General features: G+C 37.0%; 1 protein-coding gene across 1 annotated transcript; it reads right to left on the minus strand.

The window, feature by feature from the left end:
* Positions 1-13,032: 13,032 nt before the first annotated feature.
* On the minus strand, positions 13,033-60,296 carry LOC145986547 (28S rRNA (cytosine-C(5))-methyltransferase-like). Its single transcript, XM_083120676.1, has 6 exons — positions 60,027-60,296; positions 44,689-44,938; positions 31,989-32,251; positions 23,988-24,103; positions 22,935-23,107; positions 13,033-14,107 (listed from the first exon to the last, which is right to left on the minus strand). Exons 1-6 carry the CDS (start codon positions 60,162-60,164, stop codon positions 13,599-13,601), a joined length of 1,449 nt encoding a protein of 482 aa, XP_082976802.1. The 5' UTR covers positions 60,165-60,296; the 3' UTR covers positions 13,033-13,598.
* Between the last annotated feature and the right edge of the window lie 11,793 nt (positions 60,297-72,089).

Here is a 72,089-nt window from a genome sequence, read left to right on the forward strand (position 1 = left end):
GTGTGGAAAGTATAGTCATCCTGAAACTATACGAAGAGTGCTCAGAAGGCCAAACTATCATGGCCGTTTAGCCAGGAGAAAGCCATTTGTAAGTAAGCCAAACAGGACAAAAAGACTGGTGTTCGCAAAGGAACACTTAGGAAAGGATCAGACATGGTGGAATCGGGTAATTTTCACTGACGAGAGTAAATTCAATATTTGTGAGTCAGATGGGAGGGTAACAATGTGGCGTAAACCAAATGAGGAGCTCCGAGGGAAAAATTTGCAGGCAACAGTGAAGCACGGGGGTGGTCACGTAATGGTTTGGGGCTGCATGTCGGCCCAAGGCGTTGGCAAATTGGCTTTCATCGAACAGACAATGGACAGGTACCGTTACCTTGACATTCTGAAGTCAAATCTAAAGACTAGTGCTGAAATGATGGGCATTCTTTGTAAATTTATGTTTTATCAAGATAATGACCCGAAGCACACTTCCCGTGTAGTACAAGAATGGTTATTGTACAACTGCCCAAAAGTGCTCCATCCTCCACCGCAGTCCCCAGACTTGAACGTCATTGAGCACCTCTGGTGTAAGTTGGAAAAAGAAGTGAGGAAAACACCAATAACCTCGAAGGCAGACCTCAAGGAGAGACTTCAACATGAATGAGCCAACATATCGCCAGTGTACACCAGAAAATTGGTAGAAAGTATGCCAAATCGTTTATCCGAGGTGTAAAAAATGAAAGGGATGCCTACCAGATACTGACATTTCTGTTCGTTGCTTTTGAAGCGTGTTTTCCCGTTTCTCCTTCCATGTGTCCGAATAATTTTGTTTAACCCACAAAAAATGTTTGTTTTGTTTAATGAAAATATTTTACTAATATATTATATTAAACATAATTGAAGATAATTAACAGTGTGCTCATATTGTGTTTTGTTTGTTAAATAAATATTAAACATTTATCATCGTATTATATCACGACTACGTCAGTAAATATTCAGAAATCTTATCTGTCAGAATAATTATGTGACTCACCGTACGTATATAAATCCCGGACTGGGTATGGTTAAAATAATCTTCAAATAAAGAAATAAAAACATCATCTTAGCGTTACTTCCTCGGGCAACACAATACATTATTTCGACTTTTTAATTATTATTAGAATAATTTAATCAAGAAGACTTAGATGGGCAGGCCTTGTGACACGAATGGCAGAGGAAAGAATAGTTTACAGGATTCTTGTTGGGAAACCTGATGGTAAGAGACCAGTAGGAAGGCCAAGACGAGAATAGAAGGATATCGTTGAGATGGACATAAAAGAAATCGGCAAGGATGGGAAAGATTGGATTGATCTTGCCCCGAATAGGGACAGATGGGAGGCTTGTGTTGCTGCAGCCATAAACCTTCGGGTTTAAGTATGCTAGATAGTATAATATAATTTTAATTAGCTTTGCATTGAAATTCCAGAAGTGTCCCCTTTTTTATTTCATAACAATTTTTATATACCTGTTATCTTGAAATATCAATATGGTATGCGAAATATCAACTTTATATTCATTCTACTAATAAGAAGGAATCACAATTATCACTACAATACTGAAGTGAATAAATTTTAGTAAACCAGTTATGTATGGAAAAAGCTACAGAATTATTCAATTACTAATGAGTGGCTTATCCTATTTAGAAATTCTCGTCCCACACATAAATTTTGCCACATGAATCAGCCGAAAATGTCAACAGAATCTGTAGATGCAGTTGAAGTAAAGAAAAAAAGTTGTCACGAAGTATCCAGAAGACGATTTTGTTAGTTTGTTATTAAGCCCACTTTTATGCTCAGATAGACTAATCGGGACTAAACCTACAGTTTAACGTGTAGTCCGAACCAGTGTGCATTGTGCTCCCACCAGAGGAGGGGGGAATCGAACACGGGACCTCTTCATTATAATGCGACAGCGTTATGCCATTGGGGAAAAATATACAGAAAGAACTCGCACCAAACGTGGCATTTTATCACCACAGAAGATGCGTCCATTTTAAGAGGGTGATTGCCTGAGACAAATATTTGAGACTTTCGGAAAACAACGTCATTGTTCACGGAATTAGCTGTCTTGATCCACTAATGAAACTCTGTGCAATTGAAACTACCACCTCAACTTTCTGAGAGGTATGAACTAATGAAACTCCATTTTTGGAAGAGTAAGTTGTGGTTGATTTGTTTTATTTAGTCATTTTTCTGTTAATTTTGATAATGACGATGATAAGGTTCGATGGTGATTAGATGAAAGTAATGAAGGGGCGAAAACAAACACATGCTGACACTCAGAATACAAACCCTCATAAAATATTACTTTGACAGTGGTTCCAAGCGCCAGGGACTCGTTGCCCTGAATGAATAAAGTTTCCAGGGTATGCTGCACAGGGTAGAGGTTGACATTCTAGTGTGTTCGAAATGGTCACACCATACAACCCAAGTCATCTATGAAAAATATATGAATTATTATTGGCAGGCTGATCAACTTCGATGAATTCCTTGTGTCCTAAATCATTTTGTTACCTCAAAAAATATGTTCATGTAACCATACGTGTATTGCTTCTCCCGCATAAGTAACATGACAGTTCCGAAAACAAATAGCAACTTAGCTAATAATCTCTTCAATTCTGAACAGATTTTTCAATCTTACTTGTTTATTACATGTGAGTGATATTTTGTCAAAATAGCCTTTCATTAGCCTAGGAATACTTCATGGACAATGAACAAAGAATTTGTTTTCCGTGTGTGCTTTAAATCATTCCTAGTAAGACGTTCCAAACATTCAGTGGCGGCGATTAGGAGGAGCGGGAAGTGGGGGATGCAATTCCCCCGCCACATTTTGCCACTTTTTGCACCCGCACTATGGCCTCTTTATGCTAAGCCTTTTCTACCAAGAAAAAGTATATTGTCCTTGCCCCTCAAATGTTGGCACCCAATCGCCGCTACTACAAACATTCAGATAGATTTCTCAGTTGTACAAACCTTGTAAGCTAAGAAAAGTGACCCCCAAGGATTCAGTCAAAAACTCATACGATAAAAATACTATGCTCAGGAACATGCATTTAAATTACGATAAACTTCACGATTGTCTACCATCGCACTTTCTGTGACTATCCGGCTACCCGGTCGAAAATTTCTGGCGCCGCCCCTGTCCAGGCGCCAGAGATTCGTTCACCTGCAAGATTAAAGTTTCCATGGTATAATGCATAGGATAGAGGTTGACATTTGAGGGCTTTCGAAAAGGTTGCGACATACAAACAAAGTCTTCTATGAAAAAGAGATGAATTACAGGGTATGGTGATCAATTTTGATGAATTCCTTGTGTCCAAAATCACATTCTACAAAATGTAAACTATTCGTTACCTCAGTGCATGTGTTCATCTAACCATACGTGTGTTACTTTTCCCGCATGAGTAACGAAGACTTAACTTCAGAAAACGAATAGCAACTTAGCAAATAATCTCTTCAATTCTTAATAGAGTTTTCAATGTTACTCGATTATTACTTTTGGGCGATGTTTTGTCAAAATAGCCTTTCATAAGCCTTGGGATACTTTATGCAGACTGAAGAAAGAATTGTTTTTTGCGCGCGCGCGCGCGCGTGTGTGTACATTCACAATAAGACATTAATTTTAATCCAAATATTCAATGGCTGCGATCAGGAGGAGCAAGGGGGGGAAGTTCCCCCCCCGACACATTTTGCCACTTGTTGCACCTGCACTATGGCCTCTTAATGCTAAGACTTTTCTACCAAAAAAGTAAACTGTCCTTGTCCCCAAGTTTTGACACCTGATTGCTGTTACTGCAAACATTCATTCAGATACATTTGTCAGTTGCAATAACCTTGTAAGCCACGAAAAGTGATCATTAACACCCAAGTTTCAGTAAAAAACTCATATGATGAAAATAAAATGATCAGGAACATGCATTTAAATTGCGAGAAAGTAACTTAATTCTTTACCATTGTCTACCATCACACTTTCTATCACTGTCGCCGGATATATAAAATTGAGTATGTGCCTTGTATTTTTTGCACTTGTAGGAATAAATGTGATGCAACCGATTCACATTTATTTTACTACGTACATTGACATGAATGAAAGAATTGATTACAACGTATGGCTGCGCACACTCAAACACTTCCTTGAAATAATTTTGTCCATCGGAGACAAAGAAGTGGAACAAGATGAGAGAATAGATTAGAAAAGAAAGAGGAAAGACACCACACACACACGTGTGTGTGCAACTTAAGAGAAACATTAGAAGAATGGAACGAGAGATAGTGAAAGGGAGAAAGAGGTAACAAGCTGAGAAAGATATAAGAAGGCATTAAAGAGTAAAAAAGAAAAGATGAAAAGTAAAGGGAAAAGAAGTGTAGGGAAATTGGAAGTGTAAGAGAGGAGAGGATACATATACATATATTATATACATAAATACCTAGGTACATGTCATACATATATATGGCCTTACATTTATACCTGCCCACCCTAATCTATCAATGAATGCCTTATTGCAGAAAGGGACCCGAGTCACATTTTTGAGGTATCGGAGTTAATGGTATTTTTTATTTTCCTAGTTACAGACACACCTTTTAGTGCAGAAAGGACGTCAGTCACACGAGGCTATAGCCAAGAAAATGCACAGTGAAAAGTGTACTTTAATGCAGAAAGGTACCTGAGTCACTGACTCGGGTCCTTTTCTGCAATAAACTTAGCTACTCTGTAGCGACGGACACTGGTCCCTTTCCACAGAGAAAGAGAAATAACTGTGTGGAAAATAAAATTGGTAACTCTGAAACAAGTGACGAGCGATTTCCGTAAGAATAATGCGTCTGTAGCCGTGGTCTGTAGAGGGTGATATGTATTCGTGCAGAGCGGTGGCAACTGTTATGAGATGTTATGTTGCTTGTATTACAGATGCATGACGAGAGTAGTGTTAGCGACGTGAGCGTTGACAGTCCAAGAAAACGTAGGAAAGGAATTCGACATCTGGAAAAAAAAAGTGCCCAAAAAAATGTTGTGAGCAATTCAACGAAGACGAACAACGTGCAATTTTTGACATATTGTATAGAATGCAAAGTAAAGATGAACAGGATATACATTTGCAGAGAATGATCCATGTTGAAAATGTTAAGACACATCGTCCACGCAAAGAAGATGCTGCGTTACACGAAAAGTCGTTAAAGTACCACGTACTACTGGCAAGTAGCAAAATACAAGTTTGTCGTGAGGCGTTTTGCAGACTTTATGATGTGTCAAGAGAAAAGAATAAGGCGTTTGCGGAAGTTACTGTTAGAGGGCAAAATACCTCATGATATGCGTGGACAGAGCAAAAGTGGGAATATGATTAAGGCTGAGGATATACAGGCAGTGCATTGACATATCGCGTCTTTTCCAACTAAACGTGGAATTATGCAGACATCAAATACCTACATGAAAACCTGTCAATTCAAAAGATGTATGAACTGTATAAAGAAAAATACCCTACGTCCAGAATAAAATACAGTTTCTACTACAAGTATTTTAAGGAAAATTTTGCGTTTCGTTTCATGAGGCCACAGGTAGACACGTGTGGTGTCTGTGAAGAACAGACTAACAAAATGAAGAGGATATTTCTCGTCTTATTTCTCACAGTTTCCACTTTTATTGCAGAAAGGTACCGGAGTCACAACTTTTTCATCTCCACTGTCTCTAGCAGCATACTGCAGGAGGGTGCATTGAGAGTTGCAAAATTAACTATTCATTATGCTGAATATTTGAGCCAACAACGGTACATTTCTTTCTTACACTATCAATATTATACGATTTTTCTTGTTTTTCTCGGAATTGTGCAAAAGTGACTCAGGTCCCTTTCTGCAATAAGCCATTCCAATATATAGCTTCTACCCACCCGGTGAAAAATTTCTGGCGCTGTGAACTATTTCGATCATTATTTCTTCATTCAGTCATAAGTTCCATGGGTCAACTGACATATGCACCACACTGTACTTCTACAATTCAGAATTTAAACTCTATTATACCTTCATACATTGAAATGTAACACATTCCAGCCACTGCTACAATTCATGAATGAGAAACAACCTTTTGATAAAGCTTTGTGTTATTCATAATATTCATGGCAAAGCCTATTTAGTCTCTATTATTGTTCCTTAGATATCTACATTTGCCCAAGGCATACAGTTTTAGCATTCTGGCTATAAGTTGCCCTGAAGTAGATAAACACCACCTCCAAAGATCATTTCTTTAGTAATTACTTCCTGGTCATATCCTAATTCCACCCTACTATATGTTTCTTTGCAATATGCACTTTGCATCTTCAAGTAGTGAAGCGTGCTGCATAAACTATGAAATGACCCCTAGAAACTCTGGCTATGGCTTTTCCAGTTTGATTTGATTTCATCTAGTTTATTATATATTGGTTTTCTGCTACTTTTGGCTAATCACAAAGATAAGGACTGATAACACAGGCCTGCATGGGTTCGGATGACTCACAGATGACTGTTGTCCCTGAATAATTTCAGTATGCTGATTCCAAAAATGAAATCCATTTTTACCCATCACGTATAGTTTTTTAAGAAAATAGCTATATTATAAGTGCCTTTATTTCACAATAAAATGTGTCATTCCATGATTTCCTCAACAGATGGCTCTGTTTAGATGATGATAAAATATTGGTTTTCTAGAATACAAATCCTCCAATTTTGAACCATAAATGCACATAGAGTAGTAAGCATTTAATACACCTTCTATCTTAACAAGACACATTGGCATGAAGATTCTAAACTTTGATTACGTAAATTCCATTTTCAAAATCTCTCTTAAAAGTTTCATTCACAAAATGTCCAAAAACTCAATGTTATAATGTAGTGGGTTGATTGAACTTAATAATGTGGAGAAAAATCCTGCTCTAGGGGAAAGTCCTGACGTGATGGGATGAATTTTATGTCATATCCATCAGCATTCAAAATACTTTCACAATCACCTATTTATTGGTTTGTAAACAACTGAAATTTTGCTGGCTATAATTTATTTTGTTGCATTCTGTAATAGGCATAATGGAATGGCAAATATCATAATTTTGATTGTGAAATTGTGAAAAATCCTGACGTGATGGGGAAAATGGATGTCATTTCCGTGATCAGCATTCAAAATACTTCCAGAATCACCTATTGATTTGAAATCATCAGATTTTTTTTAAAAAATGCAGGGTGGTGTAACGGATGAAGGGACAAAATGGACGACATGAGCCCCACAGAGGATTATACTGACTGCAAGTCCAAATGCCAGAGCCCTGGTAGTCTTCAAAATGCAGTCCAAGGTGTATACTACTTGGAAGTGAGGGGCTTTTCCGATGATCATAGGTTTAACAGTATTACCTTTGTAAATGATCTCGAGGATTTGTTGGAGGCCTGAATCTTCTATTAGATAACCAACACATCCCAGGAAACTCATCTTGATATGAAGACCACTCAGCCTTAATATGAGCTGCTTCAGAGGACTGAGTTCTCATTGGATATGATACAGAGTGGTTTCAGAAACATTGGCTGATCAAATGTGATGATGTTCATGTGATTACCTCTTTGATTGTTCACAAATACAGTGCAATGTGGAGTGAATGCATATCTGGAAGTAAAGAAATTGCTCGTTTCCCTGGGTGATCATCTTTATCAATTATTTGCCACAGGACCTGCTACAGATGGATTCGTGTTGTCATCCAAATGTGATTGTGATTGTCCATTCATCACATTTTGTTACTATAGGCGCAGTTGGTTTCATTTATGTTGCAATTAGTTCCCCAGACGACATTATCTTTCCTCGAATACGTTTCACATTCTTATTTTGTAGCTAAACATAAGGATTGTAATGTAGGAACATCCAATAAAATAATAAACGTAGGATTCTGTTTATTTGTTTACCATCTTTCCACATACAGCCCGAATTCCATTTTGCTCTGTTGCAGATACACACCTCCAACATATCAAAAACACCCAATCAAAAAAGGCAGAAAAAAAAGTACACAAGATGTTTAGTTACAACCAAAGGGTACAATGGGAAAAAGTTTGAGAACAGCTAATGAAAGCTAAGTGCAAGAAAATATTGCTTGCTGCTGCTGCTGGTGATACATATCATATTGTAAGCCTGTAAACTATATTGTGTGAAACTTGTTTGCAAATTAGTTTATTTGTACATAAAGTAGACTTAAAAATTGAAAGTTGAGAAATAATTTTTGGCTTGACAAGGCTGCATTTCATGGGAGTTTTTGTGTTGAAAGTGCTTGAAATATTGCAATCAAAATCACTTCAGTGGATTGTAACGTTGCATGTCATATCTTCAGATGCATTTTTAAAATATCCTGCGAGGACATCATATGAATAATACCAAAATGTAACAAGAGGCAGCTTATGATGTTAAATTATAACACATGCATGTGGAAAAGTTTACACAAAGAAAAGGTTATGTTCCTTTTGAAAATATGTATATATAGTAAAAAAATGCATATCTCGGCTTCATTACCTGTCATAGTAATATATTATTCATCCATTGAACATCACCTTAACCAGGAGACAGTCTGCATATTTTCAATCCATTGTGGAATGATGAATTCCACATACAGTTTGTGGAGTTTCTATTATAAAACATTAGCATTGATTTGGATATACTTGTTTCTGTTACCACAAGGAAAATAGGTTATTTTTTTTTTTTTTTTACGACCCAAAGTAATTTGGTTTTGTAAAATAAATGACTAAATATCCAGATTCTTCTTCTGTGACAAAATCTATCCAATCACCTGGTCAGTAAATTTTGCATTGGTACTTTATTGGTATTGGCAAAAATTTGACTTTGGTCTATCCCTAAAATGTGTTATTAAAGGATGAGTAAGTACTTAACTTTTATGAGCAGCAGTAAAATAATTAAATGATGATATGACATTACCAGGGGCATCTTCTAGGCACATGCGTCAATTGTGGGAAAAGAATTATCACTTTCTTTCACTTCAGATCCAAGAAATGTAATTATAAGCTTAGTTGAGCGCTCTCTTGTAAAATAAATACTTCTCATATATGAAGAAATTATAATGTAGATATGCTCATTAATGTCTTCGCAGAGCAAGCTGTCGATGGACCACATAAGCAAAGGAAGATTTTTAACACGGGCAAGTGCTGCTCGCCTGGTTCTTCCCCCTCACAATGCATGAACATCGTGTTGGCTGCATGCCATGAGGTGACAGCTACAGAGAAGTGTGCTTGTTGTTTCGTTGAACAAAGAGGTGGCAGGGATTGATTTTTCTCCTTGGAGGTTCAGTGCAATGCACATTTAGTTAAAGTTTGGTTTATTTTTATTTCTGGGCCTCTTTCAAAGTTCCACATGACTTAGTGCAGTATTTTCCCGAAATATTTAAAAAACAACGGAAAATGAAACAAAGGGTGTGATACAGGACCTAATTAAAAAACCATGCAACTTTCACTCTTTCTCGGAAAAATAAGAAATAGTTAAAAATGATAGACCTTGCCCTTCTTTAACCGGCCTGTGTAGTAATCATAAGGATAAGAAACAGGAGTATGTAAGACATTTTCAAACTGCGCAATACAAGAAAACTAGCTGGTTAGCAGGTTGTGATGTTCCAACTGCATCAGTGGAACGATCTTTTTCAGCATTAAGAAGAATTAACAATTATATTAGAGCAACCCAATTGCAAGAAAGATTAAGTGCGCTTGGTATATTATCCATTGAAAAAGAGCTGCTTCTAAAAATTAAAGCATTGCCCTCATTTTACGAAGATGTTATAAGGGAATTTACCACTCAAAACAGAAGAGCAGAATTTACATTTAAATAATTTTATTTAAGTCTGGTCTATTGTTCCTGAATCTCTGATAGTAATTTAGGCCCCTACTATAATGTTATTTGCATAAGGGTCATTCCACACCATTTCAACGAGGTAATGACACCCACCAACTCTGATTTCGATGAAATTTGGTATACACCTTCCCTTTATGGTTGATAGAAACCCCCTAATTTTTTTTCACTCTATCTCAAACGGTTTTCATTTTACAGCACTTGGAAATGTCATCAAGTCAGTGTTGTCTGTCACTCTTGAAACCTTCGACACAAGATACCCTTCCTTACATTTTATTTCTTTTCTCATTAACCAATCATCAGATCTCTTTGAAATTTTACACAAAGTTTAATGAAATAATGAGGATTGCAGAAAAAATACATCAGCACTCAAAAAATGTTACAAATGACTATTAAAAGACTAATAATGGAATTGTAGCCTAATTTTTGTTGTGGGAAAACTAAGTTACGAAAATCTGAATTTTCATCATGTGGGTATGATGGAACCAAAAACTTTTGATGTTGAAAATCATTGCAAAGACATGCTCTTTCCCTACAAAAAATAAAATTTTTGGTTTTTTCACTCCTTCTAACAAACATTGTATGTTTTTTGGAAATTGCCTAAAATTTCAGGGTCAATCCGTACCAAATGGTTCAGCACTGGTCGGTTGACCATTTTTAAAATTTATTATTTGTTTGTCATTGTAACCCCTGTACAAGGGTAGTTCAAAACAGACATTATTTTTCTAAAACTAGACTTCGTTTGAAAATGGCGGCCATTTTTGTTTCATGACTTGCAACATTTTTGGCCTATGCAGACAGTTGCGATAATTATGATAACTCCGCTAAGAAAAATTATAGAAATCTGGGGTAAGAAACATTGTTTTCAGAACATTTCAGGCTACATTTTATGTTCCGTATCTTTTTTCACCACATCTAATGCAAATGGCTGAAATTTAGGGTCAAAACTGACTGATATTCAATTTTGAAGGGAAATCAATGTATAGGATATACTTTTTTTTAGTAGGTAAACAATGAAATATCAGAGCTATAATTTATTTAGAGGAAACATTTACATCCAAAGTTTCAGCGGAAAATATTTGAGCTCTGTTATTGGTTTCCGAATTGAGTTAAAGCTCTTTGAAAACGCTAATTTTTCTCAAAATTTGGCCCCAAATATATGTCTGGTTGGAAAGGTCTTCCCGATGGCATAGTGGTTATGTCGACGTTTTGTAATCAAGGGGTCCCGGGTTCGATACCTAGTGGATGCACATACTGGTTCGGATCCCACTTTATTCAACTTCAGGTCCAGTCTCGAATAGCCTTTCGTGCATTAAGTTGACTTAAAACTGAAATCAACCCAATATCTGGTTGGGAACCTAATAACATTTCATATTTACTGCATGAAGAGGTACCTGTAAAAAATTTCGAGACTGATGTTACATGATAACAAAGTTACAACAAAGGGAAGTTTGGCAAAACAGACCAATTTACGTTATTAGTTACAATTGTAATTATTTACTTTTAATGAGCTATCCCTGCAATTACAATTATTGTATGTATTAATTAATTGCAACATATCAATGGAATAGTAGCTATTATATAAAAAAAAAAAAAGGTGTGTACGCAGTGTGTGAAATATTTTCTGCTGTAATGTACATGTTTCCTCTAAAAAAAATTATAGCTCTGATATTTCATTGCTTACCTACTAAAAAAAAGTATATCCTATACATTGATTTCCCTTCAAAATTGAATATCAGTCAGTTTTGACCCTAAATTTCAGCCATTTGCATTAGATGTGGTGAAAAAAGATACGGAACATAAAATGTAGCCTGAAATGTTCTGAAAACAATGTTTCTTACCCCAGATTTCTATAATTTTTCTTAGCGGAGTTATCATAATTATCGCAACTGTTTGCATAGGCCAAAAATGTTGCAAGTCATGAAACAAAAATGGCCGCCATTTTTAAACGAAGTCTAGTTTTAGAAAAATAATGTCTGTTTTGAACTACCCTTGTACAGGGGTTACAATGACAAACAAATGATAAATTTTAAAAATGGTCAACCGACCAGTGCTGAACCATTTGGTACGGATTGACCCTGAAATTTTAGGCAATTTCCAAAAAACATACAATGTTTGTTAGAAGGAGTGAAAAAACCAAAAATTTTATTTTTTGTAGGGAAAGAGCATGTCTTTGCAATGATTTTCAACATCAAAAGTTTTTGGTTCCATCATACCCACATGATGAAAATTCAGATTTTCGTAACTTAGTTTTCCCACAACAAAAATTAGGCTACAATTCCATTATTAGTCTTTTAATAGTCATTTGTAACATTTTTTGAGTGCTGATGTATTTTTTCTGCAATCCTCATTATTTCATTAAACTTTGTGTAAAATTTCAAAGAGATCTGATGATTGGTTAATGAGAAAAGAAATAAAATGTAAGAAAGTGTATCTTGTGTCGAGGGTCTCAAGAGTGACAGACAACACTGATTTGATGACATTTCAAAGTGCTGTAAAATGAAAACCGTTTGAAATAGAGTGAAAAATATTTAGGGGGTTTCTATCAACCATAAAGGGAAGGTGTATACCAAATTTAATCGAAATCGGAGTTGGTGGGTGTCAAAATCTTAGTTTTGGCATTGATTTGATGTGGAATGACCCATAAGCCAAACAAAACTAAATTGTGAATCTCCAATGTAAATATAAACTGTTTATAAATATCAAGTGATTTTATAATTTTATGAATACTTCCACATCAGACATCAAACCTGTTAATTTTTAACTTTTATTATCCATATTTCATTACTTTATACGTTATGCAATATTTAGTAATGTTAATGTGCAAATCGCCAAGTATTGAATACATATAATGCTATCCCCCATTCCATAATATATATGTTTTAAAAAAATTGTGTACAGCATGCCCTTTATGAAAATCCAGGATATGCCACTGGACATTGCCAACTGACACACACTGCATGGGCCCCTCTCACAACAAAACTAGAATGAACACGAGCTAATATATGGAATTACATGATTAAATGTAAGTCTCTGAAATCAAGCTGCAGAATATTTTAGATCCCTTACTATGGTGTTAATGAGTATAGATTCCATGCATTCCAAACTCAATTGCTATACTCTACAAATGTGTTGTAAATAAATAAAGTATTAAATTCTTTTGTCTTCCATTTTTATTGCAAAATTTATGTTGTAAAGTTACAAAGGCATAAACACTAAAGTGATACAAAGTTAGATTTACAAGAGTTAGTCCATATTTGTTATGGAGTAAATCTCACACATCATTTCACATGTTTGAGTAATAACAACACCCTTTTTCAGCATTTGCTCAGTTAAAATGTATGTGTGAACCTTCAGCATACAAGACAGTCTAAAAGAATACAGGATAACAGTTATAAGGGAAATTTTATTCTCTTATGCAGGCAGTAAAACAAGAGAATAACATAAGAAACACCTTTTAAAAAAAACAGTTCAAGACATGCTTTTCTAATGTGTCACACATAATCTTCTCTTTCCTTACATTTTATTCACAAACACTTAAGGATGTAAACATGAAATTAATAAATGTTTTAAGAATGCTATTGAAAGGAACATATGAATCTTTGCTTCAAAATAAATCTTACATGGAAAGACTAGATTGTCACCTACGCTTTCCTGCCAAATAACACAATGACCAATATGCCAATTCCTAATCAACATTGTGTTACGTCATTTTCGTACATAATACTTCCTCATTATTTCTGACACACACTATCATGCTTCTTGCTCTTCTTCTTACGTTCTTCTGCCGCATCACTTTTGTTCCTCTTCTTCTTTTTAGATTCTTTTTCCACATCACAGAAACCATCATTTTCCTTTATCTTATTGCAATCTTCCTTTATACATTCCTGTACAGCAATGCCCTTTTTACGTTTCAGGACAGCAATGAAAAAACCATTTGTGAGATCATCTGGTTTTGCATACAAGCAACGCTTGCCATGTGGGTAATCAGAAGAACCTCTGTTAGGCCACGTATCAGCCAAAGCATTCACAACTTTATATTTACCTCCCATTGATGCTAAGGCTCTAGAAACCACATGCTCATTCTCTTCAACATGTAATGAGCAGGTTGAATAAACTACCCTTTTAACATTAGGAAATGACAAAGCATGTGTCAGCAGACTAACCTGAAAGCCACGCAATTTATATAAGCGGTCTTTTAAGTTCTTTTCCTCTGTATGTACAGAAACACGGTTCACCATGCCTGAAAAACAAATGCAGAATATTATTATCTTGAAGATGTAACTTCAATTAACTATCACAAGAAAGGAACACAACAAGGATTAATCATTTTGGTTATTGCATATTTTAGTCAAGTATTATGTGGTCAAATAAGTTCTAACTACCAATGTTTCAGTAGTCGCAAATGCTTCTTCAAGCAGTAGCGAGTCTGGAGTATACCAGTACTGCTTTCAAGTATCTCCTCAGTCGTAATCATGATAAATACATCGCAGAAATTGAAACAATAATTCACAATTTTCTTGTGGGTAACATCAGGAATTCAAGGATTCAAATCAGAAGCTGATCAAATTAAATCCTTGTGAGATGACTGTCATTTTAAACATGAATTTTACATTCCCCTAATAAATATTCATATAACAAACAGCTTTGAAAATGCACTACTAACGAAAGTAAACAAATATTTCCAACATGTCTTAATGCAGAACTTGTACTGGTAGCAGAGTACACAATTTGAAACCAACAATTAACCCTTACAATAGGGCTTGTTACATATTTTGATTGCTACGCAAGTCTTGAAGTGTGTCATTAGTAATTAGTAAATAGCAATTGCCAGTCTTGGTTTATGTTGGGGGAGGAGGTTAGATAAGCAGTTTTTCTTGAGTTTTAAGGTCATCAAATCTGTTTTAAATTTTCTAGCCAAAACACAAGTTTTGCAAGTGACAGGCGATCTTTTCCAGCCTACAAAACATACACAGTGAGTTTTCTAGGCAAGCAATGATGGGACAAGACAAGAAGGGGGAGGGGTAAGGAGTCCCATGACTGCTATTGTCAAAATAGCTGTAAACAATACTAGTTGTTTACACAGCGAGCTGTGTACCTGTGATCTCTTGGCCCACATTGAAAATTATTCTTTTCCTCAGTCCCTCTTCAGACGAGATGCATAGTTTTTTGTAGGAGAGTGGCTCATATGCAACACCATATGCATGCACCATTTTGAACCCTCCTGTCCCAGCTTGGCCTCCACAGGTGATGGCCAAATTTCAAATTTCGTACATAAAGTTGTTTTGTTTCTTTTTCCCAAAAATGTATTCCTCTTGTTCTTTAGCTGATAGAAAAAATTTACTCTTTAGTAGCATGTACTTTTAGCCTGATGTTTACTAAACAAAATGAGATATGACTCATAACCATACTGTCAACAGTTTCGAATATGTCATTTTTTCTTGTCTTCTTTTTCCACAATTTTTCTGGATATACAAGGCATGTTGCTTCACATTTGCAAATCAAATTTCAAATTTTTTTCTTGTCATTCTTCCAGCTGCTGAAATGAAAATATTCTCTTGTAGCCTTGTCTGTACTGACCAAAGTGAGGTATGACTTGTAATTCTACAATTAATAGTTTCCAAGATAACAAATTTTCTTTATGCAAAGAACAGAATTTCAAATTTCAGGCTGAAAACTGCTCCTGTATTGTAAGGGATATTCTAAGATGATATCGTGAAATACTGTAATGTTAATTTTATGCACATTTCATTATTCAGTAAAAGACTATAAACTGGCATGGTAAAATTGTGAAGCATTGCCAACACCAAGCTGTGACATATATGTCACAAACCGCATTTTTACATAGTATGTGCTTTTTGGAACATACTGAAACTCTGGTAATATTCGGAGATACAATATTTGAGTGCTACATGAGCCTTGAGGTATGTTTTTAGTAGTTAGTAAAGTTTAAATTGATTCTGGCTATATTTAGGAGGAGGGGGGGGGGGAGTCCTGAAGATAATGTGCATTTTTTTCATGAATTTTGACATCGTTCTTTTCTGAATTCTGGTGGCTGAACACAAGTGTTACCAAGAAAATGGATCATGTAAGGATCTTCTGAGCGAGTTTCCTTTTTACAGAAGAGTGCTAATGGAATGGGGGAGAGTCATGTTTCAAACAGAGAGCAATCCACAGTGCCAGATGTATTGATGTGCTGGCACTTTGAGAAGCATGACACGGAAATCCAAATGATTTCTTGGAACACACTTCAGGCGATATGAAGGTACCATTTTGAACCTTCAAGTCTGGGTGTTGTCTACATGGGAGAATGAAACAGTTCAAATTACATAAACAGGGTGGCGACAGACCTGGAAAACCGGGAAAAGTCAGGGAATTTGAGGTGTCAAAAAAAGTCAGGGAAATGTCAGGGAATTTCGTCTTCATTCATTTTTTTTTTATTTCTTATTATTTTTATTTAAAGATATCGTTATGGAACTCTGCACGGGAACAGGAAATCTCGTTCGCAAGTTTCGGCCTCAACTTTTAGGCCCCTTTTATGCGCAACACAATCACGGCGCCAGAAACCAGTGATGGCAGGAGGAGAGAGAGAGAGCCCGACCCTGTGGCCGAGTGGTTAGCACATCGCCGACGCCAAGGGTCCCGGGTTCGAATCCCGGTCGGGCTTGGTTGTTTGTGAATGTCCATTCATCAATTTCATCGTTTCATCACTCATCCCCATCTTCGCAAATTAGCCAAGAGGCACAAAACGCGAAGTAAAATAAACTAACTCAAATCAAATCAAAAGGAGAGAGAGAGAGAGAAATTTCTCTCGTTCGGGCTTCTCGGCGGGAATTTTAAATTCGAACACTCTTTGGAGGAAAATGGTTATAACTCGGGCACTATGGGAGCAATCTACTTCGGATAACTTTTGTTTTGCAGCTAAAACATCAGCGCATGCAACCGTGTACAATTCAGAACGCCGGACCGAGGAAGGGGGCTTGGGGGCACGACCCCCGAATTTCAATGGGGAAAAAAACGTAAATTTCTGTAGTTTGCCCCTTCTTGCCTCACTATTTTGGGGAGAGGTCGCGAACTAGTATTCTTTTCAAAGAATGGACATTTCTCAAAAGAATGAAACATATTTCATGTTCTTGTGTGCCATACAAGTTGAATAATAAGTCAAAATTGATTTTTTTTTTTTTTTTTACGAAAAATAGGTAATTTGCATTTTTGGAGGAAAATTGTTATAACTCGGGCACCATGGGAGCAATCTACTTCGGATAAGTTTTGTTTTTCAGATCAAACATCAGAGCATGCAACCGTGCACAATTCAGAACGCCGGACCGAGGAAGGGGGCTTGGGGGCACGTCCCCCGAATTTCAATGAAAGAAAAATAAAATCTGGAATTTGCCCCCTCTTCTCCCACTATTTTAGGGATAAGGCGAAAATTTTAGTATTCCTTTCAAAGAATGGACATTTCTCAAGAGAATGAAACATATTTTATGTTCTTGGTTGCCATACAAGTCGAATAATAAGCCAAAATGTGATTTTTTGTTTTTTTTTTACGAAAAATAGGTAATTTGCATTTTTGGAGGAAAATTGTTATAACTCGGCCACTATGTGAGCAATCTACTTCGTATAAGTTTTGTTTTGCATCTAAAACATCAGAGCATGCAACCGTGCACAATTCAGAACGCCGGATCGAGGAAGGGGGCTTGGGGGCACGTCCCCCGAATTTGAATGAAATAAATTAAATCTGGAATTTGCCCCCTTTTCTCCCACTATTTTGGAGATAAGGTGCAAATTTTAGTATTCTTTCCAAAGAATGGACATTTTTCAAGAGAATGAAACATATTTTATGTTCTTGGGTGCCATACAAGTCGGATTATTATTTATTTTTACGAAAAATAGGTAATTTGCATTTTTGGAGGAAAATTGTTACAACTTGGGCACTATCAGAGCAATCTACTTCGGATAAGTTTTGTTTTTCAGCTAAAACATCAGAGCATGCAACCGTGTATAATTCAGAACGCCGAACCGAGGAAGGGTTTGGGGGGCGCTACCACCGAATTTCAATTTTAAAAAAACATAAAAATCTGGAGTTTGCCCCTCTTCTCCCACTATTTTGGGGAAGAAGGCGCAAACCTTAGTATTCTCTTCAAGGAATGGGCGTTTCCAAAGAGATTGATTGAAACATGTTTCATGTTCCTGGGTGCCATACAAGTTGAATAATGAGCCAAAATGTGAAACTCTGTTCGGAAATGTGGCATTGATATGTTGCGGAGAGGGGGAGAGGTTGGTCATCAATATGAATTTCCCAGGCTTGCTCCAGACCTGTGTCAGAGTTTCGACCCAAACATAAGAGTACGAAGTTCCAAAAAGCACATTCATTTCGTAATCAGCACCATGATACCATATGGTATCATCGGGGCAGTACAACCTTACTCTGATGATACCATATGGTATCATCGGGGGAGTAAAGGTTTAGTTTAGCCTCTAAATATTATGTGGCAAATGCATTGAATTATCATTTTTTCTTGTAGTAAGGGGACTTGTCAACAGATGGAGGGGATAAGAGCGGATGGCGTCGTCCGATAGTAAGGCATTTTGTTGGGCAAACTGGAGGAACATGGGAAAAAATAGGTTCTATTGATACATACTACTTTTGTCGAATATCGCCACCCGACAAAGTATCTCACTACAACATGCGACACAAATTGCATGGACTGCAACATCCAACAAAAATCGCATGCATAAACAAGAAGAGCTTTAGACTGAAAATATGCTGCTGGAATTTTATTACTCTTCTGGCTCACTTCACCTTATTTAATGTAGCAGTGCTTACGAAGGTTTTCTTTCATCATCCTGACGTATTACTGGTTTCGCACAAGTTAACATACGTTTACAATGGCATTGCACTATTATTAGATATCAAGAAGAATCCAACCAAACGGGATATATATTGAATACTATGACGAAAAAGTGAAACATAAATCTGCATTGGTGAACGTTATAAAAATTGGCAAGTGCATGCTCGCAACCTCAAATTTACTGCAACACTAGTATTGCAATTATATTAACGCCACTCTCTGTCCTGTCTGTTTGAACTCGTGAGAGATGGTCATTAATCTCTCACTGAGTAAGGTTAATGTCCAATATTATGAAATAAAATACTAATAATAAAAACGTAAATATTTTAATATTTTTACTCGAATCATTCAATCATAAAAGCAAATCACTTTCTTCAAGAATTGACTTTTCTCTGCCAGCCCTGCTAAATTTTCACTTTCCATCTACTGATTTATACAAGGGGTGGCCAGAAAGTAATTTCCGATTAGTAGGGAACCGTAAACGCCAAAACCGTGAAAACTGGTAATTGCTGCGAAGTTATGTTGAGGAATGTGCAGTGATGTTTGGACACATTTTTGGCCTTTCGAAATATCGAAATAATGCGAATTTGGCATAAAATGCGAATTGTTGGCGTTTTTAGCGATTTTTTTTTAAAGAAATGTCGTAAAACAACGAAACATTCTTGTCTTTTCTAGGCCATGTTTGTGTACATAGAACATGCAAGTTTTCCAACATTTTACTCAAGAGTGAACTATAGTTATACTTATACGTACATGAAATAATTCCGACAGCCACATTAAATCATGTATTTCCAACGATTTTTTCAACTTCTATCGAAACCATTTGCATCACAGAGCAAAGTGTCAGGGTTCTAACAGGAGATCGAGTGCGTATCTACCGTCACACGAGAGCCACATCTTCGTATTTGTCGCACGAGATATGTTTTGAATTACCAAGCTAATTGCGCACCATCGGCATTTGTCGAGCGAGTAATAATGGAGCTCAGTCATTAGGGCATGTGACTACTATGCGAGAGACCCGGGGTCGATCCCCTGCAGGGGAGAACCGGGATGTTTTCCACCTATTCAAACTGCTCCGGCACCCACCCAGCATCATATGAAGCTGGTACCTTGAGGATACTTTGAGGGATAAAGTAGCCAGGAGCGTGGTGCTGATCACATCACCCCCACCTTCGACCGTGATCAAGAAAGTGTGGGGCCCTAACTCCACACCCCTATACACCTTCATGGAAAAGTGCAGGGGAGCACTTTACTTTTACTTCCTCAAAAATCTGTTCCAACATATCAAACTGTCACGAAAGTATGTAGACCATGTGACCTACAATTTGAAATAATAGTTTAAAAGCACAATGGAGTATTAAGTTTCGGTATATCTGGCAGATAAATGTTCTAGAAAAAAACGCGAATTTTGGGAAACGTAACACTAACAAGTGAAAAAAAAGATAATGCCAATTTTTGGTGCCATAATATATCGGTATCTGTCACGTGAGATTGATTGATTTTAATTTTTTGGGTGCGTCGCCACTTATGGTCATTATGCACCCTTCAGTATATACGGGGAAAATTCTATTATCTAAAATTCTTACCTTAAAATTAAAAAAGGGGTATGGAAAATAACTTTCCCAAAATAACTTTCAAGATATCAAACTCTCACGAAGAGACGTAAGCCATGTGACTTACAATTTGAAACAGTAGTTTTAAAACACCATGAAGGTATAATTTCAGATATTTGCCAGAAAATGCGCTAAAATGAAAATGTGAATTTTGGGAAAAATAACACCGTATAGTAAAAAGTAAAAAAAAAAAAGAAAATACACCAATTTAAAAATAATAACAAAATATCAAAGAGTCTGCCGATTAGGTATAAATAAAACAAGAATATCAGTTGTAATTTATTGCATTAGTAACAGTGAGTCATAACCTAATTTTCGGCATAATCACCACCGTTGTTCTGGCATTTGTCGTAGCATGGCACTAATTTTTGTATGTCCATGGTATATGTGTCTGACAGCAAAGACTGGAACTATCTCTACCGCAGTGTAGCTGTCAAATCCTTACCCTGCCAGAAACCTCTTCACTTAAGCAAAGAGATGAATGTCGGTACATTCAAGGCCATGGCTGTTCAGGGAGTGGTCCAAGATCTCTCACCTGAAGTGATGCAAAGGGCCCGTGTGTGCTCAGCTGTATGGGGTTGTGCACATTCGATTGGGCTTCCGTGAATTGTCTGCACCATCGTCTGACCATACTATCACTCACGACGTCCGGTCTGCACACCTCACACGATTGCTGGTGGCTCTGTGCCAAATTCTGAGCGTGCAATGTAGGCTATATCGCAGTCGGTGGGAGACTGTGTGAGAACTGCAATATTTAACCTAGAACTGTCCTAAAACTGCTGCATTGCAACTGTACGAGATTACAGCTACATACCACTTCTTCCTGCCTGCATGTGTGTGTGTCGCTCTCCGACCACTAGTGCTGTGTATATACACCATTGGAGCTTTTTTCATGATGCCCCTCGTATATAAACTTTCATAAGCTTTTATTATTAGTGTTTTCCTGTTTTAATGTGTGGTTAGCTAAATCAGGTACCTATACAATGCAATTCTATAAATTCCTTGCGTTAAATTTCTAATACCCACATACCCTTTTCATCAGCATTAATGGTATAACTGCATGTTGTCAGTTTCACACTACTTCACTTGGATATACTGTACTGAAGCAGAAATCCCATTGATAATGTAAGGAAATATGACACTTTATTTTGATCGATTCAATTGTTTCACTTATATGCAAAAGTTAAGTTGTTTGCTTTACAGAGAAAAGAGAAGTAGCTTTATGCATTGAAAAATGAGTCCGCACTCATGGTTTTTGCAAGCAGAGGGCTCCAAACCTCAGTGAAAATATTAATATATAATACCGAGAATGTATAAGGAGACTGATAAATTACAAATTGTATTTCTAATCAATCTCTCTTCACTGGTATCTCATTTAGTCGTAACTTTAAAAATAATGAAGTATTTTGTTTTAAACTTACTGCGTATGACAAAATTCCGTAATCCTTCCCTAGCTTGTGAATTGTAATAATTTTCCAAATTCACTATTTTGCAGTTTGAATTCAAATCATAGAGAATAGAGAAATTAAGTCGATTTCATAGAAGATAATATTGGTACTTAACAAAACCATACGTGGATCTGTATGAGTTTATTAGTTCCATTTGCAAAAACATCGATTTTGTTTGGTTTGTAATTGTCAGGGAAAAAATGCAAATTTTGTCCTGGAAAACCTGGAAAAGTCAGGGAATTTCATTTCTGCTTGTTTGTAGCCACCCTGATAAAAAAGTTTTTTTTTTTTTTACTTTAATCATATTCTTCTTTGTTAAATGAAAATTAGTTTTTTATGAACAAAATGAGATAAAATCTGTAATTTTAGTATTCATAGTTACAGAGATATAAAAGTTTATTTAAAACCTTGCGAAATTTTAAATTCTCCACCAAAAACATGCTCAGTGTTGGCACACCACAAACACAGAGAAAATCAGCCTCAGCATTTAAGGGTTAATGTTCTCAAATTTACATTATCATTCAGAATAATGTTAAACTGCTGAATTGAATGAGTGGTTTGATGTATATCTGTATCAGCAGGAAGTTGCAAAACTACTGTTAACTTTAATATCTAACCATCAAGTAAACTAAAAATACATTTAACTATTCAGTAATCAGCCTATAGAATAATTTCCTTGTAGTTTATGGTTCTTACAAGCACACAGAGTTGGACTGAGCCCTCCACTGATTCTCATGTAATCCATCTCTTTATCTTCAGTGTTGAGAGGTCATAAAAGTATTTTATTTAAAGTTTTTTTAAATTTTGAGGACAGGGTTGTTACATAATCTATGAGGGTATGTTTTTAGCATTTCCATACCTTTCTGTCATGTTGCGTATGTCCTGTGTAGGTCCCTATACAATCTATGCTTATAAATTCAGTCAGGGACTTATTAGATCCCTCTTTTTTGGAACAGATTTCAGGCAAGAGACTTTCACCAAATAATCAGAAGGGTTGCAAATAGGCACAAAGCAGATGTATTCATCAATTTTAATTTAAGACTATAATGTACTATATGTAATGCCACTATGCTACCTCAATTTCATTAAATTTACATTATTACATTTTAACTGGTACAGCAACACAAATTGTCAACTTTTTTGGTTGAAATACATACCACTTCCAGAACATGATGGGTCAACAAGAATATATTCCACATTTTCCATATCTGCAGTTGATATCTTTGTAGCATCTTTCAGTATGGTATCAACACATGTTGCATTAGCTTTCTTCACAATGTTACATAATGTTTCATATCGTCCTCTATCTCTCTCCACTGCATAAATGATGCTGAAATAAAATTAGTTTATATGAGGAAGGAGTTTACAAATTGGTGATGAGGCAAGATGTAGTAAGAATGGACCAAATAATCATTTCCTAGTGATGTGACACAACAAACACTAAACTTTATACTATTTTAAACAACAATGCAATATTTTAGTAACACTTGAAGGCAGATTTGTAACTCAATGAGGTAAAAATACATGCTAATGTGTATTTTTGCATATTAAAAAATATACAAATACAGATGTTCAGATAGCCATTTCTTTCTCGAGCTCATAAGATTTCACGTACAACTCTTGGTGGTGAAACATGTTGGGCGTGTGTTTCACACACATGTTCCTTTGCATTTGTCTATCCATTAATATCTTCTAGGCATCATTCATCTCAGTTATCAACATTAACCTACTGAGGTATAAAACTAACATAGACATTGACATCATGAACACATTCTGAAACTTGAAATGAAACAATGTGGAAATAACCGGCTGCTTTTCACTTTTGAGATGAAATAAATCATGATTCACTTTTTTTGTTTATTTACAGAGTTCACACATTGTGATCAATAAAGGAGATGCTTTATGGAACAAGGTAAATGCACTTGGATTGTCTTCCATCCAAAATTGGTCTGAATCTGCAGCTTGGAACAGCCATATCACATGCAGGTCTATTTACGGAGAATAAATCAGAAACCATGCACAAAGCTCACAGAATGCAAGGTTTGGAAGGCACAGTTCTATTTAATGAGCTGAACATGTAAGACTTTCACAACACACATCTTACTAACATGTCTGCCACACATAGTTGATGAACACCCATGGATTATACGGCTATTAAGTACCATTGAACACCACTAAAAGCATAATGATGATGTAAATGTTTGACTTACCCTTCATTATTCATTACTGCAGCAAGATGTGTTGTTTTCATGCCTGGACCTGCACACATGTCTAATACTGCACTACCAGGTTTAGGTGCCAGAAGAGTGGTGGCCAAGCAACTTGACTGTCAAAATTAGAAAACATACATCTTAGAAGGACTACCATTTTGCTACAGGATTATAGGTCTTTTCAGTTCTTACGGCGGGTAGTCTAGAAGCTGGCAACGGAAGTGGAGAGTGGGGATTACATCGCAGACCGGCCAGTCAACAGCGGTGGCACCGAGAGATACGACATGGTGGAAATAAGTACTGTGTAAACCTCGTTCTACAGGCTGCTGCGTTTATCGCGCTGGATTGGTCACTTCCCCACTTGCCTTGCCAGCTTCTTGACCACCCACCGTAAGAACTGAAAATATCTATAGTAAACCACATGAGAGAATTTGAAATAAAAATAATGGGACTCAAAACGTTACAAACATACTTATATATGGGACACTTCAACCAGGTACTGAACATGGATCTTTAGCACTCATGTCAAACCTCTGACTGAATTAACTAGCCATATCTTGGCTAGGATATTTCTCTGTTACAGATTTATTAAAAATTCTCATGTGAACGGCAGTGACGCGTCACTGCAACTGAAGGAACAAATTTAAACAGAAAAAGCTATTAAAATCAATTGTTTCACATGCTATTATTTCTATAGAAAGAGCTCAATATTAAAGGTACATGTAAAGATAATACGTGGTAGGCAAATTATCTCTTAGATGTATAGTCCTCTTTCAACTAACCTGGGTGTATATGAGCAAGGCCTTATGAGAAAATTTAATTACTTGGAAAAAATTAAACTATTGTCAGTGTATGCATATTTTCCCACATAAATCAAATTTAGACATTTCACTTAATAATGGTTGTAGTTCTAATACTTTTGGTCCAGGCTCTTTTCTTTTAATAATTAACCAGTAGACCTGCATAAAAACAGCTTATTCAATTAGGCATTAATATATGCTAATCACTTTTTTTTTTCTTCAAGTATGACTTCAGTTTATCATCACTAGGGCTCGGAAGTTGAAGACCTATAAATTGCCAAAAAAAGACCTAAAAATGTCAAAAAAAGGACCTAATAACGAAAAAAAAAGACGTATAAATGTGATCCAAATTAATTAATAACTTCAATTTTAATTACATATTTAATGAATAAAAAAATAAAATTCTGGTGGTACGGAACACACAGTGCGAAGAAACTGAAAGCTTCAAAACAAGAGAAAGTTGCTACTTACAGCGCGACCTTCCAGACAAGTTATGGTTAAAGGACATTGTACCGTACCTGCTTCAGTCGTCCAAAAATGATTTTATCTTGTTTCAGGGATGGTTCAAATATATTTATTTATTTCTTTACTACAGAAAGGATGTTTAAGAGGTGATGAACTGATGATGATTCGAATTGAGAATGGGCAGTAAAAACGTAGTCGAAAAAAGGTGAAGTTGTAGAAAAAAGCCGTTCAAGACCTACAAAAAGGCTAAAAAAAGGACCCATAAGCCAAAAAACGCTGAAAAAGGCAAAAAAGGACAAATAAAACCCACCTTTTTCTGGCCTATAATGACCCAAAATGAACACACATTATGTTGGGCCTCGTCTTCGGACACTAGGGAAAAAAATGCTTTTTCCTCAACTTCCGAGCCCTAATCATCACTGTGGGAACAAAACAGTTTTCTTTTTTTTTGTTTTTTTTTGAAGGACAACTATCTCTGAAATTCTATAAATAAAAGAGATGTATAGCTCAGTTGGTAGAGCAATAACATGACATGCCAGAGATCCAGGTTCAAGTATTGCTCAAGCCTGCTTTTTCACTGAAATTTCTACATAGTACATCTCCTGTGTGTACCAAATCTTAATGTAAAAGACGTGTGGTCTGATCGTGATGAAGATTATATATGGTGCAGGTAAAAAGCTTTTAAATACAATTCTTAATTTCCAGATTTTTTTTATATCAGCCAAAAAACAAGTCCTTATCAATTTTGTTCTTGTTTTGAGGCTCTTTGATCTTAAAACCCATTATTAATAGAACTTGCATTGCAAAACCAATTTTATACGGATTAATATTCAACGAAGTAGCAATGTGCATTCAGAGGCACAACCATGAATTTTTGTTGTTATTATTATTATTATTAGTAGTAGTAGTAGTAGTAGTATCCTCATAAATGATGCAAAACTGGGGGTAGAATCGGTGCTAAGGCATTTGTGTTGTAAGAAACTATTTGAAATATTTTTTTCAAAACTTTCAATTTCACATTAATAATGGAAAACAAGCTCACAAACTGTATTTTTGAAAGGCAGAAAATGCATGATACATGCAATCCGAATATAATTCTTTTTTACATATAATATGCATAACTTTCATGTAGAATATATGTTTTATACATATGCAACATGGAGCTATATAAAATAAGAAAATACACATGCAACTTGCTAACACTAAATTGTGTACACATTCAAAGTTTCTTTAATACATATACTATATATATACACAACATATATTATTTTATATACATTACATTACATAATCCACCTCATATTAAACCAATAGCAAAAATTGCATAAATTGTCTCAAATGTGCATGCTCCCTTTCCTCCAAACAATTGTTCTCCCAATTGCATTTAAGACAAAATTAATTAAGATAAGTCTTTCTTCTCCCTCTGGTCATTTACAATGCATTACAGAAAACAATCATATCATGAGCAAAGCGAGCAAGAAAATTTTTAGATCCAATTTTGTGCAAACTGAAAACAATATTGATTTAATAGGGTGCAAATAATTTCACTGGTAAGGGGGAAATTACCGCTCTGTGCCTCTGCAGGTGCCCTTGGCCATCAGTGTTTGCCACCTAGAATTGATTTCCATCCAAGATTGGGGGGAAATACTACTTGCTGTGACATGCCGAGATATTCCACAGTTCAACGTACATTGCTGTTGAGTCAGGTAACGACAGAGCATGAGGTGCCAACAAGTCAGTATGAAAAAGATGGAAGAGGGCCTACATAACAACCATGAGTGCAGCCACACCCCCTGGCCTGAACAAGGCCACCCACTAACTTTCCCTATATAACCAATCTCCACCCCCCTCCCCCAACTCTTTAGCTCTCACTTTAAAATTTATGTCGATGTAAGATCCGAGCACTTCCGAGTTCTGTCCGACGCGGGCTTCTTGAGTCCGTTGTCAACATGGTGCCAATGAGAGTTCCTTCCTGCCAAGGTCATTCATGCCTGTAAGTGTTGCCAACTATGAATTGGAAATTTGTCAACTCTTCTACCTGAGTGACAACAGACATGTTACACCGGAAATTAGATCTTAATTGCGATATTTATCAGATAATTATTCGGGGGTGGTCCCTCTGATAAAATATCAATATTCTCTAAATTCTTCGAACAGATTTTGTAAAGCATTGTAATACTCCAAAAACTGAACCTGCTGCAACACAACAAAAAGGCTTCATTAAGCAATCAATGTGCCTTTGTTAAGTTGTTCATGTTCAGCATTGCACAACAATCTTTTCAATAATGCTGATAGAATGAATCAATAAGTTTGTTAAATGACGACGACTCCTTACCACAAGAATATAATTATTCTTTAGATGCTTAAATATATGTGCAACCACACATGTATGTCTCTCCAGTTGCAAGGGTTGGCTATTGTGCTTGACTCGATAAAATAAAGTTATTGAGCGAGGCAGATTCATAATAATAATAATAATAACCTGTGGCTCGACAGCCCTTGAAGGGCCTTGACCTATCTCGGTCAGCTTGGATCGGAGGACAGATCTCCTGCAACGGATGCTGTAAGAGATTGGATTGCCGGGCAAGCTAGTGCCTTGGTGTCCAAATTACAAGTAAAAAGGGTAGTTTGTACTGGATGTTATTTTGAAGTAATTACGGTGCACCGAGCAGCCTAGTGCCTTGTGAAATGTACACGTCGGGTGACCTCGCGCCTGTTAAGACATTCCTTGGGGTAACGCGAGTCTACCTTGTGACAAGCGTACTCCCGATGTAATTAATGAAATGTAAAGCATCCAGGAACAAACAATAGAGAGTTCCTACATCAAAATTAGAGTTTTCGGCCTGACATTTAAAGAAATGAACATTCGGATACGACTTGTATATACTTCAAATTTTACGTTAATTAAACTTTAGAAAATATCCAAAAATTTCTGTTTTTAATTTCACAGTTGCTGGACAAGGTAATTTATCCCCCTGATCAAAAAGGTTTCATAAAAGTTACCCGTTGTCTCTAAGTTAATTATATAATTATGTTGACTTGTTGCAACCCACATGCATTGTCATACAAAGAAAGATACCCCTAGACAAATCAGAACTGAGTATGAAGTGCATCGAACCTCGAGTGCGGAGGTAAAGTGTGGGGGGTGCCGAGACTAGTAACAATGGAGGAGGAAGAGGCAGATTCATATGAACCAAAAATTATAATTTACCTCAAAATGACAAAAAATGTATTTACTTGTTTAAATGTTTGATTCTTGGAAAGGTTTGTTAAGAAGTTGAGACAGGATTTAAGTCCACTTGATGCACAGTAAGGCTAATCGGGACTGAATCTACGGTTTAAAGTAGGATGCGAACCACTATGTGCTTTCACTGGGTATCAAACCCGGGACCCATCAATTACAAGGCAACGACACATCACTGCGCCATCGGGGAGGCATAGTTTGTTAAAAACTATCTTCTTCTTTCGTCTTCACGAAATTGAGAAAAATAATATGCGACTCAAGAAATCGTACAGTTTGTGAAGATAATTAATTTTAACACGTTGCGTATTTTAGGCTGCCTCAACAGTAGAATAGTTATTTGCTACGAATAATACTATTTGCCCTGAGATATGATAATCTACATATGCATCCCGCCACCATTATATTTATTTTAGTGTGTACTGTGCTCTGATTTAGGACCACTTGTAACTGTTTGCATATATTCGGTTTACCACCGCACAAGCGGTCATTCTTCAGTCTGGTCCAGTGACGTGCACTGAGGAGTAGCTAGTCTAGCAGAGATAGATCAATCAATCTCACATCTCGAATTATATTCAAATCACAATATTTATTGTCTTGTTAAAGCCACCACAGCTCATATGCAACACCTTCTTTTCCACGTACTTCTCGTCCATCGGTGTTCTCTGGATACCCTAGCTCGCTCTTCTTCAGCCAGGCCAGTTTCCAGGTAGAAACGGCCGGCCCAAGGAAAAGGAAGATTTCTAACTCTACCACGCCCCCGCTGCAATGGTTGAAAGCCCAGGCTTTCAGGTCCCCCAGTCTATCTCCTATAGGACAGATAGGGGATTGGTTTCTCATAATTTTTTTGTAAATCCTCTAAAGAACACAGGGTAAAATTTTCTGCAGTACTTATGATCTCTGTATTTACACAACCTTTTAAACGTTGTACAATATGTGTGTATGTATAATATGGGATGTAGTTTTATTATTTATAAAATGGGAACATGTTATGTGCAGACAATAATGTTATGCTTTCTTTCTTTTTTTTCTTTTTCAAATATGGAATATATAATGATTAAATTACAAATATGTGCTCAGGCTCTCTCCGACTCTCGTTTTAGTAGTGTTTTATTTAAATATACTACTCTTTGTCTCTAACAGTCATAAATACGGATGTATTTATTTGGGCAAGAGAACGCGTGTTCATATTGTTGTTGGTTTGATTTATTTTACTTCGCTTTTCTGCCACATTTGGTTATCGCGAAAATGAGGAGTGAGTGATGATATAATGAAATTGGTGAAGGGACCTCATATGAACAATCCAGGCCAGGATTCGAACCCGTGATGAGTGCGCATTCTTGTCCTATGTGTTGCAGTGAATAATGAAATAATTTGGAATGAAAAATGTATCTCAGAACTCAAAAAGTCAAATGAATATCATTGAAGAAACTACAAAAAAGTGTGTTGTGTTTTGTTTCCTGTCACCAAATCAACCAAGCGCGGGGGAGCGGTTATCACAGCGCGCTACGACACCAGGAGTTCCGGGTTCGAACCCCGACCCGGGCATGGGCGTTCCCTGTGCTCGTCCCTTCATCAGTTTCATCGTATCATCTTCACAATTAACCAAATGTGACAAAAAAGCGACGCTAAGTAACAAAAATGAAATCAAATCATTGATTGATTGCTCAAATTGGATTATTTTACTTCGCTTTTCCGCCACCTTTGGTGCAACAAAATAGATGAAGGAACACACACAAAGAACACAAATGGCCAATCCGAGATTCGAACCCAGGATCTCTGGCTTAGAGTCAAATCAAATAGTTTTTTATTTTCGAATGTGGGTGGGGGTTACGTGTACTTTTTTCTAGTACTCATTCATAATTTTGCAATCTTTTCCTGTTATTGACATTCTTCTTTTTTGAAGGAATACTGGCCCTAACCCCCCTGAAACATCTGACATGTTGGATTAATGGAAGTTCAGAGACCAAAATCTGTAACAATTTTCAAACTTTTTTTTTGAAGGATTACAAAAATACAAGGAGACAATGTTGAAACGAGCGAGCTAGAATTTTCATACATTTGGAATTCTGAAAGTTGAGTGAAACAGGATTTATTCTCGGAATCGTAGCCCAACCGCGACCCCTCCGTTTTCACTTCTGCTGTCCTCTTTCCAGTATTGTTCCTGCGTCACGAGGAATATAGACTAAAGATTCCCTTATGATTGTCCCAAAATTCCATTTCCAGCTTTTAAATTCCCCATCCGATAAAGTCGAAAATAAATCCCCCTTGATAGGAGTTCAAAATTCTAGTACCTCCAGATTCGTAGCGCATTACGTTTGCTATTGAGGTTACAATCCATGCACCAGGCTAAGTTTTCAAAGAGAATAAATGGTTCCACACTTTTCAAAATTCCAAAAATTAAGTTTTAAGGTCAAACAACAAAAACTTTATGACTAAAATTTCCATTTAAATTTTAGAGCTTTTTCTTGAAGGTATCTTAAAATTTAATAACAAAGTATAATAATTGGGCATTTCAGTACACACTGTATGAAACGTAAAAAAAAACAAAAAAAAAAGCCTTTATGCTGGATATTCACTCATAATAATAATAATAATAATTATTATTATTATTATTATTTTGGAATAAAATTGTTTTATTATTATGAAATTTTAATTATTATTGTATAATTCTTGTTATTATTTATATTATTCAAATTTCTGGCGACGCCAATGGGAACAATTATGGATGAACCCACCCCCCCGAAAATTTTTCCTGCCTACGGCCATGAGGAGGGGTGTGACTCACACCAACCCCAACCCCCCCCCCCCCTTGAGCACCCCACTGACTGCTACCCCAAGTGTCGACGTCACCGCACGTCACTGGTCTGGTCACAAACTACTAAAGCTGGAAATATTGTTTGGATGCAATGGCAATACCCAACCCTGCCTGCTGATGACCTGCGAGAGGTGGAAAGGCCGCTCCCTCAAAATGCCGAGAAACATTGAAGTACTCGGTTCCTACACTGAAATTCATTATACAACTCCCACCCTCCCCTCCACCATCCCCATCCAACAGCTCACTGTTTTCAATGAGTCTGGTGAGAGAACTGCTTCGATTTAAGACCCACAAAAAAACAGTTTCAAACCCCACATGGCAAAATTGAAATCCATGATTTTTTTTTTAATGCAGTTTATAACAATCCCAGAATTGCTTATATGTTAATGTAACTTCACTTTTATTCATTGAATTCTTGCATGAAATTATGATGATGTTCTAAATTAACTTGTTACGCTATGTTCCCCTATTGAATTTTATTTTGTATACATTATCTCTGTATTTGCTTTCTTCTATAATCTTGCAATAAAATTCCCTTTATGAAATATGAATTGTAGATTAAAATTATATACTCCTCCTAGTATAAATTTCATTTTACTTATGTTCTTTTCTGTACTTGTGCAACTACAATATGTAATACAGGATAGGGCATATATGTTATTAAATAAATATCTTACCTTATCTTGCAAAAGAATACAGGAATCCTCATATAATTTATAATTGTGGAAGTCAGTCCCAGGTGGGAACACCAATACATCTTGAATGTGATAATCTTGAACAAATTGCCTTTCTCCGAGGCTTTTTACCACTTTGATAAACTTTCGATAATCTTGCTTATAGGTCACTAACTGCCATCCATCATATTGCAAATGCTCAATTGTCTTTTCCACTGTAATTTTTAATGTGTTCACACGGGCATACCGTGGTTTGTAAAGTGAAACTGAAAAAAAAGATGCTCCTAAATTAGATAATTCATGCTAGGATGGATTTCTTGTTTGCATATTAATAGTATTATTGTTTTTAATTTATCTTACAAGTATACCGAAATTACAAGCCGAATGATACCAGAGGTGGCCATTCTTTTTTCAGTCTTTTGATATAAAGCCTGGAAAAAACTACTAGGTACACAGTATAGTTGATTGTTTAGGGACTTATATTTTCATTCTTGATGAGAAGAAAGTATCGTAATATACTAGGGATACAAATGCTATTTGGCTCAGTGTTTTGCAATTGGGTCATTCCACACCAAATCAACAAAAAGGTGTCATTTCTGACCTGACCATCTCGAAATTTTCTGAAACTCTACTATTTTATAGTCTTCATGAATATATGAAATCCTGAGAAATTGTAGCTTCCTGTGTGGCGTAGTTATGGAGGCTTGAAAATACAAAAAATTGTCGATTTTTAACCTGCGCCCGAGACTTTCATGGATAATTGCTCTTACCCTAATTGACGTAGACAGCTGGTTGTAGTCTTGTTTGAAAGGACATGAAATAAGCTTTCGAATGGTGTATCACATCACTATAGTTAGAATAAAATCTTTTCAAGGTCATCAACTTTGACTTTGGACCTTGAACTTTAAAAGATGCATATCTGGGATTTCGTTGGAACTGAAATATATTGTTAACACAAAGTTACACTATAACATAACCGAATTTGAAGTTGGGACGATTATGGGATAATTAAATAAAAATAATTTAATTAGTATTGGTGTATTTTTTTCTGCCGGTCATTTCTAGTGGGAGTTTGCAACACTGCAGTATTGCATTGCAGACTTGCTAATGTGCAATACTTCTGCAACTAGAAAGTGAAAAATGTGTGCAGGACTCTTGTTTGAAACAATTGTGGTAGAATCATGGCATCATCCAGATTAGAAAGCCTTGAAGATTTTGAGATCTGTGGAAACCTTGACAGTCCATATTTTGAAATTAATAAGTATCACCTGGAAATTAACACCAAAGCAGGAACAAACAGTGGATATCCACAGACAGATCAACACTTGAAACATCAATGAAGCCTGCAGAATTCATAGAAATTCTAGTCGAAAAAATGCGTACCTGATCGGAAATTCTTTCATGCCAACAAGCTTAATTTCTCAAGCATTTAAAAGAAACAGTTCTCAATAGGCACTACATTGTACTTTTGTGATTCTGTAGAAAATTACTCCTGTGTGTTGCAAGATGTCTCACAAGGTTTTCACTGGAATAATGGTCAAGCAACAACAATACATCCATTCACTATTTATTATTTTTATTATTATTATGGAAATCCCAATTCTTTGACAGCCATAACTGAAAATTTGGTTACCATATTAGATAGCATGATACAGCATTAGTTCACTTACTCCAGAAAGTACTTATTACATTTTTGAAGGATAAATTTGGTTCTGACAACTGGGCCAAGATATTTTACTTTTCTGATGAAGCAGCAGCACACTACAAAAATCGCAAAAATTTCATCAATGTTGCCTACCATGAGGATGATTTTTCTATGTTGTGACCGATTTCCATTCCAGGAATCCAAAAGGTTCATGCAGTACTTCGTTTTACAAAAGATGACATACATATGAAACGTTATTCTGCATGTGATGAATTTACAGAACATCGTTTCATTACATGTTCAAATGCCTTAGAATTTACAGATATTACTGGATATTTTACTTGTGAATATAATAACAATTGGTGGCTAGTGTGTGTTCAGTAAGTGTCTGAAGACACCAGTGATTTACAAATTTACTTTCTTCAACCTCATGGACCATCAGGATCATTTTTGTCCCCATTTGGTCCAACTGGACATTTGTTGGGTCCCAACATGCAATGTTCTAAACAAAGTAGACCCTTCCACTGCTACAAGAAGAATGTACACTTTAACAACGCACACAAGCCAGCTTGCCATGCAAGGACTGGATGAATGAATACTAAAGAACAACCTGTGAACTATGGTGCATGTAAGTTACTTCTCAGGAAACAAACATTCTTGCCAATTTTTCACTACTGTAGATAATCATATTATTCTTAAATGTAAATAACAACAGTGTTGCAAACTACCACTAGAAATGACCAGCTGAAAAAATACACTTACTAATTAAATTGTTTTTCTTTAATTATCCCAACTTCAAATTCAGTTATGTTAAAGCTTAACCTTGTGTTAACAATATATTTCAGTTCCAACGAAATCCCAAATATGCATCTTTTAAAGTTCAAGGTCCAAAGTCAAAGTGGATGACCATGAAAATATTTTATTCTAAATATAGTGATGTGATACACCATTTGAAAGCTTATTTCATGTCCTTTCAAACAAGACTACAACCAGCTCTCTATGCCAATTAGGGTAAGAGCAATTATCCATGAAAGTCTCGGGTGCAGACTAAAAATCAACAATTTTTTGTATTTTCAAGCCCCCAAAACTCCATAACTACGCCACACAGGAAGCTACAATTTCTCAGGATTTCATATCTTCATGAAGACTATAAAATAGTAGAGTTTCTGAGATGGTTGGGTTGTGGACTTTGTTGATTTGGCATGGAATGACCCAATTGTATTTTCATTGTATTCTTCTTATTTGTAGCAGCTGGTTGCTACGTCACTATTAATGAAAACAACTGAATAATGTACCTTATGCATATTGCAATGTTTTAGCTACAAGATTTAATCATGCAATAAAGGTGGCCGAGGTGGCTGTCGGTAACGCGTCTGACTACCATGCTAAAGGTCTCGGGTTCGATCCCTGGCCGGTTCAAATCCGGGAACTTTTCTAATGTTTGAAGCAGCCCCAGCGCCCACCCAGTGTCGAACGACATGGGTACCTGGTACACTGGGGGGGTAAAGGCAGTGAGGGGCGTGATGCTGATCACATGACCCCCACTCACGACCGGATCAAGAAAGTGTGGGACGTTACCTCCACACCCCCTATACGCCTTCATGGCGTGGTGCTAAGCACAGGGGAGCACTTTACCTTTTTTTTCTTCTTTTTTTTCAATAAAGGTCTCCCTGATGGAATAGTGGTAATCTCATCACATTGTAATCAAGGGGTCCTGAGGCCAATATGCAGCAGAAGGACATAGTGGTTTGGATTCCACATGAAGGCCTGAATAGCCTTTCTGTGCATAAAGTGGGCCACAAATTCAAAAACAACATTTTATCCAGTAATGGTCCAAAGGAAGAAAATTTATGATATCCCATGTGTTATAATATATACACCGTGTTTCAAAATGATTTGAACGATTTCTAGTCATTATATTTTATTCATAAATTGTCAATACAAGATACAATTTCACACATATGTAATGTAACTGCCCAAGTTTAGGTGCCCATGGTTATCACGAAGTTAACTTACAAATACTGATTGTGGGCACTCTGCACATGTCAATGCGGTGAACTAACTCCAGCCAGACACATGTAAGCATGTTCTCATGAATGTTTTGCACCACAGCTCTAATATGATAAGAGTTTTTTGCTTGTGGATTTTTATGAAATCGGGTACGAAACTGATGTTGCTCTCGCAACCAACCTACTCTCGTGAAATTGTAAGATGCAAAATGCTATCTCTTCACCACTGCAGCCATTTTACAACTGGTCACCCTGGCACCTTGTTGCAGAATTTAGAACTACTGGGACTTAAGGGTGTGTTCAAATGTATTTCATGGGATATTCAATCGGTGATTATATTGTATTGCCCATGGAATGTGTTTTTATCGTTCAAATCATTTTGAAACATGCTGTACAGTGGAATCCCAATTTCACCTTCTCACATTATACATTCAATTCTCATGGTCCCAATGGACCAATACATGTTACATTCAATTCTCATGGTCCCAATGGACCAATACATGTTCAAATGTATTTCATGGGATATTCAATCGGTGATTATATTGTATTGCTCATGGAATGTGTTTTTATCGTTCAAATCATTTTGAAACATGCTGTACAGTGGAATCCCAATTCCACCTTCTCACATTATACATTCAATTCTCATGGTCCCAATGGAGCACAATGATAAAAAAATTCTTGGATTTTACATCTTTCTGCATTTTAAGTTTTTATATCCTGGTTTACTGAAAAATACAAAATCAAAGTTCCTCTGTGTACACATGTGGGAACATTTACATGTGCTTTATTTATATTTCTGTGGCATATCTTTTTTTGCACACAAAATTTCAAATGCCTCAAAGATTTGCCATCAATCAAGTTCAAATTTTGTATACAAACAGTGGTACCTCCAAAAAGGAGGGGGGGGGGGGGTTGGTGAGGGTTATAACCCCTCTTTGTACCAGTATTCTTTTAAAAAAAAATGCCAAAGGCAGGAAAAGATGGCAAAATGATAACAGACTACTAAAACAGTATTCACACCACCACCTCTTTTGAAAATCCTGGGCATGTCACATTGTACAAAGAAAGGTAAGTGCCAGAAATACTTCTCTACCAAGAAGAGAAAAACTCTCGCGTTGTAGAATTTTGAACCCCAAGGGAGCCAAGAGAGCATGGATGATGCAATCAGCATTTTGCCATGTAATCCAGCCCCTGCATTGCCGAAATGTGCACTGTTCACCAACACCTTTATTCAGTGCCAAGTGCTTGCATCATCAAGAAGAAAAAACCTACAGTGAAAGAAGATATGCAATATTTAATATTGTTTAATTTTCTTGACAATGAAACGGGGAGGGAGTTATGTAGATGGGGGTAATTGGGCAAAACCAAAGGGGTACATTTTCACTTGCTGTGATTGCAAGAGGAGTTTGCAAGTTGGCTACGGTCTTTTTCTTCTTGGAAGAACTAAGTGTTCATATATTCTTTTTATTACATCAAATACGATGGCACAAAGCATCATACATACACCGGGAGTCCTGCAAACTATAGAAATGTAGAGAGGACTATATATATATATATATATATATATATATATATATATATATAACTCTTCTTGATTCCATTTTTGTCAGTGTGTTACTTCAGCACTACGAATGTTCTAAAGAGGCTGCTTTGCTGCCTGTATGCTTGCAACCCAACAACATATATTCCTTATGGAGAAACAACTTCAGCTTCAAGTTCCTGCTGATCAAATGGAAGTTTTGACTATTCCCACCACAAACACAAATCTTCAATTTATTCACTTTCCGTTCATGTGTTTTTCTATGGAATCAGAAGTTTGATATTCATAAGAGAACAAGTAAAATAATACTCTCATAAGTGTAATGATAAGTTTCACTCCCTCCTACCACCATCCAGTGCACAGACTTCTACTCCAACTCGACGCAGGGAAAAGTCGGTGCAGGGTGGGAGAAGCTTTGTCTTTCCAGAACCCCATGTTTGGCTTGACACTGAAACAGTTCCTCATGACCTTAGAAATGAGTGTGCACCTCACCAAAACATTTAGTGATCTTCTCAGGAAAAGGTGAATTTGTTTAGTGTAGTAAACAAGGACTATGTGGACATACTTTGATATAAGTTGATTTAAGTTCCAATAAAGTATAGAAAATGATGTAACCAAAATGAACGTAATTTCTTATTTTGGCCAACAAATAAGGGAGGAGTGTAAACACGCAGATAAGGAGCAATGTTCAAAAACATTACTGCCAGGGAAAAAGGTATTTCATTTTTAATACATATACAGGGTGAACAGAAACTATAGGGACAAACTTCAGAAGGTGATTCCTGACAGGAAAAGGAACAAAAAAGTTCATAACATATGTCCGGAAACGCATATTTACCAAGGTAGATGGCACTGAAGAACAACATCATCCTCTCATAACAACACTCACAGTGTGCTTTTCATGTTGTACATTGTGTGATTAGAGCTATGTCGAAGCACCATGGTCTGTTATTCATACCAGGAACAAGCCGAGATGGTTTTTGTATACGGTCAAGTAGATGGAAATGGTCGAGAGGCTGCACGGATTTATCGAGCCACGTACCAGGACAAACAGCACTACTGCGGCCGCGGCATGTGCGTACACCAGATCTGGAGGAACATGTGCTACACGATATTGAGAACAACCCCAGTACAAGCTCCAGGCAAGTGGCCCGCCAGCATGGTGTAAGCCAAGCGACTGTATTGTGTATCCTACATGAAAACCGCTACTATCCCTATCACCTGGAACGTGTGCAGGGATTATCACCAGCGGAATTTCCTCCAAGGGAATTGTTTTGTCGCTGGTTTTTGCAATATGCCACCAGCATATTGGGTTTTCTGTCGTCAGTCCTCTTCACCGATGAAGTGACCTTTGGTAGAGATGGCATTGTCAACTTACACAATCGTCATCTGTGGGTTACAGCCAATCCTCGAGGAATGGTTGAATCGTCTCATCAGCAACGGTTCAGCATCAATGTTTGGGCAGGAATTATTGGCACCTGGACCATTTCATCTTGAACAATGCCTTAATGGACAGACGTATCTGGAATTCCTGCAGAAAACACTGCCTCTTTTGCTTCAGAATTTGCCTTTGGCAATACAACAGGTAATGTGGCTAATGCATGATGGTGAACCACCCCACTTTCGCATTATTAAAAGTGTTGTGTATGCTGAGCCAGTTCCTGATGTGCAGACCCTTATCGAGCGTGTCCGTGTAGCCTGTGACGCTATTCGGGTACAGGCTGGAACATTCGAATGAGTGAGGCAATCCATGATGCGACATGTGGACGCTTGCCTTGCATCCCATGGAGGCCACTTTGAACACCTGTTGTAACATGGATGAAAGTCATGCCATGTAATGTGTACCGGTACTAATTGCTTTATTTCAGGCTCACCGTACATTTCCGGACATATGTTGATATAAACTTTTTTGTTCCTCTACCTGTCAGGAATCACCTTCTGAAGTTTGTTCCTATAGTTTCTGTTCACCCTGTATACTTTCAAACATAACCTGGAAAAAAAATCTGGGTTTGTATTTAAAAAAAAAAATATTGAGAATGCTTGTTTACAAGTTCTACTTTGTGATCCCTTTCATTTACTTGAGATTTGACAAAATAATTCTGTACAGTTACAAATTTGAACTGAACAAATTCTCAAATCTAATGCTGAGAATTGTATTACTATAATTTTCTTATATTTATGGAATAAATGCTGCTAAAATTAACTGTGTATGAAATAATTCCACATTACTTGCAAACATTATTTTAAGCACCTATCAATTTACATGACTCTCTGCCACCATTCAAAATTGGTTGTTAACTTTCGACCTATGTTGCAGATCCCAGTATATTCACTGCTCATATTTGCAAAAAATAATAAGTTAATAACACTATATTTGGTGCATTAAATGTGCATGTTGTATATCATACATCACTTTTGTTGATGTTCTGATTATACATGAAATTAATCTTAAAGAGAATAAAGTATTATAATTATTGCAAGCATACGGTATTAAAAACCTATTAAAATCTGGCAACAATTTTCTCTACTCTAACTTATAGTTATATATTTTCTTTTTCTTGTTGGTAATATTGGTAATACATGGAACAAAAAAAATGCAGTCTTTAATATTGATAATGTACGTATCTATTGAGAGTAGTCCACTACTTTTCTACCTCCCCCAAGATAATTCTGTATAATTTACTGATTTTTATCACTACATTTTATTTTTCAAATCAGTATGTTTTGTTACTTGCTTGCATTGACATATTGAAACAGACCATGACACATTTAACTTATACATGTAAATAATGACTAGTGTATTATTTACAGGTAACCATTGTTCAAAACATCCAAAGTACGTTGGACAGCTATAGTGGAGCCCAAGTTAAGAGTTCAGTATGGGCCCTTATGGGCTTTTACTTTTGAGATCACCACCCCTAAACAAGTGTGTTTCTGTCAGAAACAAAAGTCGTTATCATTCGAAGAGAAAATAATAAATAAGCAAAAACCAGAGGAAATGTAAGGCTTTGATGGTTTACACCTTCTCTTGCAATTCGGGCCATCAAAACAAGACGTTTTCCTTTCTTGTGTTTACCGCGATTTGGGGAGTTAAAACTAACAGCCGTCCGACGGTTGCCACTTGCTCCAAACACGTGTTGGGAAGAGGGAAGGGGGCGGGGAATGGCCAGGCAAAAGTTCGTGAATAGGCTCCTGTCGGGGGTCAAGTGGTTTGTTGTTTGCGTGCGCGCTTTCTCATTTTGGGTATTTCTTGAAGGAATTTATTATGGCCGAGTCTGCTGCCACGCACGTGTCAGCAGTAAGAATAAGCGTCAAATTTGCTGCTGCCACGTAATTCGTCTGCTAAAATGATGTTACAAATCTTAAGAACAGATTAAGACAAGATAAATGCAAGTATATGATTAGTGGGTATGAATGTACGGGTAATTTAGAACCTTTATCTTTAGAAAGCATTTAGCGATATTATTTTAATGCTAACAGAACTTAACCTAACTACGAGAGCATTTAGGTTTATTATTAGAAGAATGCTGAGGGACTTAATCTTAAAACATTTTTGTAAAAGTAATCGCTACAACTTAACAGTATGTGTTTAGAACCTTTATCTTTAGAAAGCATTTAGGTTTATTATTAGAAGAATGCTGAGGGACCTAATCTTAAAACATTTTTGTAAAAGTAATCGCTACAACTTAACAGTATGTGTTACAGACGTAATTGCATACATAGCATGATGAAATCAGGATAAAACAAAGACCGAGTTTACTGCCACGCGCATCTTTTTTGAGGTTCCAGCAGAAAAAGAACGTGGCAGCAGACACTGCCATTTATTATTATAATTATTCTACAACAGCAAAATGGCAAGGGGTGGTATTATACATCAAAAAAGTGTCCAGAGTCTTACAAGTAAAGAGAGACAAATTGTAATAAACATAAATATACTTCAAGCAGAAACATCCCGGTAAAAGTGTTAGTTGGACTGCAAGCGAAAATGCTGAAACGACTGGAATTTCGTTCAAAACTGTTTACAAAATTAATAGCGAAGCGATTAAAGGTCCTTTTGCAACACCAAACGAGCAGAAAAAAACGTCAAGAGGTAACGACTTCGAATATAACTTTAATACGAGGCGATGTGCGGCGAAACTTCGCAGGCACATTGTATATAATACATTGCCGGATTTTTTCGGGAGGAGGTTCACTTGCCCCTCCCAAAATGATGACTAAGTATTATGAAAAGTATTGAGAGCGTTATATTAAAAGATAAAAAAAATGAACGAGCCATTTTTCCTAGATATTTAAAAGAATGTCAGTCTCCTTTCTGTAATTATCCTTCATATGAGTAAAAAAACAATAAAACTCCTTTTATTTCACACCTCTACTAATAATTGATTGATTGAGTTTTAAGTCCAATTTTATGGGCAGATAGGTTAGTTGGGACTGAACCTACAGTTTTATGTGAGATACGAAGTACTATGTGCCTCCAGCAGGTATCGAACCCTGGATCACTTGATTTTAATGCGACTACGGAAATTCTGCTAATGCTATCCCCTTATAATCGAAGGGCCCTGGGTTCGTTTCCTGGCGGAGGTACATTCTAGGATGAATTATACATTGAAGGCTCAGTTCCGATTAGTTCATCTGACCACAAATTACACCTAGAACGAACCCTTGCAATTATATTGATGTGAATGACGTGACGTGTCCAATGGGCGTATATGCTGGTCATAACCCCCCCCCCCCCTTCCTTGGATAAGTATTCCTAAAAGAAGAGGGTCAACAGCAGGAGAAGATGGCATATGAGGACCAGCTACTAAAAAGTATACGTACTACCCCCCTCCCCCTTCGAAAACACTGGGCACAACACTGATATAAGGGCACTCTTTGATGTGTCGAATAAGTTGCAAATCTGCACATTATATTTCCAATATTACGTAATGCTTACAGCATATTCTGTGCACGTCCCAGAAAAAAATAATCTAGACCCGCCTATGACTGTCGAGCTGCTACTGTGCAAAACGAATAGAGGGACAAAACAATAAAGACACAAGACTTTCTGTGCGGTCTTACGAGTTGTTTGCGAGCACTTACAGGTCGGGGGGAGAGATTTGCTTTGGTGCATGCCGGTAATGAACACGGTTTTGTCTCAAACAAGACAGTGTGCCGATAAATGTGAAACAGGCCTCCCCGATGGCACAGTGGTAACGTCCTGGTTTGATACCCTTTGGAGGCATATAGTGGTTCGGATCCCAGTTTAAACTGTAGGTCCAGTCCCGATTAGCCTTTCTGTGCAAAAGGTGGACTTAAAGGGAAAAACACGGTCTACGTACACGATGAAATGGACAGCAAGACGTATGACAAGTATATTCGGGAACAGTTATTTGCAAATCTCCCTCCATGGACCGTCATTACTCTGTACCACAGCCGCATGAAAGAACAGCTTCCCATCAAATCATGGTGAAAGGATTTGTATTCTTGTATTGAACAGTACCCGTTCCGTTAATCACTAACTTTTGTTGCGGCGTGTACTACAGCAGAAGTTCGATGCACGCCGGAGCTTTCTTCCACTGCGCACCATGCGGCAACACTGTCCCCATAAGCCCCATACTGAACTCTTAAGTTGGGCTCACCAATACTTTGGCTTGATGCACAATACAGAAGTCTGCATCCTCCCACTGTGAACACACTGGATGCATAAATGCTTATTTTCCCATATTTTAGCCATTTTCTAATTTCTTTGATATGGATGGTGAAAAATGTGAAGACAATCTGATATAAAGAATAACGAAATCATTGCAAATTTTGAAATGGTCTACTTATATTAGTTAAGGTCTTTTTGTACACTGTGGCATGTCCTCATTTTCCAGCAACCTCAGAAGACATACAAGAATGTGATGTACAGGGTGGGCCAAAAGTCATGATCAGATATTATTACTATTGTGAGAGAAAATGTAATCAATGCAGAAACTGTACTGAACTGAACAAGACACATTAAAGAGTGAAATAAGGCAAGAAAAAACCGTAAGACTACGGAAGTGATCATTCTGAAGATGCAGAAATCTTTTCAAGTACTCAATGGAGTTCATACAGATTATGCTAAAATGTTCTTGTATGAAGGACCACAATCAGTTGTCACATGCTCTAATGTCTGGGCTTCTGGGAGAACAGGTGAGAAGTCCGCCATTGTTATCACACAAACACACGGCTGGAAATCAAGCACATAATGCACGCCACCACAAAACTGCAACATTCGGATGAACCTCTATTGGAAAAGCTGACTCCTAACCACAGTATTGCAACTGACTGACTACTATCGGAACACAGAAAAATTATTACCACACAAGCTATGTGAGGAAGATTAACATGTCTCTCAACCCATGACAATTTTTTACATCAATTTAACTTGTGAGTATTACATTCATGCACTATAAATATCTGATAGTGACTTTTGGCTTTCAATGCAGATGTGGGTGTCAGCAGGTGACAAATTACTGGCAACTCATCCTGCGACATTACACTCTATTGTCAGAATTATGTATAGGAACTGATGTTCGAGAAAGAGGAATATAAGGAAAGATTTTGGAGGGAAAAGGAGGACTTCGGGGTCAGCCATAATAGGATCTTTCTCTGTTTTTTTCTGGGAAGAAAGGTTCTGGTACTATTCAAGTTTGTTACTGTGACAAGGTATATGCAATGTTTAGCATAAAATGTTTAGATTTCCCTTTTAACTACAAAAGGTGTCGGTGTGGTGTACCATTGCAAACCACCACAAAAAAACACTGATCTTTCTGTATATACTTCCCTGCTGTAAATCTTGTTTGCACCTTTCTATGTCACCTGTTTAGCTAATACTGAACAACAGATTGAGTGATAAATTTTGTGTACACAGTATTTATTATTACAAGATCACATCCTTAACAAATCAGTTGTACGAAAACTAATAAAAAATGTACACTAGTGCAAGGTTATACTAGCAAACCACTACATACCCTGGACATTCTTGTAAATATTTACAATAACTTACATTTACAAAGACTACATGGAATGCTGATTGATTATTCCTAGCAGAATAGGAATAATGATGAGATCAGTCCAGTCACTTGTATGCAAAAGAACTTTTACAGCAGCAATCTAATCAGATTTTAGGTTCAAACTACTCTTATGCGTTCTCAGTTGTAGTTCTTCCTCCTTATCCTCGTGGTAAGCTTTGTATGCATACATAAATATTATAACATGTACCACAACAACAGCTGACACAACACCCCACACAGAACTGGTGAAACTCTCAACATGAAACTCGTGCAACAAAATATATTTAGTTCCTGAAAATGCAATAAATGGGAATGTAAACATTGCCATGCTGTACAGAAAGAGGGTCAGCAAGACCCTAATAGTTTCCATGTTTCCTTCTCCAGTGGCAATATCGGTTGTCCCGTCCGAATCCATCACTATGAACTATGCACGTTGACAGGCGAAAACTGGAAGGAAAAGAAGAAAATAGAAACAAGAAATAATTACCTTTAGTTTTCTCTTCCCCTCTATTTTTCAGTACTTTCTGGAGTGAGCTATCTGCAAGAATAGTTTGAATGGGTAAACTGCTTCCTGCCAAACTTTTTTTACCCCATACTAATTCTGAAATCAGAACTCTGGCTAGCCATTCATCTAACTTTGCATTATTCTCTAATAAACTGCTCTCTGCAATTATTTCATCCAATTCTGCTCCATGTTGAAGTGTGTTAGATGCTATGCCCAAAAGGCCCTTCAAATTCTGAAAAGGAAAAGCAGAACGGAAGTCCAGGTTCGTAATCTGTAGTTTTTGGAATTGGTAGAACATATCATGACTTAAAAGATACTTTCATTCCTAGTGTCAATGGCACTGTAGAAAGAGGTAATGTCTCACATGAAAATAAATTTTGTCAAAATGTAGGAGCATAAAATTCTCATTATCTTATGTGATTATCAAGCAAAAATCTGATAAATTAATAAGCTATCGTTGCAATGGAATACACATATATTAACATTGGTACATATTCTCCCAGTGTTCAAATAACATTAGGTAAGATAATGATAAATTCACGTTGAATTAAGAAATATATCTATTTTCTTGAAAAGAAAGCAGTCTTTGGTGAACCAAGTGATGAGTTATTATTTTAAAAGATATCTCCAACCTTTCTTTTCTGTTCATCTTTGGTTATGTATTGGAGTAAACCCATTTCAAAATTCTTCACAAATCAAAGAAAAATGCCTACATAACTAGTGGTGCTCTTTGCCAAATGACGGGTTGGTTGATTTTATTTATTTTACTATCTTCTAACACTATTGGCTAATTGCGAAGATGAGGAACACAGCAGGACACAACACGAGTCCATAAAGGATTCTACTGGCAGTGTGTCCAGATGCCTGAAAAAGTTAAGCTACCAAATCAACTTAGAAGAGAGGTTGCCTCTGCCAAATGAATACTCTATAATGCTTGCAGAAGAAACTGCGCCCTTTACCCTTAACAAATAACAAATGCTCAATAATGTTAAGTGAGAAAATATTTACTCTGTAATGAAAAATTCAAACAATATTTTATCAAATACATCAGCATCACTATTGAATTTCAGTTTATCATTTTAAAAAAATGCATGGAGATTGCTTCCATTCCTAACACACACACACACACACACACACACACACACACACATAAACCCCTTTTCTAGCGTGATTTCAAGACTAAATTTGATCACATGCTGCAAATAAAACCAATGCAGTGGGTAAGTGACATCTATGCTAATTATACTATTGGTGGATGCTTTATGGCAATGTTCTTAACTGAGCAACGGCAGTGATCAGAACATTACATTTTAAATGTAGCTTCACTACAGCTACAGCTATTCTTAAAAAATCTAGCTTCGCTACAGCTACATTTACCAAAATGTAGCTCGCTATGCTACTCCTGTTCGCTACTCACTACTTTGCTACTTTTGGACTACTTCTGCATATGGATATTCAAAACAAGCCCCTAGATTCTGTTATTTAATATCATGTTTCCCGTCATTCGATAATTTTCATAGCAGTGTTACTTGAATTACTTATTTTTACTATAATGTTTGAAAATAACATATGTAAGTGGCATATCAATTCAAATTTGATATAATGAGTATTGCAATTAGGGTGTTACCCAAATTAATTACTACAATTATTTGGCAAAATTATTTATGTTTACATATCAACATATTTTTATTGAGAATAAATATTTCATTTTTAATAGAATGATATGAAGGCAGTATTGAATGAAAATTATATCTCACTGACTCTTTCAAGGATGATAATTGTCGTGAACATGATGGATAACCAGATTTTCTGAATATCTGCATAACTAAGACTGATATTCATCATTAAGATAAAATAATTCTTCTATAACCGACATTTTCACTAAAAGTTTATGTACAACAATTTCATATTGACCCCTGCGGACTACTTTTTAAAAATTAATTGGAATTTATCATATGTATCAAAATTAACTATAACCAGTTGTGCAAAAGGGGAATAAAAAAAAAAATTAAAATTTTTCAAATTTATCTTCTTAGCCCTTAAATGGAATGTTAGTTGGGGTGGGGGATATGTTTGCTCAAATGTTGGAGACAGCTGGGGGATGCTTCTGTGGTATAAATGAGAGAGGTGAAGTGATGCTTTTATGTATGTAAGTCTTTCTAGTTTCTGTTTCCCTGAAGACAGTGAAAATTTGTCACCTTGTAATCAAAGGACCCCCAGGTTTGATACCCGGCTGAGGCACATAGTGGCTTGGATCCAGTCTCGATTTGCTTATCTGTACATAAAGTGGGCTCAACTTTATACACAGATAACTCAACAAAAAGTGGGAAAGATGCCTAGTTGGGAGGATGGGATCCTGCTGCTCCTCCATTCCCCATACTGTTCACCATCATTCATACTCATTCTTATAATAAGCCGAAAGTGGCAGAAAGCGACTCTAGATAAGAGAATTAGTAAATAAACCATTCATCCTCATTGTCATGATTAGCGAAGTTACAGAAAAGCGACGTAAAAGTAGGAAAAATACATAAATTTGGAAAAACTGTATACGTATTAACTAATGAGATTGCTGTTTCTGCAGGGAAGTCAATAATTTGTACGTACTTTTTACAATATCATAAAATATATTGAGGAAACGTTCGTGGAAACCAGAGTGTTCTAAATGAATTGTAATTTTAAAATTTTTGAACAAATATTATGATGAAAATAATTGTAATTCCAGAAAGTCTATGTTTATCGTTCTTGTAACACTAATTTCTTGCTGATGAGATACTATGTACTGAAAATGATCAATGCTGTTAACGTACTGAGCCATTGATTGCTGGCACTATTGCTTTGTCCTTGTAGTGGAAAATGGATCCTCGTTCTTGCACTGCAAGTTGTGTTTTACACAGTAATGTCTCTTACATCATGGATATCCACAGGATTTGTTCTGGGGGTGGCGGAAACAAGGCATATTTCTCCCCAAAATAGTAATGCAGTTCAATAAAAGTAGCTGTTGGCTGGAATATATTCATATATGCCAGTTATCTGGATATTAGAATTATTAAGATACTAATGAAATTAATTATGTGGATATCTATACTGCGATATCAAGATATTTATAATCTAGATTATCCATATTTCCATGTAATAGACTTTGTCTTTATGAACCTTCTGCAAAAGTTGTTGAATTTTTTTCTACGCTGTTGCCACATCTAAAATTTAAAATTTAACCCAAAAATGCTGAGAAGAAATGTAGCTGTGGGGAAATTTTCACAACCACAGGAATTTTGGAGCTTCGCTACAGCTACACTACAATGTGCAAAATGTATCACCGCTACAGCTACAAATTTTGTATCTATTGTGACGATGCCTACAACAGGTGACGGAGGAACAGTGTGGGAGGGAGACCAGCAGTCGGTAGGTAAGCCAAGGCCCTCTCGGGCTGTAGCGCTGCGGGTTATTATTATTATTGTGAGGATGCCCTTATATCCGGTGGGGGAACACCTTTATGCTAGTGACCTTCTGTTGCCGTGTTTACCTACGAAGGCATTCACGTAAAACAATTATGCCCACTACTTGGGCAAGAAGCAACAGCATTACAATCCCTCCTCCCCAAAGCAGCCAGCAGGAAAACAGGATTTTGTCAAAATAACAGTTCTGCACTATGATTGCACACTGGTTAGTATGCAGTCCCAGTAATAGCTACAGTAGCAATGCTACTTTCGACCACTGGACAACAGCAACCCCCAAGTTCCCCTTACTGTGAGCAAAAAAAAATGAGAACAAAAAATCTACGGGTGCCCTTGATACGCACCTATTGAAAATGTTGCTGTTTAATGTACAAATCTCAAAATTATCCGCACCAGGGTCTCTGGCATACCGTACTTGATGGCCAAAAAATTCTGTTACAGTAGCAGTGACAGACAAAATGTAAAATAAATAAATAAATAGGTAAAGACTAGATCTAGCTCGTATCACCAGTTGGTAGAGAAGTGGCAATGTATGCCAGAGAGCCAGGTTTGAGTCCTGGAGGAACATGCATTCTTTGCTAGTACATTAGATAATATACAGCTACACGCTGGGAGAAACTAAGTCCTGTTCACATTAATATGAAGGTCCTCTGTTCTTTTTAGCTCTTCATAGATGTGTTCTAGCAAAATAATGAATGGTTTTGTGTGGCACTAATATCACCATGGCATCGTTGCTCATAGTAATTTTAAGTTTTTTGTTAGTAGGCTTAATGCTCTTTGAAGTTTCATGTTTGTGTGTGTGTGTTCACACAATATTTTGTTTTAAAACTGCTTCAGGATACGAAGTGCTGGTCACGCAGATACTGACAAGTTCATGTGTATTCTTCTCATCACTGCTACAGCATAGCAGAAAATGCAAATACTTGGTGTGTATGCATATTTCTTGAAGATGTTTTTATTTTAGATGCAATTGGTGTTATTTGGTTAGAAGTGTCAGGTTTGATACTAATAGTCATTTTACGTTTTTGTTAGGTTTAATACTGTTAGAATTTCTGTGTGTATATAATGATTTGTTTAAAGTGATGAAACTGCTCCAAGATACAAGGCAAAAACAAATGCTGGTCACACTTACGAGGTAAATATCTTGATTATTTGTAGTTAGCAGACTTTGAAATAAATTTTATATTAGCTTAGATACACGCAGTATTTATTTTCAGGAGGGGCTGGAATTGTAACATAGTTGGATAGTGCATATCTGCTTTTTTGGGGAGGCGGTATACACAATAAGATATTTCGAATATTAAAAACTTTCTATTCTCCAAAATGACAATGGGTGGTCATTTTAAGGGGGGTTGTATTTACAACTGTTTTTTTCCGAATTCTTCACCGCTTTGGTTTGAAAATGTTCATTTTCTCAAAATTTCGGAGGGGGATGTAGCCCCTTCAGCTCCCCCCTCTGTGTACACCAGTGGTTAGACACTGAAATCGATTGATTAAATTTTTAAAATGTCGAAATTTCTGAGAATGTACTGTCGGTGACCGAGCCCCTATAATGTCATTTTAGTTCCTCATATATGCCCTTAATTTCAAAATAAGCAGAGCTTGTAAATTAGTGTTAAATTAATTTCATAGTCATGTTTTCATGCAAATCAAGTATTTTTACGTACACAGATATTTTATTTTCCACCAGGTCATTCCACGTAAAATCACCCAATTGAAAGACAAAAAGTTACTTCATAGTCATGGATTTGCTTCCAATTTTTTTTTTTTTTTTTTTTTTACTGATAGATACTTGGTCCAATATGACAAATATGTAATAGACTTGTCCAACAAATATTTTGAAAGTTACAAATTTTTGAAAATTTGAAGATTTTCAGAAATTGGGTGGACTAACGAACGCACTATGTGACACAAAACATGTCATATCTTGGACACTATGTGGAGTATTGTGATGAATTAGGTATTTTTGGAGAGGAGAAGGACAGTCCTCATAGAAAATAGCTGTGTTACCACTCTTACCTGTTCATACAGTTGAAAGAAAGTAATTTTTTGTAATTAAAAAGACACTCAACTTAGGGTAATTGTTCGATAGGAAATCCCAGGTTTTACAACAATGAAAATTGTTACACAGCATGATCAATACATGTCAAACATAATATTAAAAAATCAGAAAGGTAATATTTTTCATAGTAAAAATATCACAGGTTTCAGTATTGGGTGTATGAACCAATGTTTCCACTAGCATACAGCTATATTTTTTGACAAATGGCCCTAAGACACTCACAAATTACCACTAATATGAGTACACATAATATTGTTAGAAATGTTGAATAAGTGGAAGAAGCATTACTATGTTGTTTATCCACTTTTAGTTCACAGAAATTGTACTAAGACCAGAGTTTTGTCCAGAATGCACACTGAATTGTCCAGCACTGGTTACTTGAAAATTTTTAAGATTTTCTATATTTTTGTTGTTCTAGCCCCTATGCAGGAGTAGTTCAAAGCAGGCATTATTTTTCTAAAACTTGACTATGTTTATGTTTTATGGTGGTCATTTTTGTTTCATGACTTCATGTATTTTTGGCCTTTGCAGACAGTTGTGATAATTATGATAACTCAGCTAAGAAAAATGATAGAAAGCTGTTGTATACAACACTGTTTTCAGTACAGTGAACAAAAAATCAAAGTTTAGGATTCCTTTTAGTAGGGAAGTAATATAATATCAGAGCTATAATTTTTAAGAGGTAACATACATACCGTATTCTTGCGTCTATTAGCCGCACCCCGATTGACTTCTTCTTTTTTTTTTTTTTTTTTGCGTAAGTAGCCAATTTTAAGTAAGTATTTTAACCTTTATTTTAGCGCAATGATCTACACAGTAATACCATATCATTCAGTTTGAGTCCTCAAAGCCCTTATTCACTGTCGTTGCTGCTACTCATTCCATTTTCTCATGCTGCCAGAATCCATTCACACACTTGCTTGACAGTCGGACGTTTGATCTTTCCTGTTGCTGTAAGCTCGTGGTTTCCTGCACTAATCCAGTCATTATACAGACACTGGAACGCAGCTTTAAACGAACAAATTACACAAACGTCTAGGGGCTGCATGTCAGATGTTAGACCCCCAGCAATCACAGCTACATCCGTTTTTCAAGTGTTGTAATTTTGTCTGTATTCTGTCTGTTAGGTGCCCACGAAAGCTGTCCCACACCAGCAAACTCTTTTGCTTCAGCAATGCACCAGACCTTTCTATTCCACACTTTGTCTATCCAGTCCAATACCAGTTCTTCTTCCATCCATCCCTTCTGCTGGGCACGTATGATAATACCCGGCAGAAATGCCTCCTTTGGCACATTCTTATGCTTCAGCAGAACATACGGTGGCAGTTTCCTTCCACCCGCGAGAACACCCAACATTACAGTGCATCGTTGTTTCTCTCCACAAGTGGTCTTGATCGATACCGTGTCCGAGCCTCTCGGTGCAACTGTGCTGGACATAGGCATGTCCCAGTAAATAGGTGTTTCATCCACGTTGCTGATCTGAGACAAGCTATAATCATTGGTCGCATTCGAATCACGTATTTGTGAAATTTAACAATTTTCTGATCAAAGTCTGCAGGGAAATGTTGCGCAATTGTTGTCCTACGGCGAAATGATAAACTTTTCCTACTCATAAACCGTGAACACCATCCCACACTAGATCGGAAAGCTTGACGACTGATGTCTAACTTTGAAGCTACTTCACGAGCTTGAAAACGTATCATGTCTACGGTTACAGCATAGCCAGAACTTCTTCTCTCAGTTACAAGGGCCAAAACTTCTTCTTCTACCTGTGGAAATTTGGCTCCTTTTTCACAAAATGTCTTTCTCTTGCCACTTGTTGCAGCAAGTTGTTCCTTCTGATTTCTCCATCGACGAATGTTAGACTCGTCCACATCGTAATATCGCGCTGGAGATCTGTTGCCGTTTCCTTCAGCATATCTTGAAGGAAACGCTTGAAGTTTAAAATGAGCATCGTAGCTGATTCTTCTGCCAGACATCCTCCCTTTGATAGTACCAACCTTGACCTCTGGCCCACAACCTTCTTTAACAACTTCACTTTACTGAATGGTTTCCAGATCAATACGACAGTAAGGACGATTTGTGTTCAAAGATAAGATATCATATTGTTGCAAAGCCTGCTACAGATGCATTTTTGTTGGATTTGCTGTTAATGAATCCGTTATGTGATAAAGATAACAAATCAACGTACGTATTTTAGTATCCTAGCAGTAGCTGCAGTTTCTTTCATTCGCATGGATAAGCTGCAAATGTTTTCTCATTCTTGTGTAGCCGCACATGCTTTTCTTATCATTCGCGTGTATAAGCCGCAACCCATTTTTTGGTCCACTTTTCGGGGGGAAAAAAGTGCGGCTTATAGACGCGAGAATACGGTATCCAAAGTTTTGGTTGAAAATATTTGAGCTCTGCTACTGGTTTCCTTCTTTAGTTAAAGCTCTTTGAAAATGCTAATTTTCATTTTAATTTTCCAAAATTTTAGCCCCTATCTCTCTGATTGGGGACCTAAAAAAAATTGGTATTTACTGCGCAAAATGCACTCTGAGAAGAACCTGCAATAAATCGAGATTGATATTCCATGGATAACGGGGAATTTAGGCAAAAGGTAAATTTACGTTATTAGTTACAGGATATAATTATATTTGTTGTATATATTAATTACATTATGCGAATGGCATATTAAGTCCTAAAAAAACCCTAAAATTTGATTTTTGTTCAAAATTGAATATCAACTTTGGCCTTCAAATTCAGCCTTTTTCATTACAGAAGGTGAAAAAATACACAGAACATAAAATAAAGCTTGAAATGTACTGAAAACAATGTTCTTTACCACAGCCTTCTACCATTTTAATTAGCTTAATTACCGCAACTGTCTGCAAAGACCAAAAATAGTCGTGGAAAAAAAAATAGTCATGTTTTAGAAAAATTATGCCTGCTTTGAACTACCCCTGCATACGGGTTAGAACAGCAAAAATATAGAAAATTTTAAAAATGGTCAAGCAACCAATGCTGGAACATTCGGTATGGACTGACCCATATGCGTTCTGAACAAAATCTCTGGTCTCAGTATAATTTCTGTGAATTAAAGTGGATAAAAACATAGTAATGCTTCTCCCAATTTTTCAACATTTCCAACAATATTATGTTTACTCATATTAGTGGTAATTTGTGAGTGTCTTAGGGCCATTTGTCAAAAATATAGCTCTATGCTAGTAGAAACATTGGTCCATACACCCAATACTGAAACCTGTGATATTTTTACTATGAAAAATATTAAATTTCTGATTTTCAATATTATGTATTGATTATGCTATGTAACAATTTTCATTGTTGTAAAACCTGGGATTTCCTATCAAACAATTAACCAAAGTTGAGTGTCTTTAATCACAAAAAATTACTTTCTTTAAAAATTTTTGAACTTTATGAGTAGGTAAGAGTGCTACCACAGTTATTTTCTGTTAGGACTGTCCTCCTCTCCAACAATACCTAAATCATTACAATACTCCAAAGTTTCCGAGATATGATACTTTAGTGTGACAGGATGCATTCATTCTTCTACCAAATTTCTGAAAATATTTGTTGGACAAGTCTAATATTACATATTTGTCTTATTGGACCAAGTATCTATCAGTAAAAAAATCTATGACTATGAAGCAATCTGCTCAGGGTGATTTTGCGTGGAACGTATTTTTTACGTACACAGATATTTTATTGTCCACACAACTCAATTAGGTGAAAGTTCGGTATATCGGAGACACATTTATTCAATTTTACAGAAGAAACTACTTACGGAAATGAGTTTCTCTAAGGTTTCTAACGTTCGTCGAGGTATTTTCTTTCATCGTAGAATCTATTTGACCAGAAAATCATGTATTTTGAAGTGAAATATCTCACTGACGCACAATTGACATTGCTCTCCCGACATGAAGCGGATGTGATGATGTAACCCCCTTTTTTTTAACTATGCTTGCCTAACCTAACCAAACCTGATCGGAAATGATTCGTGGGGCTATCCGTCAGCTACTTGTGCATAATGTACAATTTGCACATGACGAACATGATAGTAGGTATTTTTTGGTGAAGAAGGTTGGAAACAATGCATACCCACTACGGTAGTCAAACCCAGCTCACCATGTTGTGTTACGAAAGCGAAGAAATGAATCAAAAGAAGGGTACTAATTTACTATTCCACAAACAGATTTCTTCATTTTTACACAAGAAACTACTTACGGTAATAAGTTCCTGTAGCATTGTCTAACATCTGGAAGGTGTTTTCTGTCATGTGGGAATGTATCATAGCGGAAATTCATTATTTTTGTTTAAAAGTATTTCTCCGACGCACAATAGCCTTTGGCACGTACACCTCCGTAGATTATCGTGCATCGTGCTTGTGTTTTGTCGATTGCAGGGTTTCCAACCATGGCATTGTTTTCCGAAAAGATGACGTGTCATGGATGCGTGGTGAAATTCATACTGGGTGTGGAAGATTCACTGGATTTTGTAATTGGATACTTGAAAAACACGTAGCACTACAAACCATTGATGGATAGCCCCAAAAAACATTCACGCATAGCCCCACGAACCATTTCCAGCAAGGTTAGGTTAGGTTAGGCAAGCATAGATAAAATCTTGTTCGTAAAATAATGTTCAGAAGCTTTAAAAAAAATCCACTTGACGAGTATATTTTAGGTTACGAAGGTTGGAAACACTGCATCGACAAAACACAAGCACGAAGCACGATGATCCACGAAGGTACGCGCCATACTGTTTCTTACGCAAACGAAACAACGCAAATAAAGAAGTACTCATAATGTGAAAAATTGAAATTACTTTCATCAAAAAAACCTGAATACACCTTCAAGAATGTTCTGCGAAGCAGATACGTAAGTACGAATGTTAAAAGTGACGAAACGAAGAAGTTACATGTGTTTGTAGAATAATAAATTTTTACCAAAAGAAATACTCTGTACGTGAAAATTTGGGTAAGGCTACATAATATGGGCTGCTTAGGAGGAATGCGGTTCATAATTTTTTGGTAATGTTTTGTAGTTAGTAATCGGGAAAAGTAAGTTTGAAGGAGCGGAATTTTTTTTTCTTTGAAAAAAAAAAAAGAGAAATACGTATCCAGGTTGGGTGCTCTTGGAAGGAAAACGTGACATGGTGGAGCACATTCCTGCGGAAATCTAGTGAAAGCAAAACATGCCTACGTTGTTAGGTAACTAGGTTTAGTTCTCTTAGCCTGAATAATAATTTGTCATTGTATTTATGCTAATAAAACCTAACCTTGTAGGTATTCCTCGTCGAAATAATGAAAGTAACTGTGATTAAACAATATGGACACGAACGAATAGAGAAATGCATTGCTTTTAGTAGCAGGGAAACATTTTTCATTGTATTTATGCTATTGGAACCCAACCTAACAGGCCTAACCTAAACTTGTAAGCATTCCTCGTCTGAAATAATGAAGAAACCTGCATGTGTGGGTGTAATCCGGAGCGACAAATCAACTCGAATTCAGCGAAACGAAGGGTCTCACTTATCATACCACACTTGAGCAACCTTGTGTTCTGACGTCATGGGAAAAAGCATTTTTATTTTAGGCTAGCTTGGTTTAGTTCTCTTAGCCCAAAGAATAATTTTCCATTGTATTTATGCTAATGGCACCTAACCTAACAAACCTAACTAACTAAAATTTGTTAGTGATAAGATATTGGAATTAGCAAATAAGTGTGCTCCTTCTGAGCCTATCCCTCTAAGTTTCAATAATGATACTTTTTTAGATCATTAGGTAGGCCTATGCCTAATACTCCGAAAGATCATCAAAATAATTCAGAAGTCAGGCCGGTAGAAGTTATTAGTAGTCTTAGTAGTTTTAATAATAGGCCTATGTCTAATATCCTTGAAGATCATCCAATAAATACAAAAGTCAAACTTGCGGAAGTTGTTAGTAGTAGCTTTAATAATCAATATAAGCCTAATGAAATTGTAACTCTTCTCTGGAATATCCAAGGCTTCTCAAATAAATATACCATTGTTGAAGACTATGTCTCTACATTGAATGCCGATTTCTTATGTATAATTGAGCACTGGCTACGTCCCAGCGAAATTGATCTTTACGGTTTTAAGGGCTACAACTTGAGTAGTAGTTATTGTAGACCCACTAGAAAACATGGAGGATGTGCTATTTTCATCAAGAAAACCTTTTCTCACAGGCCTGTCCACAGTGTAAACAGCATGTCTATTGAAATGGTATTTGAGGTTACGGCATCTTTTCTTGTAGAAATAAACACTATCTTAGTTGCAGTATATAGGCCGAATGTTGAGTGTAAAGATTTTAAATTATTTATTGATAGAATGCACAACCTCTTAGAACATGTGTGTACATTTAATGCTAAGATTATTTTATGTGGAGATTTCAATATTGACTTTCGGTTAGTAAAGAATCTAGAAGGTGTTATGTTAAATAATCTATTTTCCTCGTTCAACTTAGCTATAACTACAACTGAGATTACTAGGCCCAAACTCGGAGGTGGAAGTTGCCTTGATAACATAGTTACTGTTATGGATGGGTTAATTAAAAGCTCAATTGTTAAAACTGTTGTATCTGATCATTGGGCAGTTTTACTTAAGTCTCAGGTTAATTTTCCTAAAGTCTCATCTAAAATTGATACCAAAAACTGCAAGTTAAGAGTGGGACTAATGAAAGAGGAAAATATTTTAAAATTTCACGATGAACTATCACTTGTTAACTGGAAAATTATGTATCGTTCTGTAAATAATATAAATGGCAAAGTAAAATTTTTAATGTCTGAAATGTCTAATTCAGCTGAAAGGGCATTTCCTCTAAAGTATGTTGTAGGCAAACTTACTAAACCCAAACCTACAAGGGTTAGAAGTAAAGAAATTGACAAACTCAAAGGAGAATGTGAACGTTTTTATGACTATTATATTAGTACTGGTTCAAATGGCATGAAGAATCTGTATATAAATAGTAAGAAGAAATTATATAGATTAGTTAGGGAAACTAGGATTAAGGTTAATGATAATTTTATAAACAACTCTAGTAATAAGTCAAAAGCAATGTGGGATATTGTAAAAAAAGAGAGTAATTCCATACATGTGACCAGAAAAGATTTTAATAACCAACTTAGCACGTCTGAACTCAACAATTTTTTTATTAATAAAGTTGAAGAAATCCTGAACAAAGTTTCATCTTGCCCAAGTAAAAATGATTCAAGTTTTTATTTAAATGGATTATTAAAACCTACAACTACTTTTAATTTTCATCTTGTTGAAGTAAAAGACATTGAAAGAGCAATCATTAAAATGAGTAGTAGTAGATGTGAGGATATTTATAACTTAAGCTCTATCATATTGAAATATGGAGTAAATTTTATAAAGGAACCTTTAACTCACATTATAAACTCATGTATTATTGGGTGCGTTTTCCCTGAAGACTTCAAGCTTGTAAAAGTGATACCCATATTTAAAAAGGGTAATAAGTCTTTTCCTGATAGTTACAGACCTATTTCGTTGGTTCCAGTCATATCAAAAGTTTTTGAGATTGTCCTAAATAATCAGATTGTTGATTATTTTGAACAAAATAAGTTATTTAGTAACTCTCAATTTGGCTATAGAACTGGGCTAGGGACTGTTAAGGCTGCTGTCTCATTCTTGAAAAATTGTATATTAGGGTTAGACAGTAAGAAAGTTGTTAATGTGAAACTATATGATTTGTCCAAAGCATTCGATACTGTATCTCACTCTCTTCTGCTAAAAAAGTTAAGATTTTATGGTTTTGAGGATGGAGCGCTGTCACTTTTGCAATCATATTTAAGTGGGAGATCTCAGAGAGTAGTTTTTGAAGAAATGGAGTCAAACTTGTTACCTGTTAAACATGGAGTACCTCAAGGATCTATTCTGGGTCCTATTCTTTTTATTATTTACATAAATGATTTGCCATATAACATTTCAACACCCTTGGTCAGTAGTTACCTATTTGCTGATGATATCAATATCTGTTTGAACTCTGATTCTAATAATCTTTTAAGGTCCTCATTAAAATCTACTTCCGATATTGTACAGGACTGGTGTACTGCTAACTTGCTTTGTATAAACACTGATAAGATCCAAAACTTGGAACTTACATATTATAGTAATAATCATAATACAGGGCATGAAAAGAATTCTGTCACCTTTTTGGGATTCTTAATAGATCATCATTTGGAATGGGAGGATCATATCAGTAGAGTTGAATCCAGGGTTAGCAAAGGGGTTTATTTAATCCGTAGGTTAAGATTGTGTGTAAGCTTGAAGGTTCTAAAAACTGTTTATTATGCACAGATACACAGTCACTTAAGCTATGGTACCTTACTTTGGGGTCATCAGCCTTCAATAAAAAGGTTATTAAAAATGCAAAAAATATGTGTAAGATTAATATGTGGTCTTCCAAGCCGTGGCCACTGTAAGTTAAGTTTTGTTAGACTAGGTATTATGACAGCTCCTGCTATCTTTGTATTCCAATGCCTACTCTATATAAAAGAGAACATTCACATTTATGAGGAGTTAGGGTGTTCACATGCCTATCAAACCAGAAATAGGGATTGTTTAGGATTGTTTAGATGTAATTACAAGAAGACACAAAAAACCTTCTACTACATGTTAGTTAAGTTTCACAATGCTCTCCCTCTGTCTTTAAGGCAACTGCCCTTTTTAGAATTCAAAAGAAAAGTACAAAAAATATTAACCGATAACTGTATATATAGGGTAGAAGAATTCTTTGAAATTAATTGTATTAGGTAAAATAGTTATGATTGTAAAACAATAATGTTAACAACTAAATTTATGTAAGTGGTGTTACGTTTCTAAAATGCTTTTTGAATGTTGTTTTTTTTTTTTGTAAGATCTATAGATACTTTATTTGTACATTTCTGACGATTGTAATACATGTGATGTTCTCACATGTTTCTACAATAAAAATTATTATTATCATTATTATTATTATTAACCTCGTAGGCATTTCTCGTCTGACGTCGGAACACAAGGTAGCAAAACTCTTGTGTGGAGGAAGACCCTGAAACAAATGACAGCAACTGTGCATAAACAGTAAGGGTTCAGATTGTTTTATGATTTCTCCTAGTACAAAGACTAATTATTGAAGAATTTTGGAAATCATTCTCACACAAAATTTGAACCTTCCTTAAAGTACTGAGCACTGTTTGGACATAAAAAGCTATTTATGTTGAAAAAAACAACTTGAAAATTACCTTGCGCACTTCTCATTGACAAGATATTCTCAGTCGACAAGCGGCAGTAAATATCGTAGAAGCGTGGGAATGAATGTATAGTGGAACCACGAGCAAAACAACCTGCGCAGACCCGCGACTCCTGTGGGCGGAACTCCCGCGAGTAGAGGAGGGGGAGAGTGGACCATGCTTCCTTATGGCTGGAGGTGGAGGGAAGAAGGGGAAAGCTGCGCGGGGACTTTTCGTCGCAAGGTTTTTTTCCTTGTGGTCGATCTATAGAAGTAAATCGGAACCTTAATAGAATGCATTTACGGACTTTATGTTAATGCTAAGGGAACCAAACCTAACCTGCCTAACCTAACCATAAAAAACATATATTGAACAAAACCTTAAGTAATCTCTAAAACTCTGCAGTATGTGTTAACAGACGTACATCGAAATCGAACCATGTAAAAATTTCATTCGTAGCATGATGAAATCGCAATAAAACAAAAGGAACTTGGGCCTCCGATATACCGAACATTTACCACTCAATTATATATAGTATGCAGTAGCACGTACTGTATGTTTCTTCTCGTACTTGGTATAAAACAAATGTTTCAAGTTTCCTCCGTTGGTACTAACTTCTTTCACAATTTCTTTGGCGTATCTATAGAGTCTTGGCGTTTTAGTAGAGTGGCCTACCTTCTTTGGGCTCATTTGTACAAATCAAATATGCACTTTCCCCAAGTCACAACACTTTACTTTCTTTAAGTACAATTTTTCTACCACTTAATTCATGAAAGCAGACTTGCCTTTGTTCGTTCTTCATAAATCAGAATCACTCAACGTCTATACCAAGGTTATTAGAAGTATAGGTTGAGCCAATCCGTTGTTTACTCGTAATGACGAAACGACGGTAAGAGGTGAATTTATCCATGAAATGAATTCCAAATCTATGCGCTAGTGTTGCACTATGCAGATAGGAAACCATGCCAGAAACCGAACACACGAAATCGAGTACACAAATGAGCATTTCCACCCATTTACATTTTGTGGCTTCAGGCAAATTGAAAATAAATATAGATAGGTACTTATTGTTATGCGGGACAGAATATTTTTGATCGGAACGGGAATTTTTTTTAAATACCGACATTCGGGACGGGAAATATTCGCAATTTCTCGACTAGTCGGGAAATCTCAAATTCTCATTTTCACCTTAAGTGATTTTCTTTGCATTTCTGGAATGAAAACTAACAATTTCCGATAAATTCCAGACACTTGCAATGTAGAAAACGTCAAGAATTAATACCGTTCTAAAATGACCATTCGGTATTTCCCGACTGTTCGGGATCCAGAAATTTAGGGAAGTCATTTGCTGGTCGTGATAGGGACGGAATTTTTCTTTCCTATCCCGGTCCCGACTTTCCGAGATACCGCACACCACTTGTTATTATTATTTATTTTAGTTCAGCACAAGATACATCTTCCAAGTACGTTGAACATAATATATACGTTTTATACGTTTTTCAAAAGGATTCTTCGGTCACCGAGCTTTGGATTCTTGTGGAAACGCTAACGTGAATCATGCTAATGCTAGAATCTGCAGTGCATATTTCTGCCCAGAAGATTATGTGCGTAATCTGAAAAGTCAACTTTTAGGTTTACATCGAAGAAAGATCCTTAAGCAAGATACCTTCGACTCCTTATTATGAGCAGGAATGTAGGAAGTATAATCCTGGTAAATACTTCGCCTACCATTTCTTTGCCATTGGTGTACAATTCTCTCTCGCTTTTTCCCTACATATTCACAAAAAGCAATAAAAATACAAACTGCTAACTTTTCATTCCATTTTGGTTATTTATTAAACGGTACGTGTTTGTATTTATATTTGATAAATTTGCTTTGCTCTTCCGGCCATTTAAGTCAATTGAGATTATGAAAAAGTGATAAAATAGATGAATGGCCAATCACAGTTCCCCTTACTTACAAGAGCGACCACAAGAAAAAGAACCTTCCTCCTCTTCCGTTCAACTCGGGCTATAAGAGAGCATGCTTCACTCTCCCTCTCCCCTCCACACTGGAGTACGGTGCACAGGAGTCGCGAGTCTACGCAGGTTTCTTTGCTTGTGGTTCCACTATAATAGTAATATAAAATTGTAAACTCATCTCACTTAGTTCTCTGGCAGTTTGTTTCTTTATACATCATATTTGGAGAAGATACAATTCAATCTATAGTTGTACGTACACTGTATATAACACACCTTATTACTGACTTCCTTGACCCTGGATGTAGAGGGTCAAGGAAAACAACGAAATGAGCATAATTTTCTCTTCGGTGAAGATGTTGTACCTAAACCAAGAAAACAAAAAAAACTCAAATAATGAATTCGACAATGTAAATTGATGAGATTTAGTAAATCATTTGATGAAGTGAACTAATTCTGAGTGGACTAATCGCAAAGGACATAATCAGCTCAGATCCTATTACTTCTTCATGGTATGTGACGTAAAGTACCCGCCCAACCGTTTGACGGCGTTAGTGGTTATCGCATCTCCTTTTCCATAGCCTGTAGTACACATCCTCATCTAGACATTGTTCTTGTTCTGGTGTTTAATATCTGCATACTGCAACACTGTCGTTTTGTCATTTCACGTGACTTCACTTTGAAGTGATGCATTCACTTGGCCGGTCACACGTCATCGCACGCAAAAACTTAAACCGTTACCATGGTTTTGGGCCAGGGCTGGTCTATACACACAACAACACAGCAATACCATTTGTGCTCACGTGATTGTATGGGTGTCTTTTATGGCTTCTTCTTCTTTTTTGACCCTATCAACTGCTCGTACACCACGTAATACAACCTAAAACGGACAATTCCGACCATGGACGTCCGCAGGATTGTTTCCAGGGAGGGGCAAGGAAGGTTTTCTTTCCAGGGGGGGGCAAGCAAGGCACATTTTCTCCAAAAAATAGTGTTGTTTCCTTAAAAAAAAATTGCTTAAATTTGAATATATGATGTTCATGCAATAATTAACACATATTATTGTGGCTAAAATGAAATGATGTGTAAAATACATAATATTTGGTTGACTTCATTTTCCAGGGGGGGACACGGCCCCCCTTGTCCCCCCCTTCCGGATGCCCATGATTCCGATCTTCAGTACGAGATACGTACACAAAACTTCCGCGACGCGAAGCAGCTCTTGCTTCGCGAGATCTCACCAAAAGGCTCTCAACCAGGGTTGGCATGTTTAAAACAAAAGTGTTTAAAACACTTTGTTTTAAACGTTTAAAACACACGGCTTTGTTTTTTTTTACAAATGTTTTAAACGTTTAAAACAATCTGTTTTAAACATGTTTTTTTTACAAGTGTTTAAAACACATTTTGGTGGTAGATATTTTATAGTCTGTGATAATTTTTTTGTTTGGCAACCCTGTTTTTCATTGAATCTGTGTCAATTAATCCGTTCTTTACAGGTCTCACTTATCGCACAACACTTGAGCAACCTTATGTTCTGACGTCACGGGAGAAAGCTTTATAATTTTAGGCTAAATGCCTATGTTGTTAGGTTAGGCAGGCTAGCAATGTATGCACAAGGTAGCAAGATTGTTGTGCGACAAGAAAGACCCGTGCTTTACTGTAGAAATCGAAACCTCTCAGTTCCTTGTTTCGTATCGTCCTGTAAGTTTGAGACTGGTGGAAGCTTGAAATGGAAACTAATATCTAAATACACAATGCGTGATTTTGATCGTGACGTGATTTTTTTTCTTTTGCGATACGATTCATTGGTTTGTATAACTGAATGAAGCGCAGATGCTTACTTTTGGAAACATAATTTTGTACTTTGAAAAAAATCATCTGGAGAATCTATTACGACACTGCAGGTTGTTTTCTGCTATATAAACTGTTCAGGCAGCAGGAAATATTTCACCGTGATTTTTTCAGGACGAGGATAGGAATTCTATAATATTTAGTTTCTTGAAATTTAGATGAATATAAATCCTAACCTACTTCAGTAGTGGCGGAAAAAGGGGGGCTATTACCCACAACTTTTGTCCCTGCAGTCACGGCCGCCGACTTGTCAAAATTATTGGGGGGGCTCTGATCACTGAAATAAATTATTGAATGACTCACTCTCTCCCTTTTTTAAGTTTTGGCCACAGTGTTCGGAATCTCATAAAAGTCCGATCCGGACTTCGGGAGATGATTTCCCGAATTTTCGGGATCCCGTGCAGTCGGGAAATAACGAATGCTCATTTGAAAATGTCGTTATTTCTCGACGTTTTCTGCATTGTCAATTTCTGGAACTTACCGTAAATTGTTAGTTTTTAATCCAGAAATCACTTAAAGTGAAAATGACGTGTATAATTCGAGATTTTCAGAGCTTCGGGAAATTTTGAACATTTCCCGACTCAGTAGGGAAATTGAAAATTTTTCCCGTCCCGCACACCCCTAATAAAAGCCCATGAATTCCTCAAAAATGTCATTTTTTTATTCACAGTTCGAATGCAGAATATTAATTGTCCACGGTTGGATATGTCACAAGTTTCGTCAACCATAATAGCAAAATATTCCCGACTTTTATTATCTGCTACCACGGAGCGCAAAACAGATCTCCCTAATATATCAATGATCTCGTTCTGAATGTCATGCGAGAGCCATTTGTAGCCCGAACGTCCCATCCACTACCCTAGTTCATGCACATCGTCTTTTGAAACTCATGTTTAGTAAAAATTTTAACAATACTCATAATTACATACTTAGTATATACTAGTAATAAATCATGCGTTTTGCTGTCTCTGGTCATAGCCTCCCCAAAGTTGATGGTTTAGCGGTTTTAGCCCACCAAAGTTGATGGTGTAGAAAATTTTAAATGTGTATTAAAAGTTAAGTTCATGTGGCACAGTTCAGATTAAACTTTACAAGAGAAGCAAAATAATACATTAGATCCTCTTAAGCAAAATTATTTGGGTGGCTCTGCCCCCACATTGTTAATATTGGGGGGCTCGACCCCCCCCCCCCCCTTAAGCCCCATGGAGTCGGCGCCTATACCTGCAGTAGAGGTGTGCGAGATCCCGAAAAGTCGGGACCGGGATCGGGAAAGAAAATTTCCGTCCCGATCCTGACTTTCCGACGTTTTGGGATCCCAAGCAGTCTGGAAATTCCGAATGGTCATTTTAAAACGTCGTCAATTCTAGACATTCTCTGCATTGTGGTTTTGTACCAGAAGTGCAAAAACAAGCACTTAAGATGGAAATTACATGTAGAATTCGAGATTTCAAGAGCTTTGGGAAATTTCGAACACATCCCGTCCCGAAAATTTTCCGACTTTTTCGGGAAATTGAGAATTTTCCCCGTCCCGACCCAAAAAATTCTGTACCCGACACCCCTACCCTGCAGTATGGTAAACCTTATCTCCAAAGGTAAATAAACTGTCCTTGTCGCCATTGTACTCATAAAAATGAGTATTTTTTCTCTTTAACGACTTTAACTATAATTTACTGGGAAAAGGTTGAATTTGTTTTGTTTAAAACATGTTTAAAACATGTTTTTTTTAACTCATGTTTAAAACTATGTTTAAAACAAAAAAAACATGTTTTAAACAAAAAAAACAGTTTGTTTTGTTCTTTTTTAAAAAAACACAAATTTTGCCAACCCTGCTCTCAACCGTTCTCTGGGAAACGGTTATATAGATCCACCAAGCTTTCTGAAACCTCGGAAAATATGCGAACTAATCGGCCTCCTCCACCCCCTTCTTTCACCCCCTGTGTTTGCTCTGGCGCTAGTCGGGCAAGGACCTTCCCACTTCCGCTGACACAGTGTTGCTAATTTTACTCTCTTCAAGAATTCGAGGAGTGTTGTTGATATGCGTAGACGTGTTTTTGAGTAAGTGTAAAATGTCGAAAGTTGTGCACAGCACAGCAGTGAGCGAAATTTGCTACTACGAATCATCGAGAAGTGTGAAGAAGAGAAAAGAGACGGGTGGAATTATCCTCGCGATCAACCCCTAAAGAGAGCAGTATATCTAACGGGACGGTCGGAGTCATTGCTTAAAAAACTGAAAAGAGAGAAAAAAGATTTACAAACCCCTGACAAGAAATTGTCAACTCCTGGTAAACGGAGACGTGCTCGACAGAATAAGATTGTCATTGACGACATGGATAAGCGTATACTGCGAAGGAAAATCCATGAAATGTACGTAGTGAAAAGAGAAGTTCCTACAATATTGAAACTTTTAGCTATTGCTAAGGAAGAAATTAATTATCAGGGGGGGTGAGAAACATTACGGAAAATTATGAAACAAATAGGCTTTAAATTTTAAAAATGTAGAAACTCTCGCTTAGCTCTGGTTGAACGAAGCAACATTGTGGTTTGGAGAGCAAGATATCTTCGTGCGATGACCAGATTCCGCAACGAAGGGAGGCCTGTTGTTTACATTGATGAAACTTGGATTCATCCTAATTACAAAGTAAAAAAATGTTGGCAGAGTGAAGATGTGTCGGGTGTCTTCACAAACGACAGTCCGGGGCAGAGACTTATCATAAGTCACGCCGGGGGTTCCATGGGGTTTGTTCCAAACGCACTTGATATATTTCAGGCCAAAACAACTTCTGGCGATTACCATAACGAAATGAATTCCGAGAACTTCGAGAAGTGGTTGGAACAGAAACTTATTCCGAATCTCCCACCTAGATCTGTCATTGTTATGGATAATGCCTACTACCACTCAATTCAAATCAATAAAGCCCCGAACACAAAAAGTAAGAAACTAGAGATTCAAGAATGACTATTAAAAATAACATCACTTTCGATATCGAACAAACAAAGCCAGAATTGTTGCTGAAAGTAAAAAAATAATCTTCCCGATCCGGTATATCGAGCTGATACAATTTTGAAAACTCACGGCCACCACGTCCTTCGACTTTCACCATGTCACTGCGACTTGAACCCGATCGAGTACATATGGAGCACCATAAAGCGTAGAGTTGCCTCATGAAACGTAAGTTCAAATTTGAGAGAAATAAGGGCTCTTACCGAAAGTGCAATTGACAGTGTCACAGTGCAGGAATGGGAATGTATGTGCCAACATGCCATCCGTTTGGAAAAAGAATACCAGAGGAATGATGGAATTCTCGAAGATGAAGTTCAATCGTTGATTATAAACCTGGAATCGGGTTCCGAAAGTAGCGATGTAAATAGTGACAGTGACAGCGAAAGTTCGAATTCGGACCTCTCCGGCATAGACACCTTATAATCTGCCTCCAGGCCAACCGGAGGCAAGAACCCAAAAGTAAGTTGCTTTTTTTTTACATAATTGTTTTTTATAGCTTACATAATTTAGAATATTAATCTTATGTGTTTAAATTGTTGATATCCTTCGTTTTAAACTTTAGTGTCCCCTTCCCTCCTCTCTCTTATCCTATGTTATTTGAATTACCACATCTAGAAACGAAACTTAATATTCGGCCTGCATATTTGTTTACTTGCAAACCTTTCAAGGCACACGCCCACTTCTAGATTTGGCAACACAGGGGGGAAAACACGTGTTTCTGCCATCCCTTCCCTTGCCCTAGAGTTCCCGAGCTCCCCTCCTAAACATTCGACACTAGCGCCACTTGTTTCTGGCCAGGGTTTCAAATAAGTTGGTGGATCTATACCTTGGGTGCGTTCCGAAAATCTTAACGAAACGAACGCATTCAACTAAAATAACTCGGTTCGTGAATCTGGTGAAACCAGTTATTTTACAGACTTATGGGACATTCTAGGCGAAATCGCAGGCGCAGCGTTTTGTTTGAAGAAAGTTTCCGCCTGGCGTCAGCGGAAGGAATGTCATTATGGCAAAAATAAACTCTACTGTGGACACTGTTACTAATTTTAATCACATTCTAAGAACGGTCAAGGCATACTCATCTTGTGCACGTTGCTTCATATCGGTCTCTGTTAAAATTATAATAAGGTGCGTTGCAAAATGATAAGAACGGTCCCGCAGATAGCGAAATGGGGGAAACAAAAAGCAAACGGAAAATAAAAACGATGGCCACGGACACAGATAGACGTGTGTATTATACGAAAGCAGTTACTGTTCGCGCAAACGGGTATATGTACGAGCAAGTACGAAAACATGGCACATGAGGTCGGCCGAGTGTTGCAAAATGGTAAGAACGGAGCCAGGTAACGTCTTTCCCGTGACACCAGAGGCAGCGAATGAACACGTCTCAGCACGCACCAACGGCAGACAGTTGTTAACAGTGATTTGCGCAGGAAAGGTGGCGAGGAAGTCGTGCGGACAAGTGTAGTAGAATAGGCCGTGGAAAAGCGTTGTCAGAACGTGAAAAAGGCCAGATATTGGCTTATAATGTGATCGCACGTCGGCTTGGGAGGAGTGCGTGTGTGGTGAACAATTATCTGCGATTAAGGGAACAATATGGTATAAAGAAAGCGCCGGGAAGGCCGCGAAAATTAACGCCGCGGCAGGAACGTTCTGTTGTGAGGAAGTTGGCAGCTGGGAACACATCACTTGGACAGTTGTCTCGCGATCCGAATATGCGTGTACATAAATCCACGCTCTGCAGGACTGTCAAACAGTGCAATCGTCTTCTCTATCGCAAAGCCAAGGTACAGCCGCGACTCACTGCACAACATAAAGATCGGCGAGTCGAGACTAGGCCAGGACTTACGTGACGTGGAACGAAGAATGGCGGCGTGTCATCTTCAGCGACGAGAAAAAATTCAATTTAGACGGTCCAGATGGCTGGCGATATTATTGGCACGATCTACGCAAAGAGGAACGGATCTTCTCCAAGCGACAGCAAGAAGGGCAGTCTCTAATGGTGTGGGGTGGCTTCGGATATCATGGCACCACCAACCTAGCATTTCCTACGGGTCATCTGAATGCACCAGCGTACCAAACCATACTGGAGGACAATCTATTGCCTTTTGCTGCACACATAGCTGACACCCCATGGGTGTTCCAACAAGACAACGCCACAATACACACTGCTGAATCCACTGTAATGTGGTTTCTGGAGAAGAACGTCTTTGCAATGGCTTGGCCTGCTAATTCTCCAGACGTTAATCCTATGGAGAACCTTTGGGGTATTCTTTGCCGAGCTGTATACGCCAATGGTACCCAGTATGACAACATCCACGATCTACGACATGGTATTGTTGCTGCATGGAACGATCTCGATGTTACTCTGTTGCAAACACTCGTGGATAACATGTGTGATAGAGTTTTCCGTATTGTGCACCGACAAGGTTCCTTTATTGGCTAATAAGTGATAGTGTTCGTATCGTTTTGCAACGGTCGGAGTGGCCTGTTTTGTCTTTTTTTCTAAACTGTACATGTTTCCCTTGTTGTAACATGCCTGTTACTTTTCAGAACGATTTGTGTGCTCTTTTTGTAATAATATAACCATTGATTATATGTTCGTACTCTTATTTTCGTTACTTTGTACACTTTCCCACAGCGTTCTTATCATTTTGCAACGCACCTTACATTTTCCGAACTAGTGCAGTTTGAATCCATCAGCACGCGCTTTGTCTGCAAGGAGCAGACGATTCTCACGGGAAAAAAACAGCCTCCTGGCCCGTGCGTTTGGTGAATCGCGTTCTTGCACCAAACGCACGGAATGTGACTTTTGGGACAGCATAATGAAACTCACGAAACGCACGGAAGCACTTATGGGACAGCCAGTTGCGTTAATCTCGTGCTACTTTCGGAACGGGCCCCTTCCCACTGACACAGTGGTACCAGACACAATTTTTTTTCATTACCAGAAATTGAATATGTTTGAACAGTAAAATATTAGAAGTATACATTCATCTGGCACAGTGAAATTTTATACGCCGTGGTAACAATGCAAGCAGGAACGCGTGATCTTCTACTTGACAAAAGAATTTAAACAAATCATCACTATTGTGTTGTGTTATGGAAGAAAAATTGAATTAATTAAAGAATAATGGTTACATATTATCTACACTTTGATAAATTGTGTAAAAATTTGTAATACATTTTTTTGTACTTACTAAAACATTAAAACATGGGTCCCTTAGTCCACCACGGACTCTATTTCCTTCAAAGGGGAAACTGTCGAATCAGTACAATGTTTGTCTACTGGTTAGGTTAACCATTTTGCAAAATATTGTGTGAATTATAGGTTAAATACATGTGTTTGACACCTGACAAACAAATTGATCAACGACTTCTTGGATTACAGTGTCATCATTAATATTTTGTTTTAATAGGGCGCAAATAATTTTACGGGGCGCCATGGCATTCTCTTTAACATTTTTCTTTCATATAGATCGTTTGGCTCCCATGACCGACTCCCGCCGCCCCATTGCCCCTCTGTGCACCTTGCAAGTGCCCTTGGCCGTCTGGAAGAAAAATGAAAGGAACACGTGAAAACTAATTCCATGTCCTGCTATTCTTAGATTCTCCTAGTCTTGTTTTTTTACTTCAATGTTTGCTTCCCCTAGAATGGACTCCATCGAAGTTCGGGGGGGGGGAGGACAATGTCCCCAGCCCCCTTGCGGTTGCGGCACTGTTTATGAGTGTCTCTTCGTCAATTTCAAGTCATCACTCATTGTTGCGAATAGCTAGAAGTGGCAGAAAAGCAACGCTAAGTAACAAAAATCAAATATCCATTCCCTCTCTCTACCACATGAATCATTATTACCAAAAGGTAGACTTGGGAAACAAAAATTTAAGCAGTTCCAAGTAACACATCCAAGAAAAACATCCGAACACATTAGGCACCTTTAATGCAAGACTACCGTACTCAAAATGTCACAACTCAGTGGCGTAGCAGCAACCCCCGCGGTGCGGGGGCCCCCGAGGTGCTCTCTTTGTGCTCTTGAAATTTTTAATAATCCCAGAAATTCAGAACTATTTACGAGACAGATGTGAGTCAACAATAACAATTCAAATTACCAAAGCGAGAACTAATTTTATTTATTTATTTATTTATTTAGCGTTCGTGAACTTAGAATATGTATCCACAGATTTCGCACTATTGTACGAGGCACCATAAATAACTTCCACGACTCAGCGTTCTTTATCATTAATTTTTAATGTGTGGTCGAATGGGTTTCCGGTAGAATATAAGACAATGTCTGCGTTAATAAGCAAGGATGCACTGGCTCAGCAAGAGGGGGCTCGGGTAACTTGAATCCGAAAGGGTGAATTAATTTACTTACAAATAGCCAACGATTGGAGAAAAACAATATACATACCTTTACATGCACATCTTTCTATATTAAAATAATAGTTAATGTACATTTACTACATATGCAAACCTGCCAAGTGTTACACTTTATTTTCGATTCTTAGCCATAGTTTGAAAGGTTAGTTAATTTTTCTTTTAAACACTTCAAAGGAGCCCTAAAACTAAGTAAGATGTGGGAACCAGGGGACAATTATTCTCTTACTCCAGGGGCTAGTACTGCATCTTCTGTCGCACAATACATGAGATAAGTGTCACCGTTATTTTAGGTTATTTTGTGAAGTTCATTTTACTTTTGCATTGAAATTTTCTGCTGAATCAGTTCTTCTGTTCCAGCTTGATATGATTTTGTAACGATCTACAGTCCTCGAAGTGTAATTTTTTTTAGCTGAGAGTATGCTTGATCGAGATTGGGGATAAGAGAGAGAATAGGTATTTGGATCAACATGGAGATATTGCAGTAGGTGGGGGATGCTTATGCAAATTATCCTAGCTGTGGGAATGCTTTATGAAAATTTTCTTAAATAGGGGGGGGGGGGGTATAGCAACAACCTCCCTCCGTCCTAGTAATGATCTATTAAAAAAAAACTTGTTTAATATGAAAGTCTAAAAAATATATGTTCAGTGGTATATCGAAAATTGCATTTAACATTATGATAAATAATATCGAAGTCCCTTAACATTAAACTTCCGTTACAACAATATTTTTGGGCTTAAGTCCTTCCGCTCGTCTTTTCATTGAGTGACGCATTTTCAATTAACACATTCCCATCGGCGCTCAATTACTTTTCTTTCAAGACTTGGGAGTCCAAGAGAATTTTTCTCTAGATTCCAACGGACCTTGGATCAACACCGACAGTCTAGAGGTCCAGTTTGTGTCGGACCTGTCAACACATGCCTTTTAAGCACTAAACTATTCAGTCTATGTTATAAAAATCTATGTTGTTAAGAATTAGTGTTGAATCTTTTCTCTAAAGATTATTAGATTTATTTCCATAAAAATATTATTGTTAATATTAAAATAGGTAATGAATTGTTTAACTTAAATCAGGGAAAAAATGCTGAAACTATGGAAATATAGAACAACTATGAGATAACCATGGTAAATTGTAAACAAAATTATGATATAAGAGAGCTAGGCTTTTGTAGGCCATGGGGACATTCTCCTGGTCGCCGAAAGGCTGATGGTTCAGGGGACGTTGGGTAATATCTTGCTTCAATCTTCGGATTGGCTGGTCTACTTGTGCTGCATTTGGCAGATATTCCACAAACCCAACTCTGAATAAGGCGTTCTCCTGCATCATAAAAAAGACCAAGGTTATAAACCTAGGTACAACTAATAGGTTTAGGCCTACAAGTTGTATCGGGTGAATTGTAGATAGTGTGAAAGTGTATATCATCGGAAGTT

This window comes from Lepisma saccharinum, chromosome 4 (assembly GCF_977018435.1).
Source record: "Lepisma saccharinum chromosome 4, izLepSacc3.1, whole genome shotgun sequence".
Taxonomy (NCBI): Eukaryota; Metazoa; Arthropoda; class Insecta; order Zygentoma; family Lepismatidae; genus Lepisma; species Lepisma saccharinum.

Excerpts from the sequence above, each read along its gene's own strand:
- LOC145986547 (XM_083120676.1), bottom strand. The coding sequence starts at position 60,164 with ATGAGCCCAAAGAAGGTAGGCCACTCTACTAAAACGCCAAGACTCTAT. Across the intron at positions 32,252-44,688 it reads AGGGGAAGAGAAAACTAAAG|TTTCACTTTACAAACCACGG; the intron begins GTAATTATTTCT and ends CTTTTTTTTCAG. Across the intron at positions 14,108-22,934 it reads CCCATCATGTTCTGGAAGTG|GCATGGTGAACCGTGTTTCT; the intron begins GTATGTATTTCA and ends TTTGTTTTTCAG.